Source organism: Calidris pugnax, unplaced genomic scaffold, assembly GCF_001431845.1.
Source record: "Calidris pugnax isolate Ruff unplaced genomic scaffold, ASM143184v1 scaffold21, whole genome shotgun sequence".
NCBI classification, from domain to species: domain Eukaryota; kingdom Metazoa; phylum Chordata; class Aves; order Charadriiformes; family Scolopacidae; genus Calidris; species Calidris pugnax.
Genome location: NW_015090770.1, coordinates 4567310 through 4639398, shown reverse-complemented (window position 1 = coordinate 4639398; position 72089 = coordinate 4567310). Strand labels below are relative to the sequence as shown.

Sequence of the window (72089 nt, the reverse complement as noted above, 5' to 3'; positions counted from 1 at the left end):
ACTTGCAGCACCTGATTTGCAGCAGCAAATGTGTCAGGTATTATTTGAAACAGGGGGGAAAAAAAACCCAAATGTATAACTTTTTTTTCTTATTATCATCAGATTATGGTGTTCTCCACATTCTAGGTCTTTCAAAGGTCAAAGCCTTCCTAGGTTCTGTCCCATGTCCATCATGAGAGTGTTAAATTTAGGACTGGGCTCTTCAACATGGAGCCCACAGTCACAACTCAGCTGATTGAGGAAACTGCCGAAGTACCTGCTAGAATTGTCCCTTTTTTTGAGGGGAAACAAGACAATCATGCTTTCCTTCAAAGGAAAGGCACAAAGGCACCATGTGATGCTTCTTGTCCTTATAGCCTATGGGCCAGACTCAGGCTGTAAGATTTACCTTGGTTTCATAGTAGAGTCCTGCCTATTGTAGCCTCTCCATTCAAATAAAAAGCACTGAAAGGAAGATGACTTACATCTTCATTTACTTCAACCCTATAACTTAAGGATAAGCGTCTCTGTTACCCACCAACTCTGCAGCCATTTCTCCTCACGATTGTGTATTCTTATACCATATAAAAAATAAGAAGCAGCTGAGTTAATACACTCTCTCACATTTAGGTTACATGGGACACCAGAGCAAGTGAGCAGAGCTGGGAATTTGCAGCACACACAGCCAGTTGCACAAGATCCTAGTTTGGAGATTTAATGTGTTCTCAGCACCAGGATCCTAAGCTGCTCTAAATGCAGCGTTTGCTACCTCGTGCCACAGCACATGCAATGGAAGGCCTCCATGCAGTATGGTGTATCTCATCCACTGCAGTTTCACCCCAGCTTAAAGCCTGCTAACCCCTCGCACTTCCAATCCCACCTGTCACTGTGAAGCAATACTGTTAGCGAGTAAAACCTTCAATTTTTAGTTGCAATTAGTATGTGTTCAGCTCCATTGTGACAAGTTATAAGGTTAGCTGGCAACTACATCTCCACAAGAACTGCCAGACTTAGTAGACAGTGGTTGCCAAGTTATATTCTTTCTATTTGCTGGGAAAAATTATTAAGTAAACAAATATATCCCAATTTAATTTTTAAATAGTAATTCTTAAGGGATCAACTGAAAGATAATTATGGCTTGGCACGCCTGTGTTATTTTACTTTTCTCCCACCCAACACTGGAAAGACAAAAGCTTTTCTTAGTGAGTGCATTCATAGATTATCTGAGGCAAGAATGGGACATTATGATCTCTCATTCCTGGCTAGCGGTGGCCGTGGGCTTCCCCTTGGTGACCCCACACAACACTAAGCAGCCTTTGGACCAGCTTTGCTTTGAGCAAGGTGTGGGACAGATGACTTTCAGAAACGCCTTCCACCCTAAATTATTTTATGAGCTTATGAGTTTATAGCATTTGTCACAATCACAGGTTGACGTCAATCACATATTCTGGCAAGACACTGAAACATGATATTAAGGCTGGGAGCAAGTTTCATCCATTCTGCCAGTTTTCAAGAGTAATTACCTCATTGAGTGCAAAATCACCAGCCTGTAATTAGTTTAATTGCATCCTTCTGCAGCTCCCACCAATGCCAAGAACTACACAACCAGCACTGGGCTGGTAATAGATCAGAAACCCACAGGTGAGCCACATCAGGAGGGATCAGCACAGTTTACAGCAGCAGGCAATGCTGTTGACTACCCCAAGACTTTGGCTTTATGGTTTGGGGTCTGAAAGCTGCTTGCCTGTGTGCCCATTTTTCGTCCCCTGGACAGGTAGGACGAGATGGGGTTTGCTCTGAATGAGCAGAGTTAATGAGTTGCCTTGTTTACACAACTGGATAGACAAAACCTCAGGTCACACAGAACCATAAGGAACAAGGCAGAAAGAGCAGATACAGCATCACTCACTAGAAAAAGACCATCAGGTTCACTAGATGCTCCCTTCACAAAACTTCTCTAAGCTATGCCATTAGCTTCATTCCTAAGGAAGTCACACTCATTGCTAAAACAGCAAAGCCTTGTAGAACAGCTGGCACAGACCAGGCACTGCTAGCTCCCAATAAAATGAGAGAGAAGGACAGAGAACTGGGGAAAATACTATTAAGGGTGAGGAATACAATAGAGAATTTCATCTAGAACCAAGACCTGGTGAACCTGGGACAGACCTTTAAGGACCATAATAAAGTCCATCAAGAAGTACAGTACCCATTAGAGGTTAACAACACACAAGTTCAGCCACTCACCTGGGACAGGCCCCCTCCTCCAGCCACCTATGAAGGGAAGTGGCTGAATTTATAAAGCCAGGCCCCCTGACCAGTCATAGGAAGGGCTCCTTGTCTCTGTGGTAGTAAGGCTGACCCCATCATGGAACGATTTGGGAAATTAAAACTTGCAGAAACACCTGCTGGATTGTTTGCATCTCCCAGGAATATTCTTCCAGCTTTGGTGACAAGGGGTTTTCCAGCCCTGGCTGCCTTTCAAGACCTCCCAAAAAAGTCAAATGTGTAAGTTAAAAAGTGTAATTCTTCATTAAGACCATTATTTATTTTAATTAATATTAAGGCCATCTTAATTAAAGCCCCCAACACTTACTAATAAGAGGCTTCCATGCCCTCCACACACCTGGCACCTTTAGTGTCTTGTACTACCAAAATGGCCTGTTAATTTTTTACTTAATGGCATATCCTGGCTTCAGCTATAAATCTCTACAGGATGAATCAAGTTAAAAATTGTCTTATGCTTAATGATACACCCTAAACAGACACCACAGACAACACACATAATGTCACAACAGATCTCTGTATTTAGGTCAATTATTAACTAAGTAATGCACATGATGTTTAAATTCTTACCATTCTCCCAGTGCTTAGAGTGTGCTAAGCAAAATTTCTTTTTTTTTTTAATTTTTTTTTTAATGTGTGCATTTTATATTTATTATCTCTTATTCTGCACCTGAACTCACCTTCATACATATTCCCATATTTATTCAACCAGGATTGGTGGCTTTGGATGGTGGCATTGGATGGTCAGGACTTTATCAGGAATCTGATGGTTTGAAGCTTTCTGACTTCCACAATGCTGTAATGTCTTGAGGATTTCATTATAAAAGCAAGTTTAAAAGGACCCCTGATGGCCCTTCCCTCCTGCTGATGGGCTGTCCCCTCCTGCGGAGCTTGGTGGACCTGGGCAGTCTGGCTAGTTCTTCTCCACAACCACCAAGCCCTAATGAACACATATATTTGGCCCAGGTGCTCAGTTCAAGTTCCTGGTCCTTCTCTTTGCACCACTGGGGCTCAGACTCTTTGCATTTAACTATGTTTTTTAGGAATTCCTCTCTGAGAAAGACCAAGAAGAACACCACCTGTAGGTGTAAGAACCTGAAAGGTGACAGATTAATGCCACTCAGTGACATTCAAGACAGAAGAAAAATTGTTTCATTGTTTTAAAGTGGGAGTCTCCAAGAATCAAAAGGCTCATTTTCTCAATTGCTTTGCTTGTGTAGCCAGCCAGTAGGTGACCATAATCATGTGTTCCACAGAGAACTGAAAAATGCAAAATAAAACCAATCCAAAACAAAATTGCATCACTCTTGCATGAAACAGCAGGACCCTCTTTATTGTTCAGACACACTCAGCTGTACATATGGGGCAGGACCACGGTGGTCCCTCCTCCCTCTGTAGTGACCCACCAATGCTCTGCCAAGGCCACTGCCCATCATGTCCAACTCTTGGCCCTCATGCCGAGCATCTCTCTGTGGTTTCTGAGCTGCATAAAGGGCATGGTGCAACCACAGAAATAACATGGGAGGGTGAACGCTCCTTTTCCCACAGGTTTCTTAGTGAGCCATTTGCCACCGGTCAGCTGAGTTTCAAAGTGAGTCAACAGTTTGTTGCCACTTTGTCCTCAGGGTGTTAAAAATTATTCATGCTGGATTTGAACTGAAAATTAAGTTGCTTCGTTTGCCTTAGTCACCATCTAATGATCTAATGGTGTCAGGCTTGCTTGAATTCCCCTTGGCAAATGGGCTGGAGACCATTTCTTTAGCTGGGTTTCAGTTCCAGTTCAGACAGGGACACATGAAACAGGACTAAAACATCCCACCCATTCCTACTGCTGCAGTAACATTGAGGGGCTTCACTCTGCTTGTCCATACTCTCCAACACAGACAGTATTTAAGGTCAAGTCAGACAATTATCCACCAAGAATGACATGGGAGGTGCTGATAGATAACCTTCTGATTACTTTGGGACACATTGGCTGCCATCATGAAGCATAATAGCTATTCTGTCATGACTTCACATGGGCAAGGACATCCTTAGACCAGCAGTTGACTTAACCCCCTCCCCAAACAATCTTGGAATAACATGTACAGTTATTAGTTATTTGGGGGAAGATAGAAGTGAAAAAGTAGCATCCAAATAATTCACACTGTTTCAGATGTTAATTTTAACCATGGAGCAGTAAAGTAGATTTTCTGATGACAAACCAGACACCCAACAATTCCATAAATAACCTACTTTAAATGAGGAGCCACTAGTCCTTAAAAAGGTGCCCAAAGATGAGACTCTGGGGGAAAATCCAACAACGCACTTTCAGCCATTGCTTAAGGCTAGTATCATGAAATACCCTGTATCATCCATGAAGAGACATGGTGTCCTCCAGAAACCAGTAAGGACAGCCTAGCTGGGAGGCTTGGGCTCCCTTTATCCAGGCACCCAAGCCAAGTGGCAGAGGTTGGTAGTGCAAAACCCTCCTACTCACCTTCATTACAAAATTTACTGACTCACTTTGTTGGTTTAAACGACTATGGAGAGAGGTGTCCTCCTGAGCAGGCACTCAGTAGGTTGTGTTTCTGAGCAAGATGCTCAGGAACTGGACCCACATTTAAGCCAGCAACGTGGCTGCATGCGTATTTGTTTGGGAACAGGTACTCCTCTTCTGCAGACATGGTAGGGATGCTGCAAAGCCATCAGCAGGGACCGGCAGAGCCTGAAGAGAGCCAAAACTTTTGAAAAAACAAAGCAGAACTCCTCTCCTTTTTTTTTTTTTTTCATTAATTATTTCAACAATCACAAAATTTATCCCTATGTTGCCACTTGATTTCTTTCAGGCCACGCATGTGACAGTAAATAACTATGGCTGCTCAAGAAACAAAAGTTGTGGCCACATAGGCACCACAATGAAATGAGGTAAATCTGTTGGAAAGGGGAAACTGTGGGCGGTTTTGGAATAATTTTGCCCAGGACAATGTTCTTTGTCCTCAGGACAGCTGTGCCGAAGCACGCACTTGGCCTAATGTATGTGACCTCCATGCTTTTGCGCTGAGTTTTCCTTTCCCAGGCTACTCCAGCCACGCAGCCTCAGCCACATTTTTCTTCCTGCATAAAGTCACGCGCTCATTTTTTACTCAACTTTTCCCTGATTTTACTATCATAAGTTAAACTGTTAGGTGATGTCACGGAGATCTTAATTCCCCGAGTGGCACCAACCATCCAGAAATTCTTTCTTCTAGGAGATGCTGAGCTTTGAAAACACTTTTATGAAGAAATTCCTCCTAATGTTGCATTTCCTTGAATCTATCCAAGATAATATTTCTAGCATGTCTCCTCTCTAAAGCAGTCTTAACTTCAGCATTTAAAAAAATCTTCATCCTTGGAAAATGATTTCTCAGTCACTAATGTGCTCAGCTTATTTGGGATTCTTGCTAATCAATCTTTTTTCCAGCTATATCATACTTGCTTATGATTTAATATCAGTTAAATCAGAACTTAGGCTTTTTTTCAGCTGCAAAATGGACAGCAGCTCTGTTTGCAACAGTCAAAATTAGAAGATTTTAGGATTAAAAAATATATAGCAAAGGAAAAAAAAAAGTGTATATATTTTCATAATGAGAAGCACTTTTAATGTATTTCTCAGGCACCCTCAGAGGCAAAAAGGACAAATCAGAGCCCTGTGCCTCCATGTCCACAGCAGGGAGCAGGCAGATCCTGGTTTACAAGTCCCAACATACGGATATAGGTGATCTGGTACTCCAAAATCACTAATCCCCTGGGGGGAGGAGACACGACAATTTCATCCAAGGTGGTGGTGTACCACCTTTTACTGTTTCATTTTGGTTTATTTAAAACATCATTTTCTTCCAGCTTTCTGATTGTCGTCCTTACTCAACAGGATCCATAGTGGATTTTATTTGTTACTGTGACTTACCAGCAGAGCATAATACTGGATGTAGAGCCTGATTTGCATTACTACTCCAAGAAATGGGAGGAAGGACATTTTTTTGTGTGATGAGCCAAGACAGGCACTACAGCCTGTTGTGCTCTCCTGGGCAGATTCATAGCATTTGGCACCTTAGTTCCCTCCTGAAATGTGGGAGGGAGGTTGGTGCACCCCAAAGCCCAGTGGCTGCCCTGTCTCCCTGGGACGAACATCTGTGAGAGCAGAGAAGCTTATGCTTGTCAGTTTGATTGGGACAACCAGCCTCTGCTGTAATATACTAAAAAAAAAAAATAATTAAATTATTGCAGTGTCAAATCTTTCCTACTCAGGTAAGCCTGGAAGCATTTAGCTTCTTTACAGAAGGAGTATTAGGGATGTTATTTCCCTGCCTGCTCCATAGTTATGACTAATCCTTTTAACTGAAAGACTCTATTGTTTTGTAAATGGGAAAATTAATTTTAAAATGTTTGCTTGCTGTTGAGGATTTATATGAGATTAGGCCAATGCTTTGGTTAAGCAGCTCCAGTCTTAGGTCTTTGCTGTCCTCATTCATGAAAACCTCTTTTCAGCTCCTGTCCAGTCTTAATTATGACTGCTGCTGACTTCTGGGTATGTTCCTTAGAAGCTCTTTTCCTTACAGGCTTCTCTTTTGTTTCCCATAGAAATTAAATTGTGCAGTATTACCCCTTTCCCTGTCTTTAAACCCTTTAATTATGCAATTTTAGACAAACAACCTTCCTTTTTGCATTTACCAACCCCTGCCAGCTCATGGGTAAGGCTTACAGGAGAAGAGGGATAATTTTGCACGGAGCTCAGTGCGGAACCACCTGTGCATGCGATGCTCACACAGCACCTGGGAGGCTCAGAGAGAGATTTGCCTGTGTCCTCAAGGTCCTCAGAGGTGTCCCCTGCAGCTGGCAGGCCTCATACTGCCACTAAGCACTTGCTGCGGGTGGTCTTATGCACTCAGCACCCTCTAGCCAGCCCTGGAGAGCCCAAAAGCCAGCCTTGGAACCCTGAGTGCCTACCAGCATCCTGCCATCACAGCACAACCTGCCCAGCTCCCCGGCTGCTGCCTGCAAAAGGACTTGGACCAAAGCTGAAGCTGAAGAAGCCGTTTGAATCCCAGCAGTCCTGTGAGACATGATGCTTCCTAACCATGCACAAAGCACATGGACACTTCACCACATTCAGCTTCAGATAGCTTGATTTTAACCTCTTGTAGTTTAAAGCCATTACCCCTTGTCCTATTGCAACAGGCCCTGCCAAAATATTTGTTCCTATCTTTTCTGTAGGTCCCCCTTTAAGTACTGAAAGGCCTCAATAAAGACTCCCCGGAGCCTTCTCTTCTCCAGGATGAACAACCCCAACTAGCTCAGTCTGTCCACATCAGAGAAGTATTCCAGCCCTCTCATCACTTTGGTGGCCCTTCTCTGGGCCTGCTACAACAGGTCCATCTCCATTAGATCTATGGCTTAACACTTAGAGGATACTGAAGTGTTCCCAGCCAAACCATTGTGAATGCTCCACTTCCAAACCTCACTGCTTCTTCTCCAGCTGTTAAATGGGACAGAGCATTGCTACCAGGAAGGACTTTTTGCTCATCTTTGATGTCACCAAGGACGAGGCTCTGAAACACCTGTACCCTCTGAGCACTGCAAGACCAAAGCCAACTGTCATCTAACACAGTTTGTGCTCTCACCGAAGTGTATGCCCATTGTCACGGCTTCTGTAAGAATTAGGCATTTCTCGTCACATAAACTGGTCACTGCATTGTGCTGCAGAGAAGTGAAATCAGTCCCAACATGAAGAAAATGTTGCAGGACATTGGGTTATGGTTGATGTTCTGTCACCAGCAGTTGGCAAACTCCAGTCCCACTGATTTTGAGAGGGTATCCAGTGCCTTACAGCTGCACACCAAGGAGGAGCTGATACCAAGGCTCTCCTGAGCCCAACCACACCAAGCAAAGCAGAGACAAAACCCATGCTTCTTACAAACAGGTTTATTTGCATTTTGACTGGAGCACAGATTCTAGATACAGGTTTCTTCTGCACAACAGTACAAGAGCCAGTGCAAAATATGCTTTTTTATTATTATTATTCATTTACAAAAAAAAAAAAACCAACCCAAAAACCAACAAACGAAAAGACAAAGAGTGTGGCAGTATTTACTCACAACTGGTACGCCTCAGCCTCCAATCAACCCACCTCCACTCGCCCTTGCCCGTCACGCCGACTTCGTGGTCAGCATCGCCTTTCTCAAACGGCTGCATTGTCAGTGAAGAGAGGTAACTCCCCTAGCCCTTTGAAAGATAAACACTCACCCCAAGCAAACTGGGACAACAGCAGGCTACTTAAAGCAGTTGGACACACCAGCTGCTCGCCAATGCATCCCCCCAACAGGGAGCAGAAGAATTTTGAGGGAGTAGCAAAAAAAAAAAAAAAGAAAATAGGTACCAATCGGAAATGCACAAAAAATTAGGCACCAGCTGAACCCTTTTTTTTTTCAATCAGAGACAAGAATGTTAAGATACACCTCTAGTCTGACTTATCCCATTCAACCACAGTACTGATCAAGGCCAAACAAACACTCCCCGTTTTGAGTACCCTGTGCTGTCAAACAGATTTATAATCTTAAGAAAATATTTCTATTAGTAGTATAAACTTAAACCATTTCATAGCTGAAGGAGAAAGAAAAGCTACAGTCTGAATACAAGCATTTCTGTGAGAACAGTTAAAAACAAAAGCAAACAAAAGAACCTGTCCCAGTCATCCACCAGATGATTGTTAGAATTACAGCCAATGCTTAAGCAATGTAACATTGAGCTAGGAAAGTCTTTTTACGGTTGTTCTGCTTAGGGAGTAGCTCTTACTAGTTTACAAAGCATTGGGCAAACTATTTCTCTTTAACTAATTTTCAGAAGCTGCAATATAGAACTGCAGTATTAGTGCAAGAATATGCTCATCTTCACCAAAGCCTGGGATTTATATTGCAGAAATTCATCAAATTTACATCACTCAAGTGTATGCCATGTCCAAATCACCTAGAGTCATCATTATGGACTTTTACATTTCTACCCAATGAATGGCTGGGTTTCAAAGCTTGATCAACCAGAGTCTTTTACAGTGAACGGCAATTAAACAAAGCAGAGTACCAGCTAAAGCCAAAGAGCACAAGTACTCAGCACATATATGTTTTGATAAAGTACTGTATTGTATGTGTATATATATATACGCATAATATGTATATGTTACATTATAAGGAGAGTGCCATTCAGTCTTCACAACTGTCAGAATCCTTTTACCACCTGCAAATCTTGAAACTTCAACCCATTAAATTTCACACCAAGACAATGAGAACTCAAATATTTTCCAAATTGAATTATTTCTATTTTAGCCAATTAACCAAGCAGGGCCAGCTGAAAGAACAGGAGCTTTAATTTAAATAACACCAATTCTACCACTTCAGGCAGATAGCACAAATTTCTATCACTGTGTTATTTGCCCCTTCCCTACCCTGCAGTTGTGCATCATGGACATTTCTATAAGTTCTCAGACCATCACCAGAGTCGTAAACTGATCTGTATCAATTTATTCACTTGTCAGAGAAAATGTTGCAACATATGAAATAATGCAGTACAGTAGCCGGTACAGTTCTGATGAGAACTTAGTCGTACTGGCTGGAGTCATATTGGTTTTAATCATGTAATGGTTCTGCCTTTTCATCCCCAGCAAGCCCACTTCTACTCATCGTGGCTGTCACCATACATACAAGACAAGAGCTGGACAGGTTGGGGTACCATACAATTCATTGTAGTTCTAAAACCCAGAGCTTATAAAGGTCTGCTGTACAAATTTCACAGAGAGCTGAAAAAAGTCTCATTTAAATCACTTTGAGCAGGAGGTTTCATATGTTACTTTTTAAAAAAGAAATAGGAGCAACAATAGCAAAAGAAAAGAGGCAACGATAAATGTAACAGGCGCTTAAGAGCAAAGTTACTGCAGAACCCTTTCGGATATTTAGATAAGGATATTTAGCTCCTCATCTCACTTGCCCTTAGCCTATCTAGAACTTAGGCATCTAGCCCAGACTAATCATTTGCATTTCCTCCAGTCTTGGGGAGACAAAAGTCTCACATCCTCAAAAGCTATCACATCCTCAAATAGGGCAAATGAGTCTCTCCAGGGATGGCAGATCCTCTATAACTGAAGGAGAGTCTAAGTGGTTAGCTAGATTACCTGCCACTTACACAGGTGAGACAAGTATCTCTCTCTCTCCCCCTCTCCATGTAAGCCACTAACACAAATCCTGAAGGCTTTGCTTGGTTCCCGCATGGACAAAGTCACCAACTTCAACAGAGCAAGGGTTTGCTTTTGTGATTTTGGGAGGCAGAGGGGAATTTTGGTCAGCAGTCCAGTCTCACAATGTTGCTATGAACACTTGCACCAGCCACTCAGCCACAAGGGTTCACAGCCAGTTTGCCCATGTCAACCACCCATTGGTTATGCAGCATCAGGCAACAAGGGAAAGGGGTGCAACATGTTTCCTAACAGAGATAGATCTCATTCTACACCTTCTTCAAGGGGGTCAGCAGAGGGAGAGCTGCTGGTCTCCTTTCTGTGGCAACCAGCAGTAGATGCAAGGAAATTAAATGAAGATGCACCAGGGCAAGTTCAGGTTGGACATTAGGAAAACGTTCTTCACCTTGGTGGTGGTTGGTCACTGGGATAGGCTCCCTAGGGAAGTTGTCCTGGCACAAAGCCTGTCAGAGTTCAAGGAACATCTGGACAACATTCTTAAACATATGGTTTAGATTTAGGTAGTTCTGCAAGGAGTGGTGAGTTGGACTCAATGGTTCTTATGGGTCCCTTCCAACTTGAGATATTTTATGATTCTAAGTTGAAGTAACTCACAATTCTCCTAGACACCAAACTAGCTGTCCTGCATCTTCATGGGCCTGTGCGTTACTGAGCACAATCCTCCAAATCTCTACTGGGACTAGAGAGGTTCAACAAGGTCTAGAACTACTCTGTCAGGTAAGCATAGACCTTACATACACATTAAAGTTACACAGCCTTACAAACAAGAGAACATAGATACAACAGCAGAGCCCACCCAATAGGACAATATTTATAATCTACATGATTGTTTACTCTGGTATACCCTCTTACAGCACGGAAAGGAAAACAAGATATATTGTCAAATTCATCCTCATATAAGTACAAAATTATTCTATTTTTAAAATTCTAAACATAAGAAGGTCCTAACGGAGAGTTATTTTTGTTCAAAATTAATCAAGCAAGTGTTACTGAAACACTATGAGGAGTCTTACATATAATTTCTCATGGCCAAGATTTGCTTTTTTAAATAATCAAGAACAAGTTGTATTATTTTTTTTTTCTAAATAAGCAAACAGTAACTCTGTGAGCATAGCTGCCACTATCTTTTCTTCACACCGCTGTTTCAGTATTGCTGTGTCCCCTGATTTACAAGGCTATTACACGTAAGTGGATACAGTACAGACTACGCTCCTGGCAACTTCAAGGTCTTTTTTTTAAACACTTCTCATAAGTTCAGATTCACCTCTCTGAGCTGCATGCCAACAATGGCCACACCAGATATTAGGCCAATATTACAAAGCAGGATGAAAAAACACAACCAAGATACATTTTCCAAAGCACTAAATAAACCAAGCAGCTCCTGATACGCGAGGGAGCACATTGGTCCCACCTACTCACAAAACCAACTGGAATTTATTCCCTGTCTTGGAAGGCAGCTCTAACTCTGTGGCCACAACCTGGATGCCTCAGTGCCCGGGGCCAGAGGCTCCCCAGCTGCCCCCTACTACATGCATGGCAGTGCAGAGCAGGCTACAGAACCATGGTGGCTACACAGGCACCAAGGCAGGGTGGAGCTTGGCACAGCCCCATCTTCCTCTCAAAAAGATGGCGTTTCCTGTCCTCCACAAAAGCATATCTTCCCCCAGAGCTCACCCTGACCCTTGTGTCTGACCTCCCTCACTCCAGACCATGTACAACTTCCTCATGTACACAACCTGGTTCTCAACCAAGAAGCCTCAAGCTCCTTCACTTCACGGGGAGGAATCGCCCTGCCCCAAAGCCTGGGCATCGTTTTTGAAGAAACGCTACAATTCATGGAGCATCCAGGACAGCCAGTTGAGCAAGATCGTGCCTAAGTAGGCAATGTTACTCAATTAGCTGAGTTGGCTGAAGGTTTCCCCATTGTAACACGATTTTTCTATTCTAGTATTATTTTTGGTGTAAAAAAAAAAAAATCAGTGGGGATGGGTGGGTTTTTTTGTGCAAAACTTGGTGCTTTTAATGAAAAAAAGGTTGCTTTTCTCAATATTTTGCTTTTTATTTCTGTTGGGAAAACTTGAAACACATCGTTTTTGTCAGAAAAATATCAGTCCGTGTCTGTCTGAATTCCTCCAGTGTCAGCTGGGAGCCGTAATTCATGGGCTCCATGTCCCCCTCTTTCCCAGAAGGCTGGGCTCCTGGGCACCCCTCCAGCCTTCATGACGCATTCCCCCTTTGACTAACCCACAGTAAGAGCATCATGGGATCTGTAACTCAGCCAAAGAGCTGGGCCCCAAGGGAGACACGGCACACAAGGCACTTGAATGGTAATTTCTGAGGTCTGCAACAGTAGCTCAAACTGATGCTGCTTTAAGAGCCAAATGGATTTAATTAAATGTTTCCATTTCAAAAGGCTAGAACATTTTATTCAGCGTTTTCCAGCTGCCAATTTCTCATTTTTTGAAAAATTTCCATTCCAAGAAAATTTTTGGTATTTCATCTTTCCATCTCAATTCAGGATGAAATTAAATGTTCAAGTATCAGAATTTGACGCTATATGGACATTGGGTTTGGGAAACAGCGCCTTATTAATTAGCTTCCAACAGTGAAATGACTCCACACATGCAAGAAGAGTCTGATCCATTTTGCCTTTGACATCAGCGGAAGCCACTTTTCAGTTTAGTGGAGCCTGGATGGCATCCCGAAAGACCAAGGGAGGGTTGACCATAGTTGCAGATATTGGAAATAAAAGTCAAAAGTGAAAGAGCAAGAGTATAAGAAGCAGCAACTATGATCCGTTACCTGGACTCAATCAAAACTTAGTTTTACTTACTTCAGTGAGTAACAGGAGGAAAAATCATTAAGATCATAACCTAATTCCCAGTTACAGTAAAGTTAGCAGTTAATCAATGCTTTGCAGAGTAGAATAAATCCATAGTATGAATTTGTCTTGAGCTCTGTAACTTTCAATGTTCAAAACATTTCCTAAGAAACCTTTCATATACTCTATTAAAGGAGATTATTCTAAAGCTGAAGATATAATATGGTAGTGAACTGCTTGCCTTGGGTTGTCTATTCCTCCCTGAACCCTACAAAATTGTTCTGTTGGATTGGTATTACAGAAGCTCTATCAGCATGGACCTAGGTCTCTGGACTTCGAGCACATCTACAGGTGGAAAGCAGCTAAGTGTGGGCTTCCAGGGCTGACACTCTGGGTGAGAACTGGGGATCAAATCCGTGCTCTGCATTGCCTAATCTGGTTTTTGGATGTTGCCCCCAGCCTTCCACCTCAAAGAGTAAAAGAGGAACTCCAGGGAGCCTATGTCCGTCAGCAGGAGGGTGTGTGTTGAAAGCAAGAGAGAACTCAGAACAGTAAATAAATCAATTCACCCAACCATGAGGGGTCTAGAAAATTGGGTTTTGTTTATCTTTCATTTCCCTTTAGTACAAGGCAGATGTTTCTAAGCAATAAGCAGAAACCTCAACAATTTTTAAGACTGAAGAGGAAGGGAGGGAAGAAGAAACATGTACAAGCTTTGAGGATGTTCTCAGCTCCAGCTTCAAAAAAAAAAACAAACAAAAAACAACCCAGAAAAAAACAAAACCAAAACAAAACCACACACCACCAAAAATGTATATCTGTAAAAGCAAGTTTTTCCTTAAGCTGTTTGGTACTTCTTAGTTCGTAGGAGCATTTTATCCAGAAGATTCTTCATGTTTCCAGTCTAGGTTGTAGCAATCTCAGTGAGGCACTAAATTTTAGGCTGTTAAAGTCTTTCTGTGCAGCACGGTCATTTTAAAATGATGTGGTAGCCATCATTGCTTTCAGCTGTAACAAAGAAATGCAAAGCATTTTTTCATTTCTTTTACAAAGCAGCACAGATACAGAACACTGGATTTTCTTCTTCAGTAGTTTGCAATAATTTGTAGTCTTGTTCCACAACCCACTCATGAAAGTCAATATTGAACATCTAGGTCAAAGCATTTACATACAGAAATACAACATACTAACTGTCATCTTTTATCATTTTACTAGAAGGTTTTCTGCTCATTTATGTCACTGTTATCAATGGATTTATGAAAAATTTATTACAGGGTAACTGAGATGAAAGCACAGATCAATCAGTCTATCATAGTGTAAGTTGGTGCAACACCTTGACTTACACCAAATTAGATTACTTATCTTTTCAGGATAACAGCACTGAGTTTGTGATAACGTTTAGTGCAATTGAGGGGAGAAATTACCTTTAGAACTACATGTAACAGCGGCAGCAATACATACCTTTTAATGTGCTGATAACAAAACAAGATTCATCTTGGAAGTTTTGCACCATCTGAAGGGCAGAAGGAAAGAAGCCAACACACAATATTTTTAGCAATTTAATTCAACTTTGAGTGCCAGTACAGACTTCAGAGGACAGTTATCAAACAACATTTGGTGTCTAGTCCTACACAGTCCTGAGTGACCCTGCCAATAAGATTATTAAAGTACATGACTGATTGCTTAAGGTCCCTGCAGCTGCTGATGTGCTTCAGAGAAGCTTATACTAAAGTGTTTGCCAGGTGCTGATATGGCTTGTTCAGCATTTTACCATCCTCTTTGCAATTCTTGATCCTGCAAGTTCTTATACCACTCCACCTAGTCTATTAAAGACCATGCTCTTAATTGCCTTCAATGAAGCTATACTAATTTAGACTGGATGAAGACAGTCTTCCTAAAATGTAACAATGGTAATACACGTTCAGCTGAACCATGAGGCTCAGCTGAGCTTACATTAGTGTCTGGGATAATACCTAGAGGTGGCCAGCCCTGAGAAACAGGCTCTTTGCTGAATAAAGCAATATTGTTACTATAAAGACATCTCAGCAGCGTCCACCTGGTTATTTTGACCAGTATAGTTGCTATGCTTGCAGGAATAACTTACCTGTTTGTATTTTGTCAAGGCAAAGGAATCTTAATGAAACTGCTATGAGAGGCAAGGCAGATCATGGGAAGCAAGATCAGTATCTAAAGTTATTTGAGTTATTCATGAGAAACAACTAGATTTTCAGAACACATGCAGGTTTTGTGAGGCCCCTAATTAAAGAGATTCAGCTGACTTCAGATCCAATCTGAAATGGCCATTTAAGCTTCATCTTTAGTCAATGCTTCCTCCCATCTTAGAGCAGCTGTGTGGGACAGAGGAGGTGAATTACTTTCAGAAGATGTCTCATACAGCTGGAGTAGATGCTGTGTGGGAGAGAGGGGAGGTGACAAGAACCTCTCTGATCAGCTCGGAAAATCTAGCTTTAAGCAAAAGCCTTCTCCTAGCTATTGAGTATCATTCAAGAAGAGTACTTTCCAGCTGTAAGCTCTCACACCAAATATCCTTTTCAACTTAGACTAGTCTCCCTATTCTCCTTTGGGTTTAACATCCACCCCCTGCTCCTGCAAATCAAACTTCACTGGCCAGTCTAGGTGTCTATGCCTAATGATGCATGAAGTACATTCATAGAGTGCCTCACTCTTGCCACTATAGTACTAGAACAAGAAAAATATTATTACAAAAAGGCAATAGACATTGTTAATAATTGACTTAAATAAATACTTAAAGCCTTACACCCAAGCTGGTTCAGGCAATTCCCCTACCAAGAGTTGCCTCCAAGCACTTTACATCCATAAAGCATCAAGGTTTCAGATTTAATCAGGCTGAAATAGCAAGGAGACTTTAGGACTAAGCATTACAGCCTTCAATTTAGGCTCCAGTTGAGACCTACGCTCTGCTTCATTTGTTTTAACAATGTTTCTTATAGATGAAGCTCCTTAAGTGATTCTGGTGCATGAATGAGTAAGTAATTTAGTGGGGGGAAAAAGAGGAAGAAGGGCAACTCACTATTAACCTGCAAGTTAATGGAATGGACTCAATTAAGCCATCATATAATGAGACATAAACAGCTAGGAGAGGTCCACGAAATCATAGTGTGCACTTACACAGCACTGACTCTGACCCAGTGGCTGTAATCACTGGCCAAGATCTAACACTGATTGTCTTAAAAATTTTCAAACTTGCTTTCTTCAGGAAACTTTCCTATTAAATTTTAAAAGTTCTTACTTTAGATCCTCAGTTCAGAATTTTTTTAGTAACCAACATGAAAATGAAATGGCTAATTTCATTGTGTGTTTCTTCCCTTTCAAAAAAACCTCCTCCTTTACAAAGCAAAGATCGTAAAACCACACCAAAATCAATGGTATGCATGCATGATTTGGTCTAAGTATTTGTTTTAAATTGTTGGGATTAGTAACCTTGCTTGTAAGTAAGCTTCCTCGAAGATTCATTCCATGATTTAAAAGGGCATTGTAACTTCAGAAGTCGGACAATTGTTACAGCTCTGCCAAGAGTTTGCCTTAACCCCTTACCTCATTGCTCACTAATACATGGATCCCTGTGGGTCCCTGCCGATAGATTCGATTTATCTGCTGCGGAGAAATGCTGTACAAGTTTGCAATCTTTTCAATTAATTCCAGCGTGGTCAATTCTTCCAAGAAGATTGCATGATATACTGCAACAAGTTGAAAGTAATTACAGAATTACAGAGCAATTACAGAATAAAGCAAATAAAGCACAGGTTACTTTTGCCCAGAGAAAACACAGGGACTAATGACAACTTCTATCATGGTGCACTAAAACACTATAATAAAGATGATGATATTTTTGGGTAGTCTACTGATTTTTTCATTTTACAGTAGATCCAATTAAACAGTAAAACACATGATATGATGTAGCTCAAAGGTGGTATTTTATTAAATTTTATCCCACTGACCACATAGGCACAAAGTAAAGACGCATCATTGGGGATAGTTAAGAGCAGTGAGTCCCCAAAAGCTTTGGATTCTGAGAATTAGAATCTCACTCTCAGAGGTTCTGATAGAGACTCTCAGATACACAAACCTTCCTTTTCACAAAATATTTTCAAACAAGCCATAGTCTAAGGCAAATTGTGGATGAGAAGATACATTTTAATGCTCTGGCCCCTATTAAGAACTGAATAGCTGTGGCATTCTACAGATAGCTTGTAAGTTGGGTCTGTTCTCCAGGCAGATGGTACAAGTTGGATCCTCTAACCATGAAACTAACCTAAGCGTCAGAACTGGGACAACCACGACCTCTTTAAACATGCAGGGCACCAAGCTGTCCCATGCAGGGCACCAAGATGTCCCAATGCAGGAACTCAGGCAGAAAGGAGCTTTCTCACCAGATAAGTGTTTAACAAAATCCATAAAAACTTACCACAAAGACTGCCATCGCCATTTTCTTGTTTTTGGTGGAGATGGGACCTGTTTTGCTCTGGTTCTTGACAGACATAAATTGTCATCTTGGGCCTTACATTTCTATGGATTATTAAAAAATAGTAGTGAGTTATTTAGTAGGTCTAAACTTGTTCCAGTCAGCAAGAAAGACTGAGAGAAATATTCAGGTTATGCACAGATAACCAACTAAGGGATAGTCTTGATGCTGAGTGGAGTCTTAGGAGGTCTAGTGAGAGCCCCTTGGGAGGTGGTCGTACAGTGCAGAGCACTCTTCAGGACCAGATAAGAATAAACAGTTTTCAGCACTTGCCAAGCAGCTCATCATACCTGCCTTTACTGATTTGAATCCTGCCCAGCTGGAGAATTTATGGTGTTATTGCAATAAAAGAAAGTTTAAGAATCATTTGAGGCTCCAGGGTTTGGTTGGTTGGTTTGTTACATGCGATGGAGATACAACACGGGGTATCGTAGGCTGTGTCTCATATGAAGTGGATGGAAGCTATCAGCTGGTAGCAAATAAACCACTGGAGATCCACATTATTCCCCTTCATTTTTAACTCAGGTGTGGGTTGGACAACATTTCTGAGCTGTGCTTGGATTTGAATACCATTGTCATCTCCAGCCTCTGAGATGACCTCTCTGAAGTGTTAAGAGGAGGTCTAAACATCTCCAGGATTAATTTCTAGTTAACACTGAAATTATCAAGGGATGCTGCCATAACAAAAAAATAGGAAGGAAGAAGTACAAACCTTCCTTTGATTGCATTAAAGAGCCGAATTCCATCAGCAGGCCCACAGATTTGAACAAAATCTTCTTTGGACATCTTCAGTAAGTCAGCACCTACATATTTCAAATTGATTTTTTTTCAGAAGTTAAGCAAATTTAGCTTCCAAATTGCATGTATGGGCAGCGGGAAAGGGCAGGGGGAGAGAATCCACAAAGATAAATTGTACAGATTTGCCTAGAGAAGTTACAAATTCAGAGAGATGTACACTGCAAATCATTCATTGTGAAACAGAGAGCTAGAAGCTACCAGAAGAGCAGTGCTGCACTGGAAGATATTCTAGCCAACTCAGAGACAAGCTACATATTTAACATTGGCCATTAAATGGCCCAGTTTTCTCTGTCACATTCACCAGGTTATTTAATCCTGTTGCAAGTCTGAGAGAGGCTCCTCAAGGTTTCAATATCTTTAGTAGTTCCCCCTTCCACCGTCTTACTGCTCTGTACAACTACATAATGGGAAGGTACAGTAAAGATGGAGCTGCAGATGGAGCCAGACACTTCTCAAAGGTGCACAGGGACAGGATGAGAGGCAGCAGACAGAAGACGGGAAACACTGATTAGGACTCAAGAAGTCCCTTCCATCTTAAATTATTTTCTTCCATCTTCACCTACTCTATATTTCTACAAACTGTTTTGGGAAACCCTAACAAATCTAAGAATAAAAGAACAACCACACTGGATCAGACCAGGGATCCTGTCACCAGTGGCCAGCAGCAGTTGCTACTGATATGAAGCATGAGCTGCACTTACAAAAAAAAATAAAGACAAAATAATTGGACTGTTTAAACTCACCCGAAAAACTTGAGAAGAGTCTACAGAATGGAGAGAACCTATTACGATGAAGCCACTGCTGGGCATCTTGAATAGAAGCAGAAGGAAGGAGATGCTACATTGCAAAAAGAATAAGAAGGTCTTGAAATGAACTGTTCACCAGTGTCCTAAAAAAGAAAAGCACCACATTAACATGATCTCAAGTACTTACATCATTGCTGGGAGGCAGGAGCTCCACTTGGTGGGTTGGAGAACTGTTGCTAAAAAAAATTATATAAAGTTGGAAGAGAAAAAAAAAATTATTTTAAATTTTACATTTCAATGTCCTTCTTCTTCCCCCTCCTCCATTTGACTCAACTGTCATAAGTTACATACCAACTTGGCTTTTTTCTCTCAGATTTTAAAAAAGGTGTCCAAACTCTGGACCAAGAAAACAAACAAACAAACAAAAAAAGCTCTACTCGAGCCTTTTGAGGTCCTACTCAACACTGAGAGAAAAACTCAGTTTACTGACCTCATTAAAGCTGTTCCATACAGGTGACTCACTAATGAGCTACCATCTAAGGAAGTTGTGACCTACAGGGTGGCTGAACTCAAAATTTCTATGAGCCAGAAAACCGCTAACTATATCCACTGTCTAATAATGATTCTTCACAAAAATTGAATAAAGGACCTTATAATTCAACCCTGGAGTTAGCTTAAACATAGTAAATTGGAATCTAACTATATCACACAAAACTACATTTCTACTAAGCCCTCCTAAAACATAGAGAGGATTTCAGCACATCAAGGATTTTCCTAAAGAATTAATAATCTACCACTGGAAGAAAATGCTCAACAGATCTCCCTACTAACACCAATTTCTGTCTTTTCAGTGTTTGTCCTTATTCACAGGTTGAAGTCACTCATTGAAAATTTGTGATACAACATTGATTAATTAATAAGCTGTGCAGGAGAGCAACAAGGCTGCAGAGTCCTAGAGGAGGAAAAGAAAGCCTATGCCAAATTCCTGGGGAGAATATATTGCAGGGAGAACTCAGAAGTACTGAGGGACCCTGCTGTACATTTCTGTCACCAGCTATCATCTTCGGTGTTTCAGGACTACAAAAACTGTTTCTTTATGATGGCTATATTAATGAATTAAACATGCCTCCTCTTGGTCTTTTATTCTGGAATGGCTTCTTAAAATCCAGGGTGGTTTTTTATTTCTTTACATCCCATTCAATGGGGAATTCAGCACCCCAAAGTACCACAAGACAGAAAGGAAGGAAGAAATACCAACTCTGAAAAGGTGCTGAAGGCTGAAAGCCCCTAACAATTTTGTCAGAAGATACTGGAAATTGCTGGTACAGGACATGGTGTGTTCTGTGACCTCTACAGAAGAGTAAGAGAGGAAATTCATGGCAGAAATTGCCCTGGTGGTCCTCTGATGCTCACCTCCCATAAGCAGTGAACATAGAAATAGTATTCTGCATTACAGGGAATTCCTGGCTGGAAGACCTTAGAAGTCTTTGTGGGAAATATTTTCCCCTTTCTAGGAAGGGTGGTCCTTGACCTCTTCTTCCAGAGTACGAAATGCACAGACACACAAAGCACATGCACACAAAGGCTACCGTATCAACAGGAAAGATAAAGCATTTATTTGTTACATACCCATCTCCTAGGTTGAAGCTGTTGGGAGAACTGTTGTAGCTTGGAGATGGAGCATTGTTCATTTGATAAGGCACATCTGGCCAGGGAGAGCACTGTTGGAAGAAAGGCAGCAGAGATACTTTCATAAGGATGGAAATAAAGGATTCGATTCTCCTCTCATACCACATTCATGCTGTTGCCACGCCACTAGCTTCAGCTCATCGCTCCTGCTGGGAGGAGGAGATGGGCCATGGATTTTCTACGCCGCTCTCCAAGCGGGCTGTCAGGGGGCCAGATTGATTCCAGTTGCACATTCCACATTTCTCCCATTTCACAAAGCCTGTCCCCAAATAACACTGGGCCAAAGTGTGCACAGCTGTAAGTCAGAGCAACGCCAGTAAGTCAACTCAGACTGAAGGCAGCAATGATACAGAAATACCCCTGGTCTCAATTATAAATCCCTAATTAAATCCAGGCAAGAGTGACAAATACACTCCAGTGGCATCGCTTCAGGTTTATACCAGTGAAAGAGCAGAATTTGAACCAGCCTGTTAAACCTCTGGTTGTTAGTCAAAGAGCCTGAGTTATAAATGGGTATTACAGGGAGAAAATTTAAGATAGATAGACAGGCAGACACAAAGCTACTAAAAGTCTTCACAAATGTAGGTCAAACTCCATATTCCATTACAGTACTGTAAAACCAGTTAGAATTGGTGACTCTGCTCTGCATTTAAGCCGCTGTAATCAGCAGGAGAAATCTACCCCTGTGGAAACCCCACCATCAAGAGCTCAAGAAAATGCCCTGTAGTATCCTTGTTTGCAATGATCCAAACACAACAAGCGTAGCTTTGGAGTTTTATCATCTCCACAAATACTACCAAACATTTTATCATCTCCACAAGCACTAGCAAATATTTAACTCTTTGGCAACCCACATTTCCCCATCCAATGCCAAAGTGCATCAGAGCTCACAGGAAGAGTTTGGGATCTGCTAACTCTGTAGAATTAGGTCTGTGTACACAAGAGCCTCATTAACAACCACCGCGTTAAATTAGAAAACATGTTGGTTGCTCCTGGCAACTTGAGAAAAATTGAGTAGGAGGGACTGGATCTCACAAACAGGAAGTTTATTTAAATTAAGAAAAACCCCTCATTTTTAGAAGTCCAGCAAGCCACTTAAAAAAAACAAGAACTAAATCAAACGACAAAACATTCCCACAGAGAGATGGAACAGCACTTTTAACCCACTGTCTTGAGTCCTGTTGCTTAGTAATTCTGCAGCCTGGGATAAGCTTATATATACATCTAAGTAACCGCAACAAGGGGTAGAAACACATACATCTCTACACCAGATGCACCAGAATATGAGACATTCAAGATGTTCCTAGAGTACATGCCAGAATCTTCTGAGTATGTAATAGTAGCCTCATAGGCACATTCACAGAAAAACAGATTAATAATTTAATCAGACAGCCTATTCATCGGTTTAAGTGCCCCATCTCCAACACGAGCTTTTGCCAGATAGTTCTGGATAAAATACCTCATACAAGTGGAATCTAAGGACCATGACAAGTGCCCAGGAGCATGGTAGAAGATAGAGAAAATGCTTCTTTTAAACCTAGGCTGTTAAAGGTTGTTTAATACCCCAAAACATAGGAAACTTTGGCATCCTTTACAGACTTCAATGGTGAGAGATATTTAATAATTTCACTCAGGTCTCAATTTCAGTCAGATCTCAGCATATGTGTCTCCACAAGGTAATCTCCAAGGCTCTCTGAGACTGCATTTTCTCTCAAATCTACCTCCCAACATGCTGAAATAGTACTAAATGTGTCTAAAATGCTTTACCTCTGTGAGAATAGTTGTCTCATAGGAAGGCTGATACTTCTCCTTCTCTTGGGTGGTCTTCTTCTCCATTTTTTCCCTGTCAGTCTTCTGTTTTCTGTCTGCTCCTTTAGGCTATAAGCACAAGCACAAGCTTTCCCTTATGCCAAGTATTACAAGTTTGGAGACAGAGGCCAACAGATTTTTTTCCTAATCTGTTCACAAAAGTGTCCTTAAAATTTATGGGGACTCTACATACAGAACAGGATCAGATCTGCATTTTCTAGACAAAAATTAGTCAAGCATCTCTACTGTTTCTCTAACATCCCCCATTAGTGTGCATTACAATTCCAAAATAGGCTGACCGCAGTCTTGAGATTCAATACTGACTATTTCAGACAACGAGCCCCATGACTTATGCACTTCAACTGGTATTTGTGCCATCTCTCCAGGAACAGGAAAGACACTACTCCTAGGACCAAGATTGGAGCAGCAGGTCCTTTGAAAAAACAGGCCTTTGAAAAGCTTGTTATTAAGTGACTACAGGCCTGCCATGCCCAAACTAGGAGCTTCAGAGATTAACAGAATCATTTCTCTCTCCCCCAGGTATCATGGAGAGGAACTCTGCTGCAACCAGCAAAGGGTATTTAAGATCTCAAAGTTATACTCTCACTGTTCGTGAAGGATTGAATCAAAGAATCTGGAAACGCTTGTACTTGCCTAGGAACACCAAAATACAGCGGCTAGCCTGAATATCATCAGTGCAATATGTTGACTCAAAATTACTTAAACTAGTAGCCTCAATATTCCTGAGAAACTGGACCATATTTTATATAGTTTGCAATACACATCATCTTCAGGACACAAATTAATGAGGGGCAATGCCTTCAAGACACTACTTGTCTATATTCCACAGAAATTTATTTTGTGCACTGAAGCCTCTCCAATGGGTTTCCATTCCAACCAGCCGAGGTTTGAGTTGTTGATGGGTTTATTATTATTGTTATTATTATTTTTACATCCACACAGCACAGACCTCAGTATTTATATAACATTCAATAGACACAATGGACAGGAATAAGTCTTGGTGTGGCACTTGGGTCATTTGAACTTTACTAGAATTGCTGTGTAGTAGCTCAGGGCTTAAGTCACTTTGTGTGCAGGAGTGCCATTTAAGATCTTAAGCATACCCAGTTAAAAGTCTGTTCTTCTTTTACCCCACTACTTGCATCACTCTTACACAATTTAAAATCTGTGCATGTTACTATCTCTTTGTCTAATCCAGTTGATGACAAAGCTAAAACTACCTCATACCTTGAAAACTTTGATCTGGCAGCTTGCAGAATGTAAGTGTTCTGTGTATTCACCGTTTTCATTCTGCTTAAAGGTGTCAATTTGCACCCGGAAAGGCACCCCTTTCTCTCCTCCATGTTTCCGTGGAGTAAATTCTGTGCTGATGCAATGTACCTGGCAAAAGAAAAGCTGTGCTCATCTCTGGAGACAGATGGAAGCTGTGAAAATCTGAATTTCAGACTCCCCAAATTTGCAGGGTGCCTGAACATGCGGGTTTGGCTCCTCCTGAGAAACTAAGAGAAGCAGAAGAGTTCAAAATGTTTTCATTTTTGTTCCCCAGGACAAAACAATTAGAAGAATGAGAGAGAAACAGGGCATCAGGAAAAGCATCCTTTGATTTAAGTAAGACCCACATACAAATTAAAAACAGACAGTTTCCATTTGGGGTGAGAAACACTCATGAAAGAGGAAAAAAACCAAAACTAACAGGTTGTGAACAGTTTCCTCCAGACAAAACCCATGCTTAGAAAGCAACATTATTTAAAAAGATAAAAAAAAAAAAATCATTGCTGTAGCAGATAGTACTCCAAAGCCAGCTAGCAAGTAGCTAGCAAGTTGATTTAACAAGTATCCCACAAATTAATTATACATGATTGTTGCTTGAGTTTGCATATTATCATTAGCATCTTTCTCTCTTCTTCATGTCCTGGCTACCTTAACTCTCCAGGTTTTCATAAGATATCTCACCATTATATTTACCACAGGAATATCACTTCTGTCTTACCTGAATGAATGCTGAAGCTCTCTTTGATGGATCCCACAGAAATTCAACAGTGTTCAACTGGGTTGGGCTGGCCCTGGGATCCAAGATGCCAACTGACAGTGGAATATCTGTAGAAGAAAACCCCTAAAATTTTAAAAATATTAAATTGAAGAAAGCATTTCCATACAATTACAAGATGCATGTGAAAAGCCAAGCCACCAATGATATATCTATTTGGGACCTATAGTGCTAGATCTCTTTCCCACCCAAAGACATACAGGATTCCTAAGAGAGTAGGATATAAAAAACCTAAACACACACGCAAACACAGCGTACATCATTCAGCACCTCGCTTCCAAACACTGTGCAGGAACCACAATGAAATAGTCTCACCTATATCAAGGATGCGGTCCCCAGGCCGACTCCATCTCCAGCCCTCAAGCTGCTGATGCTCTGTATACTGCAGGCGTCGATCATGGAAAACTACACGAATTATGCTCTGTTAAGAAAAGATGGCAAAATGAACAACGTGATCCAAAGGCTCTTCTCTTGAGATGACTTTGGTTTTTCCAGCGTAGAAGCAAAAAGCTGATCTGTTATCTTTCTCACCCTCATTCATGAGGGGAGCAGAGGGTCCACCTAAGAGACCCATCACCATGGTTATCATCTTCCTAAGGGACCCCCTCAGTGAGAGAACAACACACTTTCCCCTTCACAGCGCATGTCTACGCTGCGTAATGCAGCTCTGTACAGCTTTCTGGGATTGGGTCTGGAAGCACTATAGGAATGTCCACCTAATCTTAGGTGTCATGCCATGTAAACATCGCTATACTGCCTCCACACCCAAAATGGCTCCCATGGGGGTAATATTTAGGGTGTCTGTACCATGCCCCAACCCCAGTATATCCCATTCTTACTAGCAAATGTGAAAGCCAGCTCACCTGTCCCTGCACCAGTGGAGCTGACATGCCCAGACACCCTGTCAGTGGGAATTGAACTTGATTCCAGCCATTAACAGCCAGTCATTGTCACTAGATTTGTCCCAGTACACTAGTAAACTGTCCCACTACACAGTTAAATGCGTATAGAATAAGAAAGCTTCTGTAACAGGAGAATTTTCATCTCTAGCCTGCAATGGTGCAGCCATGTCAATGACTGGAGTAAAAAGGCTGGAATAAGAGCAATACCCAGGGCAGACAAGTCCAAAGTACCCCTAACTAATACAACCTTTTGTATATTGAGAGTGCTACACTAGCATGAGTTTTTCAAGCCCCTGCTCCTGCTGGGGACTTCTGTGTTGAATGGCAGTGAACATTTTTTGCCAATGAACCTGAGAAACGCCCAAATCAAACCCTAGCTCTAAGAAGCAAGCAAGCCACAGTGGGAACGCTTGCAAAACTGGAATCCCAATCCACATGGTTCCCAAAAAGAGCCAAAAGACAAACAGGGAAATGCCTAAACCTGCACAACATTTGAAATCCAGATTGGAACCCAAATTTTGCAACTAGTCCCCACTTCTCAAAAGAAACCCTGAGGCAGAATAGCCAAGAATTTGGGAGAGGAAGGCTTGAAAGCTGGAACCAGAACCAAGATCTGGATCCACATTCTTGAATTTGAAATGTTTGGGAAACAACAAATAAAAATAAACCCAGAACCAACAAACCAAGTTGTGTATGTTCATAATTATGCTCATTACCACAGTAAACTGGAGCCATGCAGAATCTGCATAGCAGAATGATGTAAACACCAGGGTCCTCCATTTGACGTGTAACAACCCAGGCGTGTTGCTGGGGTTAGGAAGGGAATCAAATCTGCCCCTCAGCAGCTTTGCCCATGTTCACCTCTGAACTTTGGGATTCCCCTGAACCCAATATTCACAGTGAAACTCTGGGGTCACGATCACAACCAAAACAAAGGTTCCCCTGAAGTCCTGTAAAGCCAAGCTGCATAGTCCCGTGAAACTAGCACTCATCCACTCCATCAGCCCAGCTCCCATTAAAAACAATGGCAAAGTATTTTCCATTGTCTCAGTGTGAGCAAGGTCAGGCCCTTCATTAGAGGCTGTATGTAGTAGCAGGAAGAAAAGAAATCTATATTTCTCCTTACCTTTACATATTTTGTGTTTAAATCTTGAAACTCTCCCAATTTCCTATTCTCAAGTAGACGGATTTCATAAGACTGACCTAGAGTTTAAGGAAACATTTCCAAGGTGTTTAATACGTTGTAGCAATGAGAGAGTCATGCTGGCATTTACGTGGCTAATAAAGCATAAGTTTGATCAGGGAAAGCTCATTTTTGGTAACATAATGCATTTGCTCCCAGCAATCAAGTAGGCAATAAAGCACAGCAGAAATCTGAGGGGAAGGTTTGTCTTTTGGCAGCTAAAAGCTCTCAGTTGGGGCATCGATCGCAGTCTGTCTCCCAGGGCTGCTACAGTTTTCTGGTTACCCTTCAGAAAGCCACCAAGGTGTTCGAGGCAGTTGTCCCCCCCACCAGCCTTGTCACATGGCTGTAACAGCACTGTCTTCATCTGTCCCTTCTGCTGAAGCAACAGGCACATGAAGAGCTGCTGGCACAACAAGTCCAGGGGCTATTCTGCGGAAGACAGCCATTTGGGAGAAACCTCGCCTTCTGCAGAGAGCAGTCAGGTCTGTAAGGTATTTTGGTGAACCAGAAATACAAGATTTGTTCCATAAGGCCTTGAACGTGGCTGCCCGGGGCATAAATACCCCTTCAGACACACATGTGGAATCAGCAATGGGTACTACAGGGTGTGCAAGGACCAGTTCTGGGAAGGGACTTCATACTCCAGCACCCCACCACCACCCTCAGCACAAGGAATTTAGCTAGTTCAGTAGAATTCAGCTAACTGGTTTATGAAATAACATCTCCCTCCAAGGTTGGCAGTACACAAAGGAGACTGATGTCCCAATACCTTAAGCACAAAAGGCTAAGACAGCACAAAAGCTCGTTGTATAGGACCCACTTTGTACAAAAAACCTAGTACAGAGGCAGGACAGGATCATTCGGATTAATGGAGCACACGTATAGTTTATAGCTAGTTTTTCTTGTTCGTCTGGCTATCCTCCCTTTTACTGAGAAATGCACAAGTACAACAAGGCAGGCACCAAGAAAATCAGTTTGGGTTTTCTGGCTCAACCAGTATCTCCTCTGAACTGGTCCTGCAGAAATCTGCAAAGCAGATATATCTCCCTCTAAGCAGTTGCTGCCAGCAGAGACAAGAAAATGCTACATTTCTGGATCTAGAAATAGAAGATTTATAACAGCAGTTGTGTCAGGAGGGCACCATATTTCAGGTAGATTTTCTTTTGGGAATCCCAGCTCTTCGAATTACCCACACGAGTGCAGACCGTATCACCAGAGCACAGGGATAATTGTGCTTATTCAGCTGGCAGGGGCAGGGGGCAGGGAAGACAAGAAAGGCCACACTGAAGTCCCAGATGTTTGCACAGCACTCCTACTGATGTCAATAGGAGTTCTGCAAACAGGAAATGACCCTTGAATCCAGCAAGTGGCTCAGGGCTTGGAGAGAGGGGAGAATAAACCGTATGAAGTACCAAATTAAGCACTGGAAACATGCGTAGATCTTAACGCATCTCTTTGTGCATATGTAAACCAAAATAGCAACTGTGGCCTTCCTTTGAAGACTGCTGGACAATAAAAGTGGATTTTGTAAACCACAGTCCTGAAACTGAGGTCTTCCACACTTTAACCCAAGAGACTTTCTGATGTTCCCACTGATACATGTTAATATTGTTTACTTGGCAATTTTTAGAGAGATTACATATCTCCCCACATCATCAATACCGTTGTATTAGCATAAAAAAATGTCAGGTTCGGGTTCACAAAATTAGTTTTCTATGCTGTACTATGTATGTGTGCATATGTTGAACATGCATATCTATGTTGTATTAAGTACTTGGCTGCTTGATGGCTCAGTTTGGGGACAGATTTCACCAGCTATAGACTGATACAGTTCATTGTCTCATAAAAAATTTGCACAGCCAAGCATCTCTTGCACTTACAGTTCATTCCCATGAACGGCCAAATAATGATTACAGAAAATGAATTTACTATTTGAGACCATGAGTTTCCAAGAGACACCAAGATACGTCTATGACTATACTCAGAGGGGATATCAGGAACAGAGAAATGAAGTGGCATGAGCTGTGCTATAGAGGAAGGCAACAGTAGAACCAGAAGCACTACCAGCCATTCAGTGAGCATCTCAGGAATAAGCAGGCTTTTGGGACACCTTTGTACACCGATACACTCCGGTGTACAACACCGGTTGCACGGGATAGGAACAATACTGCAACCCAGCAGACAGCAGGCACCACACATCTCCTCCTGACAGGAGTCATTCACCTTGGACGGAGTTAGAAACAGATTCTGCCCACTGGTAGAAAAGACACTGTAGTGGAGACAGAGTTAATATTAAACGGAAAGCCAAAGAGGAAATAAAATGCTTTGATGAAAGATACGTGGGTCATCTGATGTAAGCCCTGGAACTCAGTTTACACCATGAAAAACCTCAATCAAAATGGTATTTTACGCTAACTGCTTTCCCCTTGACCTCTGAATGTTTAACTGCAGTTACTACACAGAACTGTTATCAAAACAAGACTGCTCCCAGCCAAGCTTCATAAAAACACAGTTTATTTCCCTTTTTATGGAACTCTATCGGTGAAAATTTGGTCCTAATTCCTCACAATTCCTTTATATATAATTTTTTCAGTACTGATTTTGAAAAATACATTCTCCCTACAACTTATTCCAGCAAATATGTTGCTTCATAGCTAATGGTACCCATAATTCATTGATATTAGTACAGACAGGGTTCAGATATTTGTACTTTTATAGCACTAAACTGCTTGGATTATATTTTTTCCTTGAAAAATACTTTCCAAACCTTGTTTCTCCTAGGTTTTCCACCATCACTACTTGCAAAACATCTGAAATGGTAAATTACAATCTCAGCCCTGCAATTATAGCAGGATAACTATACTCCCCCTGGCGTCAAAGGGGGCAAAGAAGTCACTCAAGGCTCTGGTACATGGATCATCTATGAATCCTGCATTGCTGACTCATCAGCACCAGCAGGCATACACTGCTATTTTCTGCTAAAACTAAATCAGTAACAGATGATTCTTACCCAGGTATCTAAATCTGTAAAGAAATGTGGCTGCAAGTGTGACTGGAACAAACTTTATTCCCAGTTCCTGGGAATAGAAAGAGAGACTGCAACTAGCTAAACACAAAACACAGCTGAAATTCACACAGCTGAGTAGTCATTCAGTCAATACAGCTGAGTTCCTCTAGAGTTTTTCCATCTGTCTCAGATGAAAATATAGATTAATACAGGTTAGACTACATCTTTCAAAGTCAATGCTTAGTGGTAAAGCTGGAGACAGGGGCAGAGGGTACCGATGCTGAGACTCCACAATGGTTTGAATGGTCTGACTATGGCAGTACCTGGTGCTCAGCTGACAAGGGTTTAACATCCACAGGGCTCAGATGGAAGGAAGAACCTGACGAAAACATCTGTGGCAACGAAGAGCAGAGGTACTAGTTTCACATCAGTTCCCCCTTAGTAGGATCATATTCAACATTGCTGAACATTAGTCTTAAACACAAAGCTAAAGGCCGGTAACTTGCCAAAACCTTGTTCCTTCCATGCTCTCAAGATTGGACGTAGCTGCACCAGCACAGGCAACATGGGTTCAAGACAGCTTCAAAGCTGATGACCAGCCAGGTGTCTGAACATGTTGTAAGACTTGACACATACATACAAGGGCTCCTAAAGCATCTCTGTCACTACTTGAAATGAGGAATACATTTTGCAAGCAAATCCCCAGCACAACTGAGTCCAAAACAGCCTCCTGTGTGCACGACCCGGTGCTCCCCTTGCACAGAGCTTTCCACAACCCTTCTTCCCTACCTCGGGCAGGGAACAGAACGGTAATAAATATTTGGAAAACCACATAAAATTCCTGAGATGCAATTTTTCTCCCAGCTTCACTGAAAGCTTCAGGGGCACCAATAAAAACCTGGGCGGGGGATGGTACACTGTAATTTGTATTTTGAACAGACATTCCCTGAGCAACAGCAAATTTATGCAATCTCCTCCTAGGCTAGAGTTTGAGCAACTCTGCTTTACAAACAAGAGTAGTATCCAGCAAAGTAGTAACCACCCAGGTCCAGAGAGTTCCTGCTTGGTGATTCACAGAGCAATTCCATCTATCTTAAAGAGGATTTATAGACTGTTTACTTTTTTAACTTTTATTGTCTTTGGTAATTAACGGACATTAAATGCAGGCATGACTACTTAGTTTGGGGACAAAAGAACTGAAAGTCAACAATTTGCTATGGATGAAAAATAATTTAGTTCAACATGGGAATGTTTTCACAAGCTCCAAAGGTGCAAGCTATAATAGCTTAACTGATTTCTGTTGCTGGAATTTATTCATCCATCAGGAATTCTGGGCAACTTCTGGTTATAGAAGATTATCATTATTTCAAGCTCACGGTTATGTTTTGTTCTATTTGCTACACAATCACAATCTCCTTCTTGCTTGTTTTTCTTGTTTTGGTGTTACGTTTCAAGGGCCACTTGCACTACATATTTTGTGGTTTTCTGCACGGTACACCAATACAATACACTAATTTCAAATTAGGATACCGATGTTCCAGACTAATATGACTCAGGCCTTACCTAATCTTAGCCAAGCAGTCTGCTTGCCTTTCCAGCAATTAATTAAATCCTAACCTTATACTAAGCAATATCCTCAACAAAAATCTGTGGAAAGAGAAAAAACAACTGCAAGTCCTCTTTCTCAGAATGGATCCACACAGCACTAGACAGAACCAGCCTGGAAACTGTTTGATTATTAAGCCAAGCTGGCCAATAAAAATTCCATTTAGCAACTTTATATGGACATCCTAAATAGCACACAGATAAAGGCAAAGGAATGCTGACAGTCAAATGCAGCACGAAGAAGAAGGGGGAGGGAAAAAAGAAGAAAGCATTTATCTTCCTCAACCAAAGCACATCCAGGAGGCAGGAGGATCACCTCTGAAACAGCCAAATGTAACTACTCAGGGCACCAGGCACACACAGAGATTTTTCTGACAAAGATTAATGAACCCACAGGGTAAACAGGCAAGAGAGACAGAGCTGGCATCTGAACTTGCATGCTTGATTGCCCACACCTTTTTAGCCAGACAAAAGCAAAAATAAAACTTAGCGTAAGACTTGCTGAAGTGTCCCGTGTGTGGACACTCTGCAGGACAGGGAGCAAAGGCAAAATCCTCCCTCCCCTCTGCCACAAGTAACAGTGGATATTCTGTGATTGCTTACTGCAACCTCATTTGACAAGATGCTGTAGGAGATGTTTATCCAGTGGATATTATGAATACACCATCTACACAATAGGCCACCCTGAAAGCTCCAGCTAGGCTAGGAACAGGGAAATCCTGCAAAGGAAGACCAACTGTGGGCCAGGAAATGCAAAAGGAACACAAGAGTTATCCTGACACAGTAGGTCATGCTGTCCCACATCTCATCCGCAACACAGTATATTATAAACACCCAGGAATCATAGAATTGTCTAGGTTGGAAGGGACCTTTAAGATCATCTAGTCCAACCATCAACCTAACTCTGATAAAAAACCCCATCACTAAACCACATCACTAAGCACTATGTCAACCTGCCTTTTGAATACCTCCAGAGATGGTACCTCAGCCACTTCCCTGGGCAGCCCATTCCAATGCTTAATAACCCTTTCAGTGTAAAATTTTTCCCTAATATCAAATCTGAACCTCCCCTGGCACAACTTGAGGCAATTTTATCTTGTCCTGTCACCTGTGACTTGGGAGAAGAGACCAACCCCCCGCCTCTCTACAACCTCCTTTCAGGTAGTTGTAGAGAGCAATAAAGTCTCCCCTCAGCCTCCTTTTCTCTAGGCTGAACAACTCCAGCTCCCTCAGCCTCTCCTCATAAGACTTGGATGGAGCAGGGTGGATTCAGCCTGCCCTTTCCTTAGGGCACAAACTTAGCAGTTTGTGCTATTCAGTGTCTAGATCATATCTATATCAAGCTGTCCAGTCATGACCAATGTTCACAAACTCCTCTTTTGTACAATCTCCTTCTGAACTTGCTTATATGGTGGCATTAAGAATGACAATTTACCTATGCTTTGCTTTAGCATTTGCTGTCTTGCCCTTCACCTGCCTCCTGTTTCCCTTCGCAGCAAAGCTACCTTAGCTCCACTGTGTTACGGTATCCATCTGAGTCCAACACTGAGTATACCTGCCCTACTTGCCACTACCACCAGAGCAACAAGACTACAGAAACACAGCAGACCAACTCAACTATTAGTTCTACTACCCCACCACAGAGCTACACTGTCCCCATGTCTCTTCCTATGTCTTTCCTCCTTTTACAATCCGCCCCCAACTCGGAGGGGTTTCTTTGTCCCCTTCTTTCTCTTTCCCTACTTCTTTCTTGTGGGAAAGGCAAACACATGCCTTGGAACCAAGTTTGCTGGAGGAAAATTTCAGTGCTCATTTACTATATGAACATCTGGCTGAGCCCTACTCTTCCCAGGCTTTTGAAGACGGTCTGTTTTACGGTGGTGACACTTCATAGCTAACAGGCACTAACAGAAACACTGCTCATTTGCTTTCCACTCAAAAGAGAGGGATGTACATTTAATTTCCAAGCCTACAGTCTAACTTTGAATCAAGGACAAAAAAATAGCCAGTAAACACAGAAATACTCCCAGTTCCTAAGTTTACTGTGTGCACTTAGTTTTCTCTTGCATAGACCCTGTCCACTTTGTTGGCCCCAACCTAATCTAAGTCATAGTACAAACTTTGATTTTTAATACAAATTAATCAGTGAAGAAACTATGGATTTCTGATGGAAAGCTGAAAAAATATCTGCCCTGTGAAAATAATTTATTCCTGTATTTCCACTTCTCTAGCATGTACTTGAAACACCCAGGACTATCTTAGTCACATCTCTCCAGCTCAGAAAACCTGAGCCCCCTCTGTGTAAGTAAAAAATACAGGCTTTTTCTGGTTTCAACCTGTTCTAAGTCAATTTGGACAACAGGTTTTATAGCTCTATAAGAGTAGCTTTGTGTGTAATGTTTACTTGAGTTTCAGATAACTAAATGAATGGTCTCAGGTGAGCATGCTGAGGAGGGATGCAGAAGAGCTGAGTACGACTCCTGACCCAACCCAACAGCTCCCTCAGATGCCCTCAGGTAAGTCACTTCCTTCACCACATTTCCACAGTAAGAAACTGGAAGAAAGCAAATCCCACTCCCACGCCTGGCTCTTTAGTTAGTACCTACCACAGAGCAGGGGGGAAAATGTGGTTGACACTTGTCCCATCAAAGCAGACTGTATCTTCAACACAGGTCACAAATGTGGTACTAAACTGAGAAAAGAGGAATCTCACTGCTCAAGTACTTGCTGACCAGTTTCAGGAACATGTAATAAATGCTTGGTAGGAAGCAAAGGCTAAAAAAGGGTGCTTTTTTCCTAGTCTCTTCAGAAAAAGAGTATCATACATTACACCTATAAAAACAGCTAATCATGTCAAACCTACAGTGCTTCCTGACCTTCTTATTGCTGCCTAAAATGTGATCTTTTAGGCCACTGAAAGTTAGGGAAAGCTAATTGAAAAATTTTCACATCTCAGATTGATAGGTACATAGCAAATACTGTAAAAACGCAGGCAAAAATTGCACTATCGTAATGACAAGAATCTCAAGGTAGACATGGATGGTGGAGGAAAGTAAGAGTGTGTCATGGAACACAAAGAAAAAAAAAAATCTTACAAATACTCTTTTACTTCTCACTGCAATCAGAGGAACTTCTGACCACTTTCTTCCTTCACAGATATTGAAGATTTATTGAAGTGGGAGAACAAAATGCAGTCTAGGGTCTTCCAGTAGGAGTTGTGCACAGGCTACAATCCAGTGAGTTCACAATCCTACTTGAATTTCATACAGATGTTAGCAACAGAAGAAAAGATTACAAAAAGAATAGAAAACAGCCTCTTGGTTAAAAGACAACTGAGATTCTAGCTTCCTACAGACAACAGAAGTCAGATGCTCTACTTATGCAGAGGTGCCTTGTCATCTGAAACAAGATTCATAGTGAGCTTAGGGATAGTGTGGTTTGGAGACAGGGTTGTTTATCCTGGGCTGCCAAGTGAAGACAGAGCTGCCAAACATATGGGGAAATTGCTGCTAGCACAATTAATGGCTTCAGCTGAGACACCAAAACCTACTCAGAGCTGTCTTCAAAGCCAGGCAGGAGACAAATTCCTTCTCCAAAGATGAAGAGGTACACCACAAGAACCAAAAATACCGAGTAGCCAGTCTCAGAAACGGGAAAGACAAACCAGCTTTGTTAGCCTTTTTTTTTTAAGCCACCCAAACCCAGGAACAGAATGAAAAGAGGTCAAGGAACAATACAGCACCCCACAATGATTAGAGATCAAGGATGCATAGGTGGGCAGACACCATGGAGGACCTGATATTCACAGTCTTGATACAAAGTCATTGTTATGCTTGTGATCCGAGGCACGGGTGGACCACATGTTCACACAGGAGAGTCCAGCAGCAGCACAACTCCTTGAAATACCCAGGGCTTGGTCAGTAACAGCAGTGATTGTTAGGAAAAGAGGCAGTTCTAAGCATGGGACAAAGCAAAAATATCCCCACAAACAGAGCTATAATTAAACCAGAAGCACACCCAGGCAGATCTGGTCACTCAGCCTTCTCTATACTTCATTTAGGCAAATAAAGAATTGTTCCAGGAAAACTACAAACATTCAGACAGTTGCGACCCCATAAAAACTCAATTACGTATGAGTTAACGTCAATACAAAACAGCTTTTTTCATTTACTGTAAATCTCAGTGTTTAAAACTGGGTTCTCTGGCTGTAGATTAGGCTTAATTTGAACTTTAGACTTTTTAAGGAAGGCAAAGATTCTCTTTTGCCTTCTGTTGCAAGCAATTTCATCTCCTGCCCAAGCAATTGGCCTTCAGCTTTAAGATGTCCTCTTAGCTGCCCATTGCCCAGTGCTTTCTGCACCTTTCTTTGGAGCAGAAACCAGGACACATCTGCAGTGAGCTGAGGCAGGACAACACCCAGCAGATTTTAAACACAGGACAGTTTGAAGTGTATCAGTTTATGCACAGAACCCTTGAACCTGGATACGTGCCTTTTCACCTGAGGGCTGAAATTTGGGGCTTTCATTTAGATGTGACCTAGACTCAAACTAAGTCCTTCTTTAGCTTATGCACCTCTACAGTAACACTCCCATCACAGGTCTTCTCGGATATTAGTGGTTTTCTCTCGTGGCTTGGGGTTTTGGCTTGTTTGTTTTCTGAACTGTCTAGGACTGGCAATAACGATGACTCCTGGAAGACACTGTAAAGCAGAGGTGGCCAGCCTTCCTAACCAGCTGTATACTAAAATCCTCACACAGCCAAGAACCACAAGTCCCATACCACAGCTCTGGAGAGATGAACAGAGCCCAGGAAAAGTTTACAGGCAGGTGATGGCCAGTTACTCTGAAGTACCACTGGGGAACAGGGCTGGATTTGTCACACACCCTGCTCTCAGTGACCCCCTGCCATCAACCTTAACCACTCTCTATTTGGAGTAGTTTAGATACGAGGCTCTGAGCCAACCCAATGCTGGTCATGAAACAAAATCATTACTTGAATAGCTCACAATCTGCATGTGGTTCTGGCACTATGAGCTAATTCCCTTGGGCAACGACTTTCAGGTTTTTGGCATTTTGTTTTCTAAAGGAATGATTTTATTTCCTCACATTTATTAGCATGCAGATCTACTGTACAGTGCTTGTTTCCTCCGCATTCCTCCCAGTGCAATTTCTGGAACTACCTCCATTGCTCCCATTTCTGTCCATGCTTGAAACTAGTTTCAACCAGCGCTGGTCAAACCACACCCCATATGACTGCAGACCATGGAATATGCAACTGCATCAAGCCCTCTTGCTAAAGCAGCGGTTTGTAATATGGTTGCCGGTTGATTGTTTGTCTGAAAATCCCTATCCACAAGAGACACTGAAATAGTGCTAAAAGGCGGGCTAGTTCCAAAAACGTTAGGAGATGTTTGTGCTGCAGTCTTCTGGACAGTGTAGCTCTGCTGACAGACACAATCCCTGACCAAAGGAGCGATGCAAGCAGCAGCTTCTAATGTGAGGACACGGCACCTTTACCAGTTGTGGGGACTGCAATTGGAGTAGTGTTAAGACACCATACTAACAAGTCCATAATTTGTCCCATCGGATGAGTAATCCTCCTGAGGTCCAGTAAAGATCTCTTAACATAGGAACTGCCCTAAGGATTAACAAATGAAGATCATATTCAATTTGGGCTAACAGGCCTCTGGCTCCAGTTTCCCAACAAATGTGGGAAGGCAGGGGAGAAGAGACCAGGAAGGACAAGTGTAGTGAGTCAGTCTTTGGAAACCAAGCTAAAGATTTGACTCTAGTTACTTCATTTACAGGCTAGTTCTAGAGCTGCAGCCAGCGAGCACTCAGTTTCAAACTGGAGCGGACGAGATTGGGAGCCTGCCACTGCTGAATGTCCCCAAGTCAACTTAACACAACAGCTAAGCTCACTCCCTTATGCTCCCACACAAATGTTTCTCTTGCCCTTGCTGAAAACACTGGTCTCCAGCTTAGGAGTCCTTCCAGTTTCTTCTTTCACCCTTGTGGAGAGCCCAGGCCAAAGACCTCTTCCTCCTCAATGCCACCAACCATCTCTTCGGGTCTATCCAGCAAGAAGCAAGGCTCATGAAAAGTCATTATGCTCCACAAGCCTGAAGCCCTCTCCCATTTGTACACAAACACAGCCACTGGACAGCTTTTCTTCCTAGCCCTTATTGAACCCTTTCAGATATCACCTGACTCTCTCCACCAGTTCCTCTTCTATCTCTGCTATGCAACTTGCCCTTCAATCTGCTACCCAGTTCTTCCACTTTCTCCACTCCATAGCTCTATGAGATATGACCTTTCTTCTATCCAGTTATGTACATGGACTATCTCCTGAGCTGGTCCACTCACTAACCAATGTTGAACCAATCACATGTGGAGTAAGTGTTTCAGGGCAGAGAGCAGAACTGCTTCACAGTGACAAAAGGTCAGTTTCCAGGTGGCAAAGAGCTCAAAAACGGAAGGACCATTTGGACAGCAAGTGGCAAGGGTCACCCAGCAAGCAGAATACCCCAAACTCAGACCTCACAATTTGGGTAACCAACCACACAGGATGTGGATTGCTTTGTTGGAGCTGGGACAGCCAGTGTGTCTTTGTACCTGCCTTAGTAGGAGCCAGCTATGACTGAAGCTCACACCAGCACAGAGGAGGTGGAGGGACATCTATTAATGAGCTTACCCATTTGCTAAGGTAATCCATCACAAAACTCAAGCATACAAGGGAGAAGGGAAGTTTTGTGTAATGGTGTTTGGCCAGACCATGATAAGCACAGAAAGAGGGTAAGGTGCAAGAGGTGTCCCGTTGCTTACAGCCAGCATAAGGTGATAAGGTGTAGGGAACGGTCTAAACTGCTTCATGAGGCAGCTATGGCACTGCAGCTGGGTCACAGTGCTCTGGCATCAGACAGCTCTTCTGATATGTGGTTTACCTTGATACTAAGTCCCTTAGAGTCCCAACGCCATGAGTATTGGCTTCACATACCTCCTCAGGCTCATATAGCATAATTCTATTAATGGGATTAATTTTCTATCAGAGCCTTTAACTCACACTTAGCTCTATATCAGGCAGGATAATTGAGATCAGTCTGGGATTCCCTGGCTTGTGTCGGTCAGGTCAAAGTAAAGAGTTGCAGCACCCTCCTCTGGTTTTGCAGAAGGGATGGGAAAATACCTACACAACAGGTACCTGCTGGGAAACTATATAGCTCAACAATCAAAAGTGGTTCCCACAGAGAAGTGTTGCTGAAAGGAGAAGAAAGTTTGACTCAAACACTTTAATTTTTGCTTTTAAACAGACACAACTCCTATTTTTTATTCCAGAAAGTCAATGCATGAAGAATGTGCAAGGATGTTATGAAAAAGACCAAATACCCTTTTATGTAGAAGTTACTAAACAGAAACCTCTAAGTGAAACGTGAGGTTACCTGCTAATTCACACTGATTCTTTGTCTTGCAAGACAAATCCTCATCTCTTCTTATCCCCAGGCAACATCCTCACTCATACCCCACCAACAGAAGTTAGACTCCCTGTCTCTGACCATGGCTGGTTGAAAGGTGTGTCCAGCATCGTCTTCTCCCCATATCTGTAGTTACCTTCAAAGGACAAACAAGCTTCTCACAGCAGTTCATATCCATGTGGGAGCAGACTCCAGTCCCATTTTCCTAACTAGCACAGGCAAAGGATCTCTGTCTAAGGGACTTAGTATCAAGGTAGACCACATATCAATCACAGCCTGCCCTTGCTACCGGCAAGGGTCATTGCTGGGATGGGATCAAGGGTGCAGCCGATGGTGTGGTCTCTGAAGCAACCTGCTGGAGTGGAGCAGAATGACTTTTAAAGTAGGTACATTGCAAGATCAAGAAAAAAAAAAAAATCATCTAAATACAGAGCACCTTAAATTTCAAGAGGCTTTGAATTTTCAAGAGACCTAGATCATATCACTGTAACAAGGAAGACAAATTGCTTGGGAGCTTAAATAAATGAGGAGAGGATGCTCCTGAGAAGGTGGCAGGCAGATGCAAAGGTCCTGCCAAGAGGAACAGAAAGCAGTAAGCCATTCAGCTGTCAGGAGATGCACTACCTTTTACTACTAGTCACTCCAAGACCCTCTAGGAAAAGGTTCTGTTTCTATCCACTGTGGCAAGTCAACAGCACTAAGGAGTTCCCACTTCTCTCTGCCCCACTGCACAGCTCCTGCCAGCCTCATCCCTTTTTTGTTCCTCCAGCCCTGTCCAGACTCATGCTCCTGTACTCTGCAAGGACACATCCCACCTTATCCCTTCAGGAATGGAAGACAGAGAACTGGTAGTCTCCTAAGGAAACAGGTCAGTACTGTGTTAAGGTGGAGGAGGACACAACTGATTGCAATAGTAAGCAGGAGAAGGTCTAACGTAACATCGTCTATCTGCAAAGGCACTAACAGTCTTACTGTACATAGGAAAATCTGAACTGCTCTAGTCACACAGTTTGTTTAAAACGCATGGTACTGTGTAAAAAGTTGTCTAATTTTTGCCCTACCAAAGTAAAAAAGCAGACACTGCCTTATGTATACTAAAATACTTGTCCATCGACTGCTTTTCACAACAGGAAAAAAAAAATATATCTCTCTCAAACAAGAAATAATTTAGTGTTTCACAGTATGGTTCATCTCCATCTCACCCTTGATACGCCCCATTATCACTTTCTGGGGTCGGCTGTATTTGGAAGGATAAACTGGGAAGACAGCCACATATCTCAAGAGTCTTTTGATCTGTGAGACCGTACAGTACCAGCTTATGCGACAGGAAACATCTGGCTCCTTGGATGGAGCCTGCAGCACTTGGCTGATCTTCCTAGGGGGGCTCCACGGGTCCACCAGCTAGCAACACAGATCCAGCAGCCAGATGCACCTCAGGTCAGAGCCCAAAAGGAGGGCACAGCTCTCCTTTGTACAAAACAGTGAGAGAAACATAGCCAGAGCAGCACCTGAGTGAGCTTCATGCTCAGTGCACAAAGCTTGAAGAGTTGGGACAGTGTCCTGAAGCAGGAGGAGATCTCAGTTACAAAGGGCAGATGGCCTTCAGCTTGTTGTAAACAAGGGCATTAGCCTAGCAACCTGGCAGAAAATAAGCATAGTAAATTTTAGCATAATCTGTGCCTGGAGAAGTCCAGTCCCTACAGGACACACATGCAGGAGGTGCTGCAAAGCAACAGCCAAACTCCAACCACAGATGTGTCAGCAAAAATTCTGCCACAGCAGGAAAGAAAAAAAAAACCTAGAGAAACACACAGTGCTTGTTTAGCCAGGAGTAAAAATTAGCCTATGAGGTCAGTTACAGAGGACCTGGCTGCACTGAACCACAGCAACTTGTCACATCCCCCGGCCAGCAAGAGCGATGTCACCATCTCCCAGACCACCGAGGAGCCCTTGGATACTTGCTAACTCATCCTCTCGCAATACTCTCCAGCAGCACTTGGATACTTGCAATGTTAAGAGCCCACCCCAGCCCAAGGTTTGCCAATCCGCTTAGTTAATCTTGCTTTTTAAAATGAAGGTAGGAGGCTGCAGTTTAAAAAGTTTGAGATCAAGCCAGTACCTGGCTACAGAAAAGAGTGCATGCCATAATGCTGCTTTAAGTCAACAGTTAAATCAATGGCATTTTGTTATTTTATATCAGTTGACAATCTAGTATATAAATGTGAAAAATTAAATATTTCTCCTTTCCTCCATCCCCCTCCCCATCTCTCTCCCATCCCACTGCCCTCCCAGTAAGGCACAAGTATGGGATTCGACCTCTCTCTCATGGACTGTTCCCAGGAAATATGCCCTCCTCCGGTGCAGTACAAGCCCTACCTTGGTTGAGGTAGGTCAGGGTTTCTTCGTGCAGCTTCACAGCAGGTGACGTGGCTGTGCAGAGGACGTACTGAAAGGGGGGCAGTTTGGCATCATTCTCAGGAGACAGCTGCGGTTCTTCCTGCTTGAAGATGGGCAGCGCAAGGACATCTCTGCAACATACAACACACACACGTTTAGTAACAAAGACTGCTCAGAATAGTCTCACCTCAATCTGCATTGGATTCTTATGCTCTGAGATAATGGAGATGGTCTCTGGAGAAACACCGAATTATGATGGTTAAAAAAGAAAGAATTTGGCCTGTATAATGTAACGAGGCACCTTCTACCTCTAGGATGTCAGCACTAGACACAAAAGAACACAGCATTAGCAAAATAGAATATTTCTGAGAATTAATTTATATTTTAAAAACATAAATCAGATTTACTTTTCAGTTAAATAGTCTTCCTGATAAGACAAAAATATTATCAAAAATAGATTCTTCATCCTTGTGGAAATACATTTGTTTAAGAGTTCTTGGGTTCTCAGATGAAAGACTTTCAGGAATAAAAAAAAAAAAAAACAGCAAGAAAGGGCATTTTATTTTGATAGCTGTATGTCAGATCAGTAAAATGTCTACATTATAGCCAAGGGTGAGGAACAGACACAGCTCTGGTACAAAATGGAGACATTCAGGTAAATGATGGCACAAACTGCTGGATTAATTGACTCACAACATCTCCTTGCACTCTAATAAACCTGGTCCCAAGGAATCATATAGTTCTTAAGAGCTTCATAAGTGCACACATGGGTGCTCTGGGGCAGCTTCAGTAAAACCTGTGCAGTGTTCCAGTTCTGGATCCTTTACAAGATGTTCATGGTGACCTGCCTGCTGATTTAGTGTCAGATTGACCCCAACCCACGCTAATCCCCAAGCAGAACTGGTATTAACAAGGCTGAGAGCACAACAGAATGATTAGCACAAAATGAGATGTCAGGAATAAGCATCTTTATCTTAGCATGTCTGATACTGAAGAACCACATTAGCCTTTCCCACGTTGCTAACATTTCTGATCATTGCGTCCACCTACTTAAGACATTAATATCCTTCCAAATTAGGAGGATTATGTTGAACACAGAGACAGTTCAGAATAAGAAGTGATTATTGTTTTTCTCCTCCACTTCCTCCAGATGTGTGAAGATGAGATTTCCATTACAGAGGCCGAAGATCAGCACTGTTCAGTAGTCTCGTACATAAAAAACTTTAAGAAAAGCTGTTCAGGAACATACCAGCATGTACGGGCAAGCTCCCTATGGAAAGAGCATTAACAATTTTTTCCTTGCCTGTTCAGTTAATGATCCACCCTGAGTTCATTCATAGCACCTGCAACCTTGAAGGCTACCCAGGTCATCAGTGAAACTGTGCAGCAGTTTATACCAAACTGCTGAAGTACCTGGCTCAAACACAGGTACTCCTATTTATGGCAAAATAAACCCAGAGAGCAAACTGTGCTCTTCCAGATACAGAAAGGGGAAAAGAAAGACCCACCTCTCTTTCCATTCTCTCTTCCAACCCCACCTCCTCCATATTATCACCAACTCGAAGGCATCCACCCCCATTTGCTTACTGGCATTGCTGACACAATCACAGCTCTTGCCTAACTGCAGCCATAGAGAGGATTTTTTTTCCCCTTAGTGATGATGATTTACTGAAGTAATGAAGTGACAGAAAAGCCTGCAGTAGATTTCTGAAATAGATAGCTTTGCTCCACACACATGCAGGATCTGATACTGCTTCAAAGAGTCATCTCGCTTACCCAGGTTGCCAACATTCGCTCTTAAGGTGCTCATCTACACAATGCTATTGGAATGTATCTTGGTTTACACATGAGAACAAATCAAAAACTCTGAAGCCTGAAAGCTTCTGCAGTTCTGCACAATACAGCACACAAAATCTGGCCCAGGTTTATAACAGTTAAGGGCGAGGAATTTGTACACCTGAAGCAGTCGAGAAGTTTAGGCAAGTGGAAGTCAAAATTCAAATATCGTATTTCTCATCAGGATTTTAACACCCCATAGACTTGCTGGAACAGCTGTCTGACCACTGAAAACTGTAAGCATGGATGAATCTGTGATTTTGTTTCTGGAAAGCTTTGCCATATTAAACCACTGATGAAGCCACACAAGTTAATAATTTTTTTTATTCCTATAGCATTTGAACTAGTGGGCAGTGGTATCTGTGGCTTTAGATGAAGCTCTTCTGAAATAGTTCACCTTATTAAAAGTGTTCAGAACTTAGAAGGCTGTGAACAACAAATCATGGCTTAAAAGAATTTTAAGCTAGCAGTGTACAAGACACCATAATATTTGTTCAACTCTCTTCGCTCAAGAATTCTAAATAAAGTTTTGGAAAAAACAAGCTTTTACAACAGTTCCATTCTTTAAAAAAAAAAAAAGTGGAAGCTCTTAAAACTCTCCCAAATTTCACCTTTATGGTAAAACTTTACAGTTCTGGTCTTAACCGGGGGTTAGTCCGCTTACTTAGGAAAGGAGAAAATTATTTGAGACAGTTCAGCCATCCAGCAGAACAGAGAATGAAATACATACAGGGTTACCATAAAAATAAATGGGGATTTACAAGGATTTTTCTGTAGTATTGTCTTGCTATAACTACAAATACCACTGCGGTACGGCAGAATTTATACAGATGTCTAAGGTACATGCAAAGCCTTTGATCTCTGCAAAGTATAATTGATACAAACTTTTCCTACAGCTGTTTCAGTGGCTGTACTATTTCAGCTTCCTCCCAAAAATCACTACAAGTGGGTACAGAGAACCCTCAGAAAAGCACATCTCAGCAGAAGAATGCCCCTCTAGAAACGCATGTCTTGACACATTCCCATGGAGAGTGAACTGGCTGGAATAAGAGATCTCTACAAAAAAGGAAGGGTTTTATTCAACTGACCCTCACGGAAACACCTGAGGCCATTGCTGCCATAAAACTGGTTTTAGGGCGTTTAGTTCCAGATCAAAATCATCACAGTCACAGTGGCAGATACTCAGGAAATCTGAAGTTTGTTCCTAAAACACCAACAGGTTACCTTCATACCAGCAGCCTTTCTACCAGACCAGGTATCCTTTATTCCCCCTGCCAGCTTTCAAGTCAGGAGAAATAATCCAATGTGTTTTCTGGTCAATTCCAAGAAATTTGAATTGTGGGCTTGAGCCCGATCCAGCCTTGATGATCTTGTAGCACTCTGGTGCCACAAATCCATCGTGTTAATGAAGCCACCTGAGCACTGTAAATGCTCTAACACAGAGGCCATATGCACAGGTACCAACGCTGAGGCTCATCAGCTACTACCGTTCTCACTGTCCTCAACTAAACAGGTTTGCAGGCGTAAAGCAAGACAGAACAAGACTTTTGCCACATACATGTCATTAAAATAGAGTTACCGGGATAGAAGGAGGAGATAAAGTACCTTGTATGAAGAAACAGGGAAGCTGCAAGAAATCTCACGATGCTGTATCATTTGATAATGGGAAATATTAGTCAGTCAAGACACACTGTTAGGGAGCAGGAACAGTTAAGATTGCGTGTCTCCTTGAAAAGAAAGTATTATCTGTGTTTGAAGTGCCTCGCCAGACAAACTCCATGTTCTCTCAAGAGTGGTTATTTGGGGGTACATTTTGAAAGCAAGGCTCTTGGGCCACAGCCAGGTTCTCCCCTGCTGCAATTCAGCAAAATTGCACTTCTGTGGAGGAGCAGCAGCAATTGACACCAGCTGAGAGCTCAGATTTACATATTCAGAAAAAAAATAATAATTCATAAGCACCCAGTAGAAGGGAAACTCCCAAAGTTGCCTGCTTTGTTGTCTTTTGGAGGGAGGAAATACGGGTTTGTGCTACACATGTTACAGACTATTGTTTAGCAGCCCTTGTGCTTAAATTAGGCACATTTAATTAAACACGACTGTGTGAGGCAGGAAAAAGCTGGTTTAGACAAGTTCAGAAAGTGAAATTCCGAGCTTTTTACCCGTCGTCCCAAAAAGAGGAGAAAGAAATCCCATCCTGAGAAAACTGGATGCCCTCTCAGTTTGCCAACAGAGGTTTTCCAGAGACTTTTGACGGTGCCCCACAACCGTCGCACCGCGCTACCTGAAGCCTCGGAGAAGAGAGAGGAAGCCGGGAAAAGCAATCAAGCAAAACTGCAGATGTCTAACTAAGCGCTAAAAAGAAAAGAAAAAAAAACTTTTTGGAAAAACAAACAAACAAAAAAAAAGAAACAAAAGGAAAAAGTGCCTACACCTCTGAGAAATACGAGTTATCGGCACTAACCCCGGGCGATGCTGCGGCTCCGGGTACCGCCAAGGCAGCCCGGCCAGCGGGTTGCTTTCGGGATGGCCGGAGGTGGATGGAGCTCAGCTTCTCCCCCCCAACACCCCTGCCCAGGGCACCCCCGGGGGCTCCCCGCTACCCGGGTCGGGCGGAGACTCACCGCAGGTAGCTGCCGGTCGAGTGCTGGTTGTAGTGCTCCGGCTGCGTGTGCCAAAACAGCATCTTGGGGGCGGCGGGCGGGACGGGGAGGGGAAGGGGTCGGGGATGGAGGGGGGGGCACCCGGCGCCGGTCCCAGGGGATTGCCGGGCGACAGGAGGGGGCCAGCCGGGCTGCCCACCCCGAAGGCGAGCCGGGCACGGGTGCGGCCAGCTGGAGCCGCGGCCCCGCCGGCTCCCGGCTCTTTTATGGCTCAGCCCCGGTCGCCGCGGGTTGGCCGGGCCGGGGAGCCGCAGCCGGTCGAACCCTCCCCCGGCCCTCCCCCGGCCCGCCCCGCTCCCCCCTCTCCCCATCGGGCACGTAGGGGCCGGGGCAGCCCCAGGGCGGAGGGATGGGTCCTTCGTCCCCCCCCTCGAGGGAAGGGCGGAGGCGGCGGGAAGCGGCTTCGCCCCGGGAACGGGGTTAGAGAGAGCGGGGATGTCCACGGCAAACCCTACGGCGTGGGGGGCTTGTACCCCCAGCAGTGAGGCGGGGGGGCACGGGGACACGAGGGGGGACCCCCAGCTCTGGACCGGCTCCCCCTGGGGCTTGTCGTCTGTCCCCCAGATTGGCCACGTGTTTTTAAAAGCAAGGCGCCTCCCGTCGGGCCGCGGGGGTGTCCTGGGCTGAGTGAGTGGGAAATCAGCACTCGGGTTCCTCTAAAGGCTCTATTTTGATAAGCGAAGCACAGCTGGTTGTTTTAATTCCGTGCTGTCTGTCCCTTACGCCGGCCCGTGCTTCATGTCAACGTGAACTTTATGTCAGGGGGGTATTTTCCAGGAGGGAGAGTGAGAGACAAAGCAATTTGCCAGAGGACACTGTCCCGTGACACAAGGGGACGGTGTCAGGGACTACTTCACCCCTAACCCATCCAAACCCCTGGGTCTTTCCTGACCCAACTCCCCAGCTAGGTAAGGAGAAACCCGTTTCTGTACCATTTCAAACTGCAGATCCCGATCCTCACCCACACGGCTGGTCATACACATCATTTTCCTAATCTCCCACTCTCTGTGCATCTTCCTGTCCCGCAAATCCTTCTCGTGTCTGACAGTTTGGGGAGGGGGGAAAAAAAGGGATAGAGGGGATTCCCTGTTTGTTCATGTCCTATTGTCTATCCACCAGCAGAAATGGAAACAGACCCTTAATTACTCTAAGTCATCAAAAACTTCCAAGCAGTTTTGCAGGAGGAGCCTTCATACATCAAGCTTCCTGGTCAAATTTCAGCTGAGAAAAAGGCAGTTTAGTTAGGGTAGCTGTCGGCCTATATTATTATGTACTGCCACATTTTACAGCCAAGATAGCAGCATTTCAGTGTCAGATGGAATTTTTGTTATCCTGCTATGATTATAGAATATCAATATTATCGTAGCACCTATAGATCAGCTTCAGGTCGAGCCCAGGAGAGTCAGATGACATATAACTGTAGGCATTGGCTATAGTGTGAGCCATGAGGTGTCATGAGGTGAAGAACACAAGGAAACATAAAAGGTAAAGAACACGAGGAAACGTAAAAGGTAACTAAGTAGCTTCACAGAGGTGTTATAAGTCTTAAAGTTTTTAAGATGCATTATATATATCTGCCAGTCTCTGTTGATTTCAGACTAAGAAATAGCACAGATAAATGTGCCTTTAAGGTAGTTTCTCTTTACTCTCTTACTATGCAGCGAGACAAACACCTGGTTCTTTCAGAGCAAAATAGCTGGAGTTATCTTGTTACTTTTTTATACTCTTAAAACTATTTAGCTCTGTTCACACAACATCCGAGCAGCAGCAGCTGCTCAGACCTTGATTGAGCAAAGTCTATATATAGCTCTTGGACAGAGAAACAAGACAAAGTTTGCTGAGGTGTCCAAGTACTTCTCTAAACAGTAAATATCTCTCCACAGTTCGAGTGTTTTGCTGCGCTGACTGGAGAAATATGTAGTCTAATGTAGGAGTAAATGACCACACCGTACAAAACAAGGGATCCCATTAAGTCTGGCATGTCAACATTTTCTTTGCTATCATTCTAGGAAGTAAATATGTTGGAGGGAAAATTACTTTAAAATAATCCCATTCATTTCCTCTCTGGCCTGCTGCTGAACGTAGAAAATACGGTGAGATGCAGTAATAAATTTCACAGAGACTCTGCCAGCAGTCTGTCTTCTGACTCTTCTTGTCCCTCCCATCCCTTTCTTAGCCAAATCTGATGGGAAAAAAAAAAAAAAAAAAAAAAAAAAAAAAAAATAGAATATGTTCCAGCCATAGCGTTGGGCATCTTTAAGGGCACTCCCTAAAAGGGCTGCTTGATGCATAAGCTTTTTAGGAATGCAGCCAACATTCACACACGTTCCACCAACTCCCCATGTGGTTCCTTGGGAAAAAAAAAAAAAAAAAAGAAAAAAAAAAAGACATTTTTGTTCTTTTTCTACCTCTCCTGAAAGAAATCTCAGCCCTCTTCTCATCTAACTGCGGCTCTTCCCCCAGTGCGGAAGTCTGCATCACAGCATCAAATAGCCACATCATACAGACCAAGTCCTCCTCTGCTCCCCTCTGGGGCTCCCTTGATCACCCAGCATCTGCTCTTCTTCTTTCTCTAACACAGCCCCTCAGCGCAGAAACCTTCTCCACCACAGCTTTCTCACCCAAACCTCCTTTTGCTCTCCCACTCCCTCCCAGATGAAAGTCGTTTCCTTCCCTCTGCTGTGCTGGTTGTTCTTCATCTCTCTTTGTAGATGCTTTGTTCAATTGGCCACAGTAAAATGTTCTGCTCATATGATTAAGAGGGATTGAGTGAATATTTTGTTTGATCGATTTTTCTGCTTGAGGTAATGCTGTGAGGGAACCTCGGGATGCTTTTTCTGTGAAAAAGTATTTTAAAAATATCTTTTCCTGTGGAAATTTGCTCCTGGGCACAAAAGTACCAAGTCAGTGAGTTCAAGCTGACAGAAAGAGGAAAAATATTTTTATGTATGTAAGTCTTTTTCATTTAAAAACAAACAAAGAAGCAAACAAAAGAACAAAAAAACCCATGCACATGCACAAAAAACCCAAACACCAAACCTTCAAGCATTAATATTTGCACTTTGAGTTTAAGATGTTATTGCCCTAAAAGTTCATTCTGATGCTTCACTGGTCATTACAATCCCTTTAGCTAAGTACTGTGTGGAAAACATATATGCCCTTCATCTGCTTTGCTGGAGAGTCAAAAAGTTTAGCTCAGCTTCTCAGCACTCAGAGCCAACCTCGCAGACTTTGCACTGAAGTGACTGAGATATAGTCACATATTCTGTTTCCCTTTCTCCTCTGTTTCCATTAGCCAAGGGGCTAAAGAGATGTGAGCATGGAAGCATTAAAACACAGCAGAGGTGGCTAAGTAAAAGCTCAGATTGGTAAAAGTAATTAAAAGCACTTAATTTCCACCAAATTCAAAGGAAACAAAGCACCTCTATACCTTTATGAATTCAACCACAAACATCTAAATTGCTTCTGAAAAGTCTAACGGGAGCTTCTACGTCAAATAAGCAATTTTGTGTTCATGAAGCCTAAAGCAAACTTAGTTAAAGGATCAAGGTTGAACATTATGCCGTATTGAAGAGCTTCCCAAAGCTGCCATTAGCTCATTATGGCATTAGTCAAGGTTGTTCAGGGATTGCTCCAACTCTCTCCTGACGCATGGGCCATAGAATTGCAGTCTGTCCGGATGAACCGCAGGGATCCGAAATGAGCTGCAGAGACTTGTGAAGCTTTACCGGGATGGTCACCCAAGCACTGAATATGCTTTAAGAAAAAAATCAGCACGATACCTTTTGAGTTGCCTCTGTGTGTATTTTAGCTCACGGGTTTCCAGTCTCCGACTTGGGGATCCTCAGGGGAACTATATTTAAGTGGGCTCTGCAATATAACCAAGAAAAGTGGCAGTCCTGTGACTGGTTAATTTGCTTTACCTTCCCTGGAAAACACTGAAGGTGCCAGAAACTAGAAAGGACTGAAAAGCCAAGGTTTTAATCAACTGTGATATTCTGAATGAGGAAAGGAACAGCTTTTATACAGCCCTTAATGTTCTAAAAGCTGGAAAATCATTGCTTTGCCTTTGACAGAGTTTGGGTTAGCTTCCAGTGCAAAGTGCAGGCTGTCCCAGGTAGCCCACTGACCCTCAAGCTCTTTTCATCCATCCTGTGTCGGTTCACTTTTCAGATGGAAAACAGCCTAGATGGGTTCCCATTGCTCTCTACTGAATAGCACCTCGGGGCACAGCTGGTGGCCAGCAGTTCAGGGCAATGGCTACCACCAGGAGTATGAATGTAATCTTGGTCTGTACAACCAAGAAGGTAGACACTGAACTGGAAAAATTAAGAGTGAAAAAGGTCTTGAAAATGTGGCTTACAATGAAAAAACAAGGAGCTTAGTTTGGTTTTACCAAGAGAAAGATTAACAGGTGACTCAAACATAGTCTATAAATACTCACATGGGAAATCAGCATTTCATAACAAACGCTCCTAAACCTCACAGCAAAGATACGAGAGCCAGGGAATAAACACTGCAAATTAACAATCTGAGGCTAAGAACAGACTGCCCAATTTAGCAAGGAAAGTAATCAACCATGAGTGCAACTTTCCCCATCCTCATTTCTAGATGTAAATCAAGACTAAATTTTCCTCAAAAAAAAAAAAAAAAAAAAAAGAGGAAGTTGTTGAACAGCAAGGAATTCATTTAGGTCCTCCTGTGGCCAGTTTGAGAGAGAACAAAGATGTTCACCGGGACCCTTTCTATCTTTACAATCTCTGACGTCCTTGCCAAAGGTTTCCAAATGCCTTTCTATTACAGTCACCTCCCAATCTACTGTGTGTGTCCAAGGCGATGGATCCCCTTCCCTGATGGCCAAAAACTGCCAGCAATGCTCCTATGTCGTGATGTGCTGTCAACACAATCATCGTGACACAATGAGAACGGCATTAACTGAACTTAATAGCAAAACAAATATCAGAAAGATGGACTGGCATGGACTGGCTTATTTATTTCCTGATTCAAGTCATTCATCAAAACCCTCACCATTTTCTCGCTTATCAGAGGTCACCATCAAATTTCCAGCTGCCACTGAATTTCCAGGCACAACCAAGCACTGATGAATCCACGAGGTCTTTTTGCCACAGAAATTAAGCCTCGTTTGCGAACTTTCCCCAATGTCATATTAATCATTTTGACTGTCCCGATTTTATCAGCAGAACCCAAATGTTTCTTCTTCCTGGTGAACATTTCTTTTAAAGTTTTTTTTGTTGTGGAAACGAAAAATAATTACACAATGAGGATGATCGATGATTGGATGACAAAATAAGCTCTTTTTAAATGCTCATTATACATCCATTGGCGTTGGCTTGCTCATTGTGAGCTACGGGCTGCAATTAGGGGGACCGGCTCTCTCTCTCCGAGGGAGCACACACAGTAGCCGTGTTTACATTGCTGCGACAGGGGCCTCTGGAGCCAACAGAGCTAGTAGGAAAGAAGCACATGATTTAAAAAAAAAAAAAAAAAGAACAACAATAAAAAAAAAAAAGAAAGCATGTACTTTTTTGGCCAGCAGCAGACACTGACTCTGCAAGCAGCTGTGTGCCCGGTATGTGCCTCAGGGGTTAGTTACTGTCCCTCTGCCTGGGGTCACCACACGTCCTGCCTGCTTCAAGAACAGTGTGAATACATCCCATCCTCACACACACCAGGTCAGCAGAGCAAGGGGGACCATCACCACCCAGCACTCTGTGGGGAACAGCAGCAGGAGGCAAAGCATCGTCACCCAGGGCTGGATACAGACCAGCTCTGCTGATGGCTCCGCTGTCTGAGGGAGCTTTGCTTCACAAAAAAAAAAAAAAAAAAGAAAAAATTGTAGCCAGGACAAAAATATCTGTGATGGCTGCGCGTATCCCACATCCGCCCACCAGTCTGGTTTGCCACCCTGCCCCAAACACTGGTGTCAGCGCAACTGGGGAGTGAAAAGGGAGGGATGGAGCAGCCAGGGGCCAGGCTGCAGCAGGGACTGCTTAAACCAGCTTTGCCAGTGGCGAGGGTGTGAAAGCACAGAAGGAGGTGCCAGAAGATGTCTAGGTCATAGATCTCACAGACCAAGGCTGTGCCCTCTCTCCTCATGAAAAGGGAGGCTGCAAAGCCTGAACAAGAGGCACAAGGCACCCTCTGTAGATTTGCAGACAACACCAAATTAGGTGGGGGTAGTTGCCGTGCTGAGCACCTGTGCTTCAATTCAGCAGGACCTTGGGAAAATTGAGGCCAACTACCTCATGAAGTTTAGCAGAGACATGTGAAGTAATGCACTGAGCTGGAATAACCCCAAGCACCAGTTCAGGCTGGGAACCAGCTGGGTGAAGAGCAGCCCTACTGAGAAGGACCCATGGGTTTTTTTTGAAAGCAGCTTACATAGGAGATAACAGTTCCCTCTCACCACAAATGAGGTGAACCGCTCCTCGTAAGGAGTTCTCACAGAACAACAAGGGAAATTATCATCCCTTCTTCTTGGTGCTGGTGAGACTGTACCTATTTGAGCCTCCTATTCAAGAGGGAGGTGAAGAAGCTGGATGAGACCCAGCAGGTGAACTGCTAAAACACTCAGGCCCTAGAGCACTTGTCCTGTGAAGAGATCTTGAGGGCATCAGACTTGCTGAGTTTGATGATGATGAAGTTAAGACTGGATGTAATAGCAGCCCACAAGCTAATAGCAGGCTGTGGCTTGGGGTTTAGATTGAACACTAGGAAAAACTTCTTCACCAGAGGACTGGAACACTGGAACAAGTTACCACACAGGCTGTAGCATCTCCATCCTTGGAGGTATTCAAGAATCAAGCAGACAGAGTCATGGTTGATTCAATCCAATGTAGGCTCCAACTCTGTTTTTGGGGTGAAGGTTAGATTAGAGGCATCCAGAGGTCCCTTCCCACCAACATTTCAACAAGTCTACGAAGTCCAGCTGCAATGGATACTATGGTCTTGACACAGGTTTTACTGGGCCCCACAGCCTCACTTCTGCTCAAGGCAATGTCCACGTCTCTGCACAGGTAATGCCTAAGCACACATGAGAAGTCCGCAGCTTATCAGCTCCTGAAGACACTCATGGTAAAAGGTCCACATGCTGCTCTACTGCATGTTCTCTCCTGCCCCATTGAGACTTCTAAGCAAAAAGCACCCAAAAAGTGGTTATATTTAGCTCTGGAGGAAAGGCATTATTGTAATTTGGACCTGGCAAAGCAACAGTGACAAGAAGACGCATCCTCTCCAATGTAAACTCCTCAAATGTGAAATGATTCCAGGATAATAATTAGACACAGTTGAGCATGTAGTAAGATCTGAACTGCTCCACCCCAGGGCATTTATCTGTTGTAGGACAGTATGAAGCATGAAGAAGTACATTACAGAGCCTTTCATCTCTCCTTAAACACTTTAGAGACAGTTTAATTTCCTTGAAAAGAAAATGTTTTAAGACCCTTCATGTACTCAAAATGCCTTTCAATAGCCCCTCAGAGAACTCTTTGTACCTTAGCAGGATCACAATTTACAGCTCACAAGACCACTAGTCTGTCACAAATACTATGATTTGTAAAAACTCAAAATATGAGAAAACAGCAAGCATCATTATTATAATATTTGGTCTTTGCTTCAAAGCACTCCTCTATCAAATGAGGTTTTTTCTTATAGAAATGCTCTAATGATATGATTCATACTATTAATTCATAACCAAGAAGAAGATAAACTGGAAAGGGGAGTGTGGTTTTCTTGTATTAGCTATGTATAGTCTGACTAATTATTCCCAACTGGAATATCCATACATAAAAGCACTTTTGCAATGACAGTAATTTGTACAATTATTCTAATAACATGTAATTCCCTTAATTTTTATAAACTCAATTTAAGACCCTTTTTAATTTTGTTTGCACAGCAGTTCCTAAGTCTAATAATGAAGCCTCCCAACTCCCCTCCAAGGCAAAGTAAGGTGAGGTGAGGTGAGTAGAGACTCATTTCTGCTGACTAGTCACAGACGCATTTATTTCCTCAATATTCCTTTCTCCCCTCCAATATCCAAGGCTTCCTGCTTGCACAAGGTGTCACCTCTCATCTCTGCGAGTCCTGGGGGGCAAGTTATTCCATTTGTATTAACTTCATATGATGGCACACCATGTGGATGCGCCCTACACATGCAAATATCCTACCAGCATTAAGTAACGAGCAAGCAATCTTACCTTACAGGTGAGGAAACTAAAGGGGAAACTGACTTCCCATCGCCAAGACTGTGACAGATCCATGAGTAAAGCCCAGGATCACGAATCCCAGTCTACATGGTCTAACTCTCCTTAACAGCCATACGGTTAGAGCAGGGAGAGGCCATCTCTTTCAAGGTGGGATATGCTGTACTGAAGCCTGCCACTTTGATTTCTTCACAGGCATACAGGGATAAACTTAAGATTTGTTTGACAAAAATCAGTGGAGTTACACAAATGTAAAAGCCATGTAGGTGGAAGAAGGATCAGAGCCTTTACCTTTCCACAGCAGCAATGAGCTCCTTGACTTCTCTTTGCAATGACCTTAGTGAGGTCAATAGAAATGTGACAGTTTTAGCTCATTCTCACACAACTCAGGTCAGCTGTGCTTGCAATGGTTTAAGACACTATTGTTTCCAAATTTTTTGAGACGAATCAGCACCAATTTCAAGCCTCTGTAATACACAAATCACCTGACCACCAAGGTACCCCGGTGGTGTTCATAAGGACTTCCTGTGAGCGGAATGGGATGGCAGCCTGAGGGCACGAACTGTAATGAATATCCTCAGATAAGATGATCCAAGTGACCAGAGCACAAAACTGCTACATCCTCACTCCCAAACCAAGGCTTGTTGGTTTGTTTTCATAGTGAAATGACTAACCTCACTGCAGAACCCTCCTGGGGACCGTTGCTTTAACTTTTCCCATGATGTAGTTAGGGAAGGTCAGCAGCAGTTCAGATGCACAGTATTCAATATTGCTGGATACATCGTGGCAGAAACTACCTATTTCTTGTCTCCTTTAGGTTTGATTGCAGAGCAGCTGTTAGACTCGAGAGACAACAGACACTGAGGATATAATTGAAGCTCACTGTAGCAAGCAGAAACTGTTGTCTTCAGTAGAATATTATCTCAGGCTAGAAGTACTCCCATATTTCATAGTAAAGACAAGCCTCAGACTTTCAGAGGAAGTTTTCCTTTGTTCTACTTTAATCAGTCAGTGCCAATTAACCAACATTTAGTTACAGCTCAAGGAAAGAATGACAGAAATAATTATGTCCTGAGACAGACATCCCGTCAGCTTCTCCAAACCTATTAACCACCTCAGATGAATTGGCAATCAATTAACTGAGATTAAAAAGTCTGACACACAAACCACCTTCCTTACAACCATCTTTATCCCCATGTCTAGAGACAGGATGACACAAAATTACTACTCAGCCTCTGCATATGTTCATACAAATGCAGCGTTATTCTGTCCATAAAACAGTTTTGCTGGTTCATCCCAGGACATGGGTTCCTCTGACACTGAAATGCACCGTGGACTAGTTCCAGGCTGCCCCTGACCAGGGAATAGAATAAACCACTCCTGACTTGTCTGTTTATAAGGCAGCAGCTAAATAACTGTATTATCACAAAATAGCTCAATCGAGTTATGTGCTATAGATACAGGTTGCCCATGTAAAAGAGAGTTGTGGTCTTGAAGATAGGTTATTGTAGATGGATTGAAGATGTGAAAAATACAAATACTAGTGTAAATTAGGAGGATAAGGTCATTGTAGTTTTAGTTACTTACAAGGTGTACATCTGCTTTCTTTATTTGCCCTAACATAAACATCTGTTTAGGATAGGACGCACAGTGTCCTAGACTCCCTGGACCATGCCAGCGAGATCCCACTGTCTATAAACACTGGAGATGAATCAGATGAATCCTGCCAAACATCTGCTTCCATTTATCAAAACAAGGTTAAGAAACTTGATCATAGTTTATAAACATGTCTTGGGAAGGGATTTTTGGTAACACAAACAGAAGGGAGGCAGTAGCACTGAGCGGGAAGCTGACCCTGTCCACCAGTATCCAGCACATGACACCTGGTGCAAGCAGTAGCAGTCACCAAGAGTATTATGTGAGACAGCAATGTTATTTTCATTATGAATAAATAGACTAAATCCAAAGTGACATAATCTACTTGGTAGTGTCAAGCAGTCAGATTTATATTTAAGCTTCATAACTGCTTTTCAATAGTCTCCATTTATTTGGACCACTTGGCATTTTGAATGGCATTATACCCTCCACCACTCCATTTCTTCAGATACATAGGAAATAATTCTTGAGTTCTTATGCCTGCAGGTTTCTTGTTTAGACTTTTCTAACCTTAGCAGTGCGTAAAATTACATTATTGTAATCCAGCAAATCCCAGCATAAACTGCACTGAAGAATGGCCTGTAACACTGGTGCCAGTGTTCAGGGGGATTTGGAATCCGTGCGGAATTCCAGAAGAAACCCCATATTGTGATAATATTTACAAAAGAGGAGGGATGGATTCCTTAAGTAGCTTGCTAACTGCCAAATCTAAGTGGTCAAACAGTAAATAAGCTAATGACATGGGAAGATGGCACTTGGTGGAGGCCATCAGGGTGACACCCCTTGTTATCCCAGCTCAGCAGTGGGGAGTTGAGAACACCCACAGACTGTCACCTTTTAGTTGAAAAAAATGTGCTTTTAGTAAAGGTAACTTCTCAGCCAGAACTCTCAATCTTAAATATTAATAATTTTACCAGCAGACCTCTCTCGTAGCACCTTGAAAAATCTAAAATCCAAATAGTTATACAGAAGGTACAAAGATTGCGCGACTGATATGCACTGAAGAAGACATGTGAGAGATACCAGATCTCCTAGCTCAGAGGCAAAAAAAAAAAAAAAAAAAAAAGTTGTGTTTTAATACAACCAAGCAGGAGCACAGGCCGTGGGTAGGGACAGAGAGCATCAGCCTTACTCACAGGGGGCAATCTGCTGAGGAGATCAGAGGAACTGCTCACCTGTGGGTTAATGGCGACAAGGCATGTCTCAAGATGAGGCTTTGGAGGAAGGCAAGGGGATTTTATTTTAAAAACAAACCCACTTTGACTCATACCCTCATACCCATATACTCACAACCAGGAAAAAAGCATCTGTCCATCATCCAGGCACCAAGGCGTGTGGGTCCAGGGTCTGCTCAGAATTCCTCGCAGTGACATGGAGCACCGGGAACACAGCTCTGCAGTCTTCCTCCTGGCTTCTTCCATGGCTGGTGACCACTCACTGCTTTGGGATGTGCTTTTGAACTGTGGAGCTGATAGCAACTGCCTTCTTTTGCCTCTCCCTCCCACCCCACCTCTGTGGGTCATCAGGGCTGACTCACTGTCCATTCTCTCCTCCCTGAGTGCCTCAAGACTTCAGTATCAACCTTTATCCTCCTGCTATCACCTCTTTGATGGTCTGAGGCTTTGTTTCAGCCTGGGTGTAGGTTGTCCTTTGCTGTAGGCCGTGCCTTGTTTGTTTGATCCAGCCTGGAGGTGTATTGTTGCCATCTCCAGCTCAGCCCAGCCTTACATGGATAAATGTGACCAGAGGTGTTCTTCTGCAGCATCACCTATGGTGACTTAGATGCCAGCAATTGCAGATGCAATCCTATGGCTTCTCCTAGATGGGAGGCCACATGACAGCAGACTTCAGCCAGTGACCCAGAGACCCCACAAAGGCCCAGGTTTCTCCTGAGAGGTCTGTAGAAAATGATTGCAGAGAGTTGGCCAGCTGGCTATAGATCTGACTTTTGGGGGATTCCTATCTCTACTGGAAGTTAAAAAAAAATAAAAAGGTTGAAAACCATTGAACTAGATAATGCAAGAGCCTTCCAGTGGCCTTGAATATGCTATTCATTGAGGTCGGAAGCTGTTATGGAATTTTTCAATACACGATTTAATCTGGGCAGCCGGAGCTCCAGAAGCAGAGGGAGGAAACCCAGCGACTCTGGAGCCAGGGCCCCTCAGGCAAGGAAAGGGAACATTTTCAATGGCTTTTAGAGGACGCGTTGGCCAAGTCACACATGTTACAGCAGTTCACTGGCAGCATTATAAAGCTAGAAAAGCAGTGTCAGGTGAGATGCCTAGAAGGGCAAAAATTGCTCCTTACTCTGCAGCATGCTAATATTTGGGCATTTGTGGGTTTTAACTGCCTCACAATCAGAAGGCATCTTCTTAAGCATAGGGTTTTAGTGGCCATCTAGACAGACAGCTAGCAGCACCTCCACAGCAGGCAGAAACCTGCTGTGGCACTGACTTATCAGCAGCTGAGGTGTCCCACAGCGAGTTCCAGGGTGACACAGCCCTGCCCAGGCAGCATTGCCTTCACCTGCACCTCCATCCTCACCTGCACCTCCATCCTCACCTGCATCAGCAGCGCCAGGAGACAACTGGCTCCCTCTGGGAACTCTTCTTACTCCAGGGGAAAAAAAGGGCTTTTTTTTAATCTTCAGTGTGTTTCTCAGCTGGATCAGTCCCTGGATCTGAGTCCCAGTGTGGCTGTGCAACTGGTGGTGCCAGCACAGTAGAGGGAGCAGGGAGAGAAGTCAAGGGAGGGCTGGGGATAGATCCTGTCCTCAGCCCACTGAGGTATGACTACTGTTGAGGGTATAACATAGTCTCAAATCATAAAAGACCAGTGACGAAACCAGCTTTTCATGAACCACTTCAACATCTATCCACCTTGATGGCGTTCCTTCCTTCCTTGTGCCTGGAAAAGTTTGCTGAAGCTTTCTGCAGACTGGGTCTTCTTTTCCGTTCCAGAAAATCTGGAACTTTATTAATAAAACAAACAAACCTATGAGTCCTAACATTGTGCTGCTTTGTTTCATTCACACTCGGTGTCTCAGGAGAGAATAAAACAAAACATTCACTGCCTGGTTCCCGCAGGGCGCAGGAGCAGCTCACAGCAGGGAGAGGAGACCCGGAGAGCACCCAGGGAACACAGCAACTGTCCCTCCTCACCCTGCACTGTGCAACTCTTCCCAGGCCCTCTGATAAATGTATATTGTGACAGATCTTCAAGGGTGATGTCCTCCAGTTAAAGGGGTGACACTGCCATGTCCCCACCAAAGCAGAGCCCATTAAACTTTCTGTCCCTCATATGCTGGTAGCCTTTTAGTAGGTGTCTTTGACTTTAGAGACTGACAGAGCCCAGATATTTATACTTCACACTCAAATACATCCAAAAAGAGCAGAGGGCATTGCCAGCCCAAGGGATATAATCTCATCCCAAGGCCTTGAGAAATTCAGTGGCTGTTTGTGTCTTCCTCCTCCAAAAGCAGCTCTTGGTCAAGGGCACCCGACACTACCCGACATTGATAAGAAGACCTCATCCCCCGCTGCTGCAAAGGATCCTGCTCCTCAAAGTGAGTCAGGCCCTATACTTCGTTAAAGAAAAACCCACCACAGCCAGGTGACAGGCATCATGCTGGCAGTGTCTGAGGGAGAGCTCCCTGTCCATCTCCAGGTACCCTCAGCACCAAGGGATGATGGAGGCCTCAGTTCAGGCTGCAAAGTCTGCATGCCAGCTTTAGCGCCAAGGGCAGCAGCATCACTCCATGCAGGTAGGGACCATCAGTTGCACTATCCATCTTGGGGCCAATTCACCTCAGTGAGCTGAGGGGAGGACAGCAAAGCTCCCTGGCAATGGCACCTTCTGCAGCATCTGTGAGATGGATGGAATCTGGGGCATAAGTGAGGTTGGAAAACAGACCCTAATACAAACAGAGCTGAAGGGAAGGTTGGATATCATTTAAACATGTTTTAACGGTAGAGGAAGCCCATGTCTGAACATGTGCTTTATCTCCCTGCAGATACATAATAGCTGTGAAGGGTTCCTGGAAGTACAGGGAAACAGCAGTGTCTCACCATCCCCTTGATAACAGGGGCCTTGAAGGAAGATATGCTCCATGCCCCCAAAAGACCTCCCCACAGTCATAAATGCTTTGCTAATTTTGATTTTTTGGATGCAAGTTTTGTACAGCTATTGCCAGAACAGGACCCTGGTAGGGATCCATCCTGTGCCTCCGTTTCCCCACTTGCACAGCCAGGGTAACTGGCCTGTCCCCACAGGAGCGCTAGGAAGATGGATTGGTTAATATTTGCTTAGTGCTCTGGAGATAGCACTATATAAGTCTAATTACATTTTATGCCCTCATGTGATAAGGATGTCATCTTGGATTAGAGGGGATTAGTTGTTAATGCCATTCCTGTACATACCGGTCCCCTCCAGGGCTTTGATTTCTGCTGAGAAGGTTTTTCACTCTGCTTTCAAATCAGCAAGGACCTCCTAGTTATGTTAATCAAGGAAATCAAAGGCTTTTGGTGGCTCGATGGATACCTCAATGGATACCTGGAGATGTCTTCAGCCAAGCAGAGGTGTGTGCTCAGTGAACACTGGTGCACACTCAGCATCCTGCTTGCTTTAGCATCCCTAAACCTTTAACAGGGCTGGGGGAAGGGGGTTGAGCGTGTCCCCCCTTCCTGCATACTGGGCTCCAAACACACCACTGAGTTATTCAGTACAAGCACTAAGTTAATGTTTAGCCCTCACCCAAAACACGGAGATTGCCGAATGCCAAAGGAAATGGAGTGAGAAGCCACATGCCACTAACAATTGCAGGGCAAAATGCCACCGAGAGGACATCCCCACATCCCAGCAGTGCCGCTCGCAAAGGAGCGCTCCGATCTGCAGCAACATCCCAGAACAAGAGAGAGGGGAACCCGTCTCCCACACTGCACGGTGAGAGCCAAGCAACTCACAGGGATTTCGGTTTCACACAATCACAGAATGAGACCGACAGAATCACATGGGGTTGGAAGGGACCTCTGGAGATCATCTAGTCCAAGTCTAGTTTCCTAAACCTATTGCTGTGAAGTTTATAGCCTTACATCTGCAGTGGCCTTGGCCACTCTCACAGGACTGCCTGAACAGCCAGAGTGCTCCCCCCTGGTTGTAGGGGATGGAGCTGAGATCCCTTCCAGGGATCCCTTTCCAGTGCTCCCACCTGCTCCAAGCACTGGCTCACCCCTGGTGTGGGCTGGATTTCAGCTGCTGACTGGGAAGGAAAAGGGCTATCCTGTCCCCACCTCCCACTTCCGTGGGTTTGTCCCAGAGGAAAACCTGGATCTGTCATTTATTGCTCACCACCCAGGACTAGCCAGAAGAAGGATCCAAGCTCCTCTCAGCAGCAGGAGGGGAACAATACCACCTCCCAGCACTCAGCCTGGGACACGGGGAGCAGCTTTGGCTCATCAGCACAACGAAGCAGCTCAGTAGAAAGGAAAACCTCCAGAGACTTCTCAAGCTACACTAAACTTCCAGAGTCATATCCCACCACACTCCTTCAGTGGGGACTCTCTACAGCCAGATGTAAACCATGGAGCTGCAACATGAAGTGGTGGGACCTGCTGGAGAGGGGGCACTGAACAACAGCAAAGCTCTTGCAAACACCCCTAAAAGCATGGAACCGCTATTCACCCGGGCTGCATGGTGATGGCCAGGGAACCATGTCAGCACAGACTAGCAGGAGCATTTACCAAAATCCCAGGAGGAGATGGTCTTCCTTGCAGCTAAAGCTGGGAGCAGAGGCTGGCAGCCTGAACTTGTCACAGCAGCAGCATCAGTTCCCATCTGAGTGGAGAGGTGCTCCCAGGGCAATGGGGACCTCATTGAAGCAGATGCTGAAGATGCTGGAAGGGGGTTTGGAGAATGCCAAAACCTCAGCAGCAGTAGAGCTGGACATTTCCCTGGGTCCAGCCATAATTGAGCAGCCTGCTCTGTGGCACAGTGTCCCCAGCAAGGACAGCCTAACGCCTCAGACAAACTCTTCACTGCAGGTCCTGACATTCCGGTCATGGGGTGGTGCTTCCCTCCAAGCCTGTGGGAGCAGATGGATGCTTGCTCGGGAAATCAGCTGGACACTCAAAGGAAACATGGTCATGGCTTCTGCAGCTTACATTTCTGGGAATAGGCAGCTGCAAGCCTAAGCCGTGCATGAAGGAGAGAAATGGGTATCCTTGCAGTTATACACTGGGAAGTCCATGTCCTACAAGCAGGGCAGCCCACAATTCACCCACAGCATTTTGAAGAGGGGTTGCTCCATATTGTTCACATTCAATAAGCAATGAGACTATTTTTTAACTTGTTAACACAAATAAAATGACCTCAGAGAAAGGAGGAATTGCTGCTTTTGGGAGAGGTTTGGGGTGCAAATGGCTCTAGGAACCTTTTATGGTCCCAGAGGCAGCCATGACAGCAGTGAGAGGGTGCAGCTGAGTGAGGGAGAGGGTGGCCAAACCTTCAGCCCCTGCTCTGAGGTGCCCATGAGGGCTCAGATGAGCACAGCACAGGCTGAGTCTATTGGGAGCCGAGCAATGTTGGGCTGGTGCTGCTGCTCCAGGGCCAATGGGATGCAAAACCAACCGAAGCTTTCTGCTTACCTAGGTTAGTTCTACAGGAAAAACAAATACCTTCATTTCTTTCTTATTGTTGGCCGGAAGAGCTGGCCTGTTACAAGACAGAGACTAAATTGCTGCTGCTGTCAGTCTGGGTCGGTGTTACCTGTCTTCTAAGGCAAGAGGAGCTGGGGCACAGGTCAGGGAATCCTATTTAACTGCATCCAGCATCCTTAGCTCAGGCCAGTCCTGGAAGGCAGAGCTGAAGCTGGCCAGGAGACCGAATTTTCATTCCTAAAAAATTAAAATAAATTAAAATTCAAGACTTTGGAGAAAAAAACCGCTTTAGTTCAGTGTCTGGAACAAGATATGTTCCCTGGAATCCAACTCTTTGCACAACAAGCAGTAGGGGCAGCTTCAATGAGGAGTGCTGGGGTTCATGAGACTGCAGATGCCACTAGGATGCCCTGGCTTGGTGCAGCCCATCCAGAACCACAAGGGTGCTGGTGCCCTGGGAGCCACAAGCATCACACTCCTTCAGCTGCAAAGACCAACCACCCTTCCAGCAGCTACTCCAAATGCAGGCATGGAGCCAAGCTGTCAGGGAAGCCAGCAGGATCCCATTAGCAATTTTATCAAACTCAACATTTTTTGGCAGAACATTTCCATTTCAGTGAGTCAGCAGCCTTGGAAATTTCCTGGCAGCAGCAGCAAAACTTGAGGTGGGTGCGTGGAGAAAGGTCCCTGGGACACACACTTGGCCTGGCCCAGACCCGGCAGCACGGACACGGTGCTTAGAAGGAGCCACACAACGAACTGCCCCACGTATTGGCTTATTCCACTCCACTCTGTTCCTTGTCCATCAAAAGAAAAGCTCACCCCAGCTGAGTTTTACAGGTTAAGTAGAACAACATCCATTAGGTCAAGACAACAGAAAGACTCAGCCCCTGGCTCATTCACTCTTCAAGAGTTACTTTCCCCTTTGTATGGTCGATAAAATCATCATTTTTTCAAAATTAGGCCTAGCAACAAGTCAACTACACGTTTTCTTCATGTAAATTTCTCATGTAAAAGTGACTTGTTTACATTTTTCATGTAAATTTTTCTTGCTAAACCCAAGAGATCTTGCTCCATCCACAGAGAAGAGATCATCCCCCCTCTCTACAATCCCTCTCGCATATTTGAGGGTTGCTCTCATGTCTCCCCAGGCCTCTTCTGTCGCCCGTTATCCAACCCAGGTCGAGCTTGCTGGGAGTCATCACGTCCTTGCTGATCTCTGGCCACCCTCCAACCTGCCCAACATCTTCCTTGTCCCAGCGGGGAGCCAGCCTTTCTTCACAGCCCTTGTCTGCAAACCCCCAGCGCCTTCTTCCAGCAGGTCCTCACGCCCTTCACAAGGATTTACAGCCTGGCTGTCGCTCGGCAGGGATGGAGTTGTTAGTGCTGTGGGAGAGATGGAGGAGATAGGGCAGGGGATGGAGGCACAGGGGGAGCCGGCAGACAGGAGACTTGCCGGGAGCCCAAAAATGCTGCCAGCTCCCGTTCCCCGCTCCCTCTCCAGCCACTGGCCAGGGAGTTTGTACACAGGGAGCAGAGCTGGGTCTCCAACATCAGGTTGCAGCACTTGGACCTGGGTTTCACCTGCCCCAAAACAGGGAACGGCTCTGACGCGGCCTGGGGAGGGGGACAAAGCAGGGTGCAAAACTGGGCTGGGGATTTTTTTTGTTTCCCCCCTCTTTTTTTCCTTTGTTTTGGCTTTTGGATCAGGCTGGGTGACAGGAGGACAGAGGGAGGGAGGGTGAATCTCGCCGGGCAGGCTGTGGCCGCTCACCTCCCTCTCCCAGCAGCATCCGTGGGGTTGCAGAGACCTCCCTGCAGGAAAAAGCAGGAAAAAACTGGCAGGGAGTGGAAAGGAGTGGCAAGCAGATTAGAAACCCAGCTCCTATTTATAGACCGGCAGCCCAGAAACTGCCACCCCCCCCAAGACAGGACCATCTGTTTAACCCTTTCAGCCCCGAGCACCAACTCAGGAGGTGCTGAGCCAGCCCCGGCCATGACGGATGGGTGAGGGAGCGTTTCAGCTGAGGGAAGGCAGGAGACCCCGCACCAGGGCACCCCACGGAGCAGAGGGGGCAGGACGCAGGTCCAGGAATGATGGACCTTGCAGAGCCACTGCCCAATAAGGAGGATGGGGATGGAAATGGGGTTAGAAGTTGGGTCACTGGGACAAGGAAGCAAATATTCCAGTGTCCTGCTGCCCAGTGGTCAGAGCAAGCCAAAAATATTTCCTCTAATGAGGATATAACTAACAGGTTTTAGGGGCAACTCCAATGTTTCCAGCCTCTTTTGTGACCCCTGAGCTTTGGCAGGGTTGAAGGCAACGGGGCCATTTATTTGAGGGTCAGCATACCTGCTGCCCACGAGTGGCTGCTGATGCTCGTGGAGGGCTGCTTCATGAAGCTTTCCTTTGACCTCCATCTTCCTGCTGTCACTTAAGGGCGCCTTTATGCCACACAGAGTCATTAAATACAGAAATTGGGTATTGCCAGTTTGCTCAGCCTCCTGCTTTCCCAGGTCTAGTTTTCACCAAAAGCGGTGGCAAGCAGAGACACATCTGGGAGGGTGACAACATTAGACCTTGGGGCACCCCAAACAGAATAAAAGAGCTGCTTAGCTTTGCCATGCCATGTTAGACTTCAGCGTAACCTAGATCATCTGCAGGAGAAGAGAAGGGGCTGCAGCACTGAAAGAGGGTAGGTGTAGATTGGACATTAGGAGGAAATTTTTTATGATGAGAGTGGGGAAGGACAGGAACAGGTTGCCCAGAGGGGTTGTGGATGCCCCATCGTTAGAAGTGGTCAAGGTCAGGTTGGATGAGGCTTTGAGCAACCTGACCTAGTGAACAGTGTCCCTGCCAACAGCAGGTGGGATGGACCAGATGATCTGTAACCACCCCTTCCGACCCAAACCATTCTATGATTCTGTGAAAAAAGGTGCCATAGGTGTTTAGCTGAGAGTTGGGGTTTGGTACCTGGCCAGCCATCGCTCCCCAAATGGTGATCTCTGAGTGTGAAGCCGCTGTGTGCTGGCTACACAGGGGCTGTCCTGCACCACCAGCAACGCAGCTCCTGCGCCGGCAGCAGCACACGGACAGCGGGGAGGTATTTTTCACTCCATTTCACCTCCTGCAGGTCCAGCAGTGGATCAGCTCCCCCAGGGCACCCCTGCTCCCCGCATGGGGATGGCCGCACAAACATAGGGCTGAGTGTGGGCAGGTTTTGCTGCAATTCTCCATCAGTTAAGAATCAAACCTTCCCCCCACAGAAACCCCCTCAGCTATAGCCCTCAGCTGCTTTCTGCCTCTGCACAGAGTTTCCAGCTGTTCTTCCCCCACTTGCTTGTGTCAATAGCTATTTTTACAAGATTGCTTTTCTTTACTTCTTAATTGATCTAAATCCTTTCCCTTAGTTTTCTTGTTAAAGGTGGATTTAAAGAGAAGGAGTTCATTATCTTGGCCATTTTTTGAGTCATTATGAATTTCATCCCTCTCCTCATTAGTTACTCATTACCCCTCGCTCTGGAAGGCTGCTTTGTCCCCGATGTGTTTGCGAGCAGCTTCCCTGGCACCCTGTAATCCCCGCGTTAGCTCGGTCTGGTTTATGCTGCCTTCTCTTTCCCCTCTGCTGCCCCCCATCCCCTCCGATCCCAAACGAGCTCTTGCCTTCTTCCTGCGCCCGAGCGGCTCTTTCCTGCTGAGCCCCCTGCAGACACCCAGACCCAGCTCCCTCCAGGACTTGAAGCCCCCCAAGCATCGTCCCCACGCATTGTCCCTGCCCCAAGGGACAAGCGCCCACCCTTGTTGAGCCACGTGCTGGGCAACAAGGAGAGCTGCTAGCTCCTGGTTAATGGGTTGGCGCTGGAGTTTGGATATAAATAGCTCTTTTTTGGAAAGCAATGGCTCTGCGTGGCCTGTGTTGGGACCTGCCAAGTTATGACAAAGCAGCACGGAGAGAGTAGCAACGTTGCGTAAGGGCCTTGGGTTTAACAGGCCAATATTTCCCAAGCCTTTGGCTGCAGTCAGATCCCCAGGGAGAACCTGAAAGGTGTAAGAATCTCCTGTGCTACAGCTGCAGCATCCAGGGGAGCACAGCAACTGGAATGGTGTGATCATCCTCCCATCCACGCATGAGTGCTGCCCCAGCATGAACAGCCATACAGGGTGCGGGCACTCAGATACTGACCCTGCTACTGAAACAACCTTCTTCAGCCCATTTTGCACGCACATATTAGCTATAACCCCATATTATAGAATCATAGAATCATATGGGGTTGGAAGGGACCTCTGGAGATCATCAAGTCCAACCCCCCCACCAGAGTGGGTCTACCTAGAGCAGGTTGCACAGGATCTTGTCCAGGTGGTTTTTGAATGTCTCCAGAGAAGGAGACTCCACCACCTCTCTGGGCAGCCTGTTCCAGTGCTCTACCACTCTCACAGTAAAGAAGTTCCTCATGTTTAGGTGGAACTTCTTATACTCAAGTTTGTACCCATTTCCTCTTGTCCTGTCACTGGGCGCCACTGAGAAAAGACCAGCCCCTACTCACAAATGGACCTGTGACTGGGCATCACAACGAGTGATAGTCTTTCTCCAGACCTAAACAAACACACAACCACCCAGTCTCTGCTGGCAAGAAACCCCCTCCATCCCAGCCTGATGCTTGGAGTGACTTCCATGCCCGTGTTGCCCCAATAGCTTCCCAAAAGCCTTGCATGACATTTTTTTCCCCCCATCCCAGCAGGGGATGGAGATTTATGGTCTGTCCTCTCCTCCCCGAGGTCAGTATTACATGCGTTTCTATGCGGAGCCTCCTCCCAGCAGGCTCCTGCCGGGGCTGGGGCGCGCTCGCCCAGGGAAGGCCCTTTCTGTGCTTCGTGGATGTGTATGAGAAGGCAAAGCAGGAAAAATGTGTTGGGTTGGTAAAGGGAAGAGAGGGGTGTGCGATATTTGCTCGGGGAGGGTAAACGAGGGTTGCACAAGCAAGTAATTGGGTTGCACAATCAGAAGCTGTGGAATTATTTAACTTAACAAGTTACCACTGATCAACTGAGCTGCACTTTCTCAGGGGTTTTAAGCCAAAACATCTTAAACTGGAGCAAATTAAGATAAGGCACTTGGTCCAGGAGTGCAACTCTGCTGACACCCACTGAGCCACCCCTCTCCTCGGCGCATCCCTCGGTGGGAGGGAAGGAGTCACCAAATCATTTGAGATTGGGGAAGGCAAAGTGTTGGGCTGCAAAGAAATCCACAGCATTTCAGACCCTCCAGGACAGAGAAATGAATTGAAAATGGGCTGCAAGTGCTCAGAACGAGCATTGGAGCTTGCCAGGAATCTGCTAACTACCTTTAATTGCTGGCAGCAACTCTGGTCCTCCACCAGAGGGGAGAGCCCAGCAAAACCGTCTCAGCCAGCAATTACAGCCATTCCTCATTCTCCGTCTGTGAAGCAATCATGTGGCTTAGGACAACAGGGGACTTCATGACAAAGGAGCTACAAGGGACAGATACTTTGAGGTGGTTCAATAAACAAACACCCCCTTGTCAACGCGCTGCAGTCTCAGCCCTAAAGGACACGCCAAAATGCAGCACAGAAGGAGCCAGGAGGCAGGGCAAGAGGATTATTTTCTTCTGCTCCTGTATTTCATTTGCAGTAACCGCTCTGGGATGCTCCTGTCGAGCTTTTCACTTGCTACGGTTGCATCCCACAAGGCTCTTGCCTTCTGCTGTGCTGCTCCGGCAGCAAAGGATGGCCTGTGTTGGCACTCCCGGCGGTGCAAGTCTTGGCACCAAGATTTTTGTGTATTTGTGCATTTTCCAAAGTGATTAGTAGAAGATCAGACCTGGGTAGTGAGTGCCTGGAAGCATGAGCCATTGCTGGGAGAAGACAACTTCTCCGAGAGGAGCTCTGTGCATCTGGCAATGGTTGGTGATGCGCCAGCAGCTGCAGCTCCATCAGCTGCAAAGGGTAATTTGGGCCAGCATCTGGAGTTTTACAAGGCACAAAGGAGATAGCGCTCTATTCATTCTCTCTTCTCTTTCTTATCACCACAGGTACCTGGTACTGCTCAAGAAACAAAACACGTGGGAAGCGCTCTGGGAAGAAGCCAGGGCCACTGGGCAAGGGTGGACCTTCCCTTGTACTGCTCTAGCATGCGGCTGAGCCAAAAAGGACCCTGCCACCACAGGGGTGAGATGGTCCATCTGCAGCAGGGAAAGCTACCACTGCTCCTCACTCCCAGCTGGGCCTCCAAATCTTGATGCAGAAGGGTCCCTGGGCTGGCAGGAGAGAGGATAGTTCAGTGCCTTACCCAGCATGGCCATCAGAACCACTAAGTCCTGATAGCTGGTGCTCACACACCACAACACTCTCCATGCACTCTGTCTGGGAATATTCACACCAAAAGCCTCCCGTAGGAAATGTCCACCTCCTGTGCTCTCCTGACTCCCTCACACTCACCACGAGGTATTTGAGGACCTTTTACTTTGATGCTAAAGGAACAACATCAAGGTAAGAGTCATACCTTGGGGGACGTTTCCCTGGTGTAGAACACAGCTTCACTACAGGCTTTTTAAAATTGTGATGAGCTGTGATTCCCCCAGGGAACGCATAAGCACTGGAGCACACCTGCTCCCCAGCCACTTCAAATTCAAGTTCTTTGTCTTTTGGTACCCAGAACAAAGACCTGTGCAGTTCCCAGCAGCCCTTCTCCTCCCCAAACACTTAATCGCAAACATCTCTACTGCCACATATTTTAAGAATTCTGCAATTTTCTTAATGAGCCTCGTAACACAGGCATCTTTTGAAGCCCTTGCTTCCTGAGTTATGTGACTTCGCACGAAATCATCAGCTTTGAAACAGCACACGGCCTTCCAGTTTGTACCATCACAAGCATCCCCTAAACCATGACTTCTCAAAAGCTTTCAAAAGCTGACAGCAAAAGACCAGGACCTCAAAAGATCAGCTGCCCGCTGGCCCCACTGCCACTCACAGACTGGTGCCAGAAGGGAACAGTCAGCCCACCACGTACCCTCTAATTAATACATGAAAACACAGCAGCCAAGGCAGGAATAAGAGCAAATTCTTTACAAGCAAAGGCTGCCGGACTGAGGAGCTGTGTTGGAAAATGAACACACTTTAATATTTCTCCCCCCAAAAGAAACCCAACTTCCACTTATTCTAGGGCAAACTCAAAAGGTTTTATTTTAATTTTTTTTTTTTAGCAAATTCTATCACGTAAATGTTAACAAAAACATCTGTACAATTGCCATGATACACTCAAAAGTGAAACAAATAAGATATAAATACAGATATGGATGTAACATGACAAAAGCGGAAAAAATAGAAAAAATACATGCGCATGAACACGGTGCCAACAAAGTCATTTCTCATGGCTGGCATTTTTCAGAGCGGTTTTTACTTCCCATTTAAAACATTGTTAGCAACGTCCTGCTGTATACTACAAAGGTCTATTTTTCTGTCCCTTAATATGTAATATTATGCTTGATAAATAAAGGGGTGGGGAGAAAAGGTTTTTTTTGATGACAAAGATGCGAGTTACATTACTTATACAGGGTATTGTTAAGCTAGTAATAAGCAATAAAAAAGACAGTCTCGTATTGTATTGTAATCCAGGCAAGCACACATAGTGTACCTTAAGAAAGCCACATGCCTCGATATTTCTGCACTACATGAGAACTACAGTACGTAGACCTGTGGGGCGGATGGATCCGGTATTTGCCCATGCCCACGGAGCACTGGTGCAGCCAATGGCAGAAAAAACATCCACATCTGAGATTTCGGCAACCTTGCAGCCAGGAGCCGCTGTCTGCTGAGAGTTTTCTCCCATTCAGACTTTTAAAGCATGGTGGGCAAAGAAAATCACTTTTTTCTTTTTTTTTTTCTTTTCTTTTTTTCCTCGTTGAACTTTTTAAAACAGGGGGGGAAAAAAAAATTCTTTTTTTTTTTTTTTTTTTTTTTTTTTTTTTCCTCTTTTTTTTTTTTTTTTGAAAGGTACGAAAAATCGAAGCCCCGCATAATGGGCAGCAAGAAAAAACAAAAAAAAGGCAGCTGCAGTAGGTGGCTACTGCTGGGAGAACGTGAACACGAGCTTCACCGGTGCGGTGAGGCACTGCCAGCATGCAGATCCTTCTCTGCAAGCGTGTGTGGACACTGGGGTTTGTAGCCAGAGAGACCTTTATGCTTGCTGAAGAGAAAACAAAAACGATTGTACAGCTTGTTGAAGTCAGAACACTGGAGATCAGAGAGGTGACATTCAGAGCTAGCCCTTTGAGTACTTCAAAGGAAACACACACACACACACAAAAAAAAAAAAAAAAAGAAGTGGGGTCATGTTCAACATACTAAACAACCTTACTATGTACATTATACGCAATGATTTATAAATACCTAAGCAGAATGCTCCCTACTGTATACAGGTATAACATACTTCTAGAGTACTCAAAGGATGAACAGTCCTGGACTGACTCACGTAACAAAATTAAGTAGCACATTAATGAGCATCTGTTGACAAACAGAACCAAATCTGATTCAGAAAGTAAGGCCTGGTTCTACCATTTGCAGCTCCGAGTGTGCCAACAGCGTGGGGAAGCGCCGGTGGGCGGCAGGGCCTCGGGGAGGAGGAGCTGTTAACTCCCACCGCAGGGTCAGCGCGCCAGGGTCAGTTCAGGGACGTTACAGTGCGTTCACTCTCAGTGCATACTAACAGGATTTTATAAAATATATAAAATCATTTGAGAAGGAATTCAATTCCTGGAGATTTGCTACAGTGTGCCATTCAAGACAAAAAAAAAAATAAAAAAATAAACAAACAAACAGCAAACGGTGATGGACCAAGCTCCATCAGAGCTCCATCACCGTCTGGTCAGCTGTGCTGACCTTCTCAACCCCAGAACTGGAACAGAAGATGATGAACTGAGATGGGGAGAAACAGAGGCATAAATACTAAGTGGTTAGAGCACAAATTTAAAAAAAAAAAAAAAAAAAAAAAGAACAAAAAACCAAACCCGCTACTAAAAATTCAGACAAGACAGCTAACTGCTGCCAACAAGTCGGCTGAATGTTTCCTCAAAAGGGAAAATAAATTCATGTTAAACTGAAATAATTTGTATCATTCAAAAAAATTAAAACGGAATATTCTAACAAGCATACTGAAAGATGTTGAAAAGAAATGGTCCACAGAAAGGGAGACGCCACCATGGAGCAGCCAATCCTCCTCCTCCTCCTCCCGAGGATGGCTTTTCTGAGCCTGCAGAAAGACCCCGGGGGAATTCCATCCACCAGGATCGCATGGTTTCTCCTGCTGTGGCATTACTTGTTGGGAAAGATGAGGGAACCAGCCCTGCAGCCAGTAAAAACCTGGACACATCCTGAAAAACTCAGGAGCAGGTCATCTCCTCCACTCTCAAGAAAGACAGCAGGGAAAGGGACTGACAAGCTTTGCACAGTCCCCACCAGCCCCAGCACCTCCGGAGCCGGGGACAGGGTGGGGAGCTGGCACCAAGCATCACCTCCCAGCATAGC

General features: G+C 44.2%; 2 protein-coding genes across 14 annotated transcripts in view; both read right to left on the bottom strand.

Moving 5' to 3' along the window:
- Positions 1-12513: 12513 nt before the first annotated feature.
- On the bottom strand, positions 12514-46166 carry TFCP2L1 (transcription factor CP2-like 1). The gene is made up of 15 exons (XM_014940058.1): positions 45980-46166; positions 41502-41653; positions 26983-27059; positions 25270-25375; positions 24898-25004; positions 24135-24287; positions 22845-22955; positions 21018-21109; positions 19576-19624; positions 19386-19479; positions 18557-18647; positions 17788-17888; positions 16917-17059; positions 14802-14853; positions 12514-14348 (listed from the first exon to the last, which is right to left on the bottom strand). The coding sequence occupies exons 1-15, from the start codon at positions 46039-46041 to the stop codon at positions 14311-14313; spliced, it is 1428 nt and encodes a 475-aa protein (XP_014795544.1). The 5' UTR covers positions 46042-46166; the 3' UTR covers positions 12514-14310.
- A 24322-nt stretch (positions 46167-70488) lies between these two features.
- CLASP1 (cytoplasmic linker associated protein 1) overlaps positions 70489-72089 on the bottom strand; it is a 178113-nt gene continuing 176512 nt past the window's right edge. For all 13 annotated transcript variants that reach the window (XM_014939521.1, XM_014939528.1, XM_014939553.1 and 10 more), the window contains one exon: positions 70489-72089. This exon is cut by the window's right edge and continues 1935 nt beyond it. The gene's annotated coding sequence lies outside the window, so the exon portion shown is untranslated.

Excerpts from the sequence above, each read along its gene's own strand:
- TFCP2L1 (XM_014940058.1), bottom strand. The coding sequence starts at position 46,041 with ATGCTGTTTTGGCACACGCAGCCGGAGCACTACAACCAGCACTCGACC. Across the intron at positions 41,654-45,979 it reads TCGACCGGCAGCTACCTGCG|AGATGTCCTTGCGCTGCCCA; the intron begins GTGAGTCTCCGC and ends TGTATGTTGCAG. Across the intron at positions 14,349-14,801 it reads TGTTATCAGCACATTAAAAG|CTGAAAGCAATGATGGCTAC; the intron begins GTATGTATTGCT and ends TCTTTGTTACAG.